This window comes from Miniopterus natalensis, chromosome 17, assembly GCF_054644295.1.
Source record: "Miniopterus natalensis isolate mMinNat1 chromosome 17, mMinNat1.hap1, whole genome shotgun sequence".
Lineage (NCBI taxonomy): Eukaryota > Metazoa > Chordata > Mammalia > Chiroptera > Miniopteridae > Miniopterus > Miniopterus natalensis.
Genome location: NC_142097.1, coordinates 44,463,327 through 44,530,273, shown reverse-complemented (window position 1 = coordinate 44,530,273; position 66,947 = coordinate 44,463,327). Strand labels below are relative to the sequence as shown.

General features: G+C 62.1%; 3 protein-coding genes and 1 long non-coding RNA gene across 5 annotated transcripts; 2 read left to right on the top strand and 2 right to left on the bottom strand.

Moving 5' to 3' along the window:
- Nucleotides 1-15,521: 15,521 nt before the first annotated feature.
- On the top strand, nt 15,522-18,996 carry CBX8 (chromobox 8). Its single transcript, XM_087826394.1, has 5 exons — nt 15,522-15,663; nt 16,068-16,111; nt 16,296-16,361; nt 16,502-16,568; nt 17,020-18,996. Exons 1-5 carry the CDS (start codon nt 15,595-15,597, stop codon nt 17,905-17,907), a joined length of 1,134 nt encoding a protein of 377 aa, XP_087682520.1. The 5' UTR covers nt 15,522-15,594; the 3' UTR covers nt 17,908-18,996.
- Nucleotides 18,997-23,790: 4,794 nt separating this feature from the next.
- CBX2 (chromobox 2) lies at nt 23,791-32,794 on the bottom strand. 2 transcript variants are annotated; one of them, XM_087826391.1, is made up of 5 exons: nt 32,711-32,794; nt 32,591-32,634; nt 31,551-31,616; nt 29,174-29,279; nt 23,791-28,033 (listed from the first exon to the last, which is right to left on the bottom strand). In XM_087826391.1, the coding sequence occupies exons 1-5, from the start codon at nt 32,780-32,782 to the stop codon at nt 26,723-26,725; spliced, it is 1,599 nt and encodes a 532-aa protein (XP_087682517.1). In that variant the 5' UTR covers nt 32,783-32,794; the 3' UTR covers nt 23,791-26,722. The 2 variants fall into 2 exon arrangements, with proteins under 2 accessions (XP_087682517.1, XP_087682518.1); XM_087826392.1 differs by lacking the exon at nt 32,591-32,634 and having other exon boundaries at nt 32,711-32,765.
- Nucleotides 32,795-33,812: 1,018 nt separating this feature from the next.
- Nucleotides 33,813-41,144, top strand: LOC107532055 (uncharacterized). Its single transcript, XR_015715897.1, has 3 exons — nt 33,813-38,246; nt 38,413-38,554; nt 40,201-41,144. It is a non-coding gene; the product is annotated as an uncharacterized LOC107532055 (long non-coding RNA).
- Nucleotides 41,145-51,989: 10,845 nt separating this feature from the next.
- ENPP7 (ectonucleotide pyrophosphatase/phosphodiesterase 7) lies at nt 51,990-55,721 on the bottom strand. Its single transcript, XM_087825770.1, has 4 exons — nt 55,472-55,721; nt 54,821-54,966; nt 53,152-53,778; nt 51,990-52,454 (listed from the first exon to the last, which is right to left on the bottom strand). The coding sequence occupies exons 1-4, from the start codon at nt 55,719-55,721 to the stop codon at nt 51,990-51,992; spliced, it is 1,488 nt and encodes a 495-aa protein (XP_087681896.1).
- Nucleotides 55,722-66,947: the final 11,226 nt, after the last annotated feature.

The following is a 66,947-nucleotide window of genomic DNA, read 5'->3' as shown; positions in this document are numbered from 1 at the left end:
GGCCTCGGGGCACACCGCTCCAGGGCGGGGTAAGATCGCTCCCGAAGCCCCAGGCCAGGGTTGCTGAGGAAGAAACGAAAAGTGCGAATTGAGGACCCGTGGGTGGGGTCGGGCCCTGGAGTCGGGACCCCTTGGCGAGGTCGAGAGGTCTGAAGCCCCCCCTCCCCCTGCCCCGGAGGAACCTGGGCCCAGAGCGGCCCGGCTGCCCAGGGAGAGGGGTGTCGCTAAGTTTGGAGCTTGACTCTTTTCCCATCTGCAAGTTTCTCGCCCCTCCCGCCAACTGCGTTCTCGACTCCGGCGATGTCACCACCAGTGGCTGGAAATTTCAAATTTAATAGATAAGAGGGCAGGGACCAGGAGCCAACAGGTCAGAGGAAGGGGCTTCCAGATTCGAGAGCAGCTTCCCCTCTTTGGGTTGAAGAGTAGAGAAGAGGCGCACTGAAGGAGACACGTCCCTGTGCGGGAAGTCGGAGGACATCGGGGCCCGCGTCCCCTCAACCCCCGCTAGGCGAAGGTTTCCACCCCCCAGGAATTGGGGGTGGGGTGGGGATTTAATATAAACGACCTGGGTAGATGGGCGTGGGCAAGCACTGGGCAGGGATGGGCTATGCGGGGGCGCCGGGCATCCACTGATTTTCCAGGGCTCGGAGAAGGCTCCATGGCAGAAGTCCGGCTCTGGGCGCAGACCCAGGGAAACTCTGTCCCGAGGGCATTCCCAGTCCCTGCGCAGGAGAAAAACTGCTTCCTGCGAGGCTGAGCACCGCGGCAGCAAGTCTCGCCAAGGTCACCGAGGGATACGTGCTGGCACCGAGGGCTGCCGCGGCCACAGGGCTTCCTTCCGCAGAACAGCGAGGAGGCGGCGGCCGAAGCTAACTCGATCCAGCAGGCATCGCCCTCCCAGATTTCGCACCCGCGTTCCCTGGCAGTGCCCGCTTCCGAACCTTCCCCCAGGAGGGGCCCGATTGGGGAATTTGAGATTTGGAAGGGAAGAAGGGTGAGGGCGGAGGGGAGGATACCGGAGACCGAAGGGAGGTCACGCGGGTCACCGCGCCCGGTTCCCCATCCCCCACCGGAGACCGCCTCCGGTGCGACCCCCACCTGCGCGGTGCTCAGGGAGCAGGCTTCCCAGTAGGGGGCATTGTTCCGCGCTTTCCACCCACCAGGCGGCGGCCCCAGAGGCGAGCTCGGTCACAGGCAGAGTCCCCAGGCGCTGGGGGTACCCATTGTCTTAACCGTCCCCTTTAGGTCCCCTGGGGACTGGAGCAGGTGACCCAGGGGGTGGCTCGAGCCGCCGTGGCGTCGCTAAGAGAACAGCAGGTTCGGCGCCGGCAGCAGCCGGGGAGGGGTCAGACGGACACCTGTGCGTGCGTGCGCGTGCGCGCGCGGGCCCGCGCCTCTGCGCGTGAGAGGGGCGAGGGCAGTCCCCTGAACCGCAGCGCCTTTGCCGCGTGAGCTTGAGGCTAACAGGCGCCTAATCCCCGCGGGAAGAGCGCTGTCTCCTCCCTCCGCGGGTTCCCGTCCCGCGGGTGGGCCCGGCGCTGGGCACCTGACCCTCCAACCGCAACCGCCGCTCTACCGCATTCTGCGAGGGTGGCTCTTCCAGTGCATTTTTCTCCTCGCGCTCAGGGTCCTCCCCTCAACAATTGGCTGGGGTTTGGTTTTGTTTGTTTTTTTTTAAACAGCAACCTTTAAACGAGACATCGATTTATCATTATGATGATTGCATTCAGAGAGCCAGCCCGAAGGGACACCTCGGGAGATGGTCATTTGGGGGTACCCAAGGCCGTTTGGCGCTTAGCGCGTCTCCAGCCCCGAAAGCCCATTTCCTGGGCGGCGAATGGCTCTGATTTCTTTAGGGCGGGGGAGGTGAGTGAGGGGATCCGGCGCGGGGCAAACTCGGACGGTTCCCAGAGCCCCTGCGTTCGCGCGGTGCACCCGGTGCTGCGGCGGCTACTGCGGCAGCGAGGCGCCGCCCCCACCCCGCCTCCAGCGCCGCTCCCGCATCCGGGCCTTCCCGCTCCGCCGCCGCCGCGCGCAGGGTTCGGGGAGGGGGGTGCGTGGGGTGGAAGTGGGAGCCTGCGCGAAGGGATCGAAGACAGGCCGACCGGGAGGCATGACAGCGAGGGGGAGGGGGCGGCCGCGGGAAGAAAACTTGGGGCGCCGGTGCAGGCAAAAAGGGGGGTAGGCAAGGGTGGGTGGGTGGGTGCCACGGCTGGAGACGCGGGCGCCGCGGGAGAAAGAAAGGGAGGGGGCGGGGAGCGGGCGGGGGCGGCTGGCTGGTTTCCACTCGTGAGAGCCGGTTGCCCAGAGACGCGCGGGCCAATGAGCGCGCACCAGCTCAGCGCGGCGCCCTCCGCGTGCCCTTATATGGTGCGGCCGAGCGGCGGGCGCCCGCGCACATCGCCATATAAGGGCAGGAGCCTAAATACAGGCTATACCTTGTTCTCCGCCCGCGCGCCGCGGCCCCGCCGATCGATGAGCGCGCCGCCGAGCCGGCCGCGGCGCGCGGGCCCGGGAGCGGGCGGGGCGGGCCCGGGAGCGGGGGGGCCGGGGGGCGGGGCGGGGGCCGCGCGGCCCGGCCAGATGTGGCGCTCCGAGGGGTTCGCCCGCCTCTGCCCGGCTCCCCGCCCCCCCTTTTCCGTGCCGCTCCCCGCAGCTGTTTCCGAGGTGAAAATGCAAATGAGCCGGGATGGAAATCTAATTGCTTTTGTTTAAAAACAATAATAATAATAACGTGAGCGAGTCTGGGATGCGTTTGAGCCAAGGCCCAGGATCTGGAGAAACCGAGCCCGGCGCCTGGCGGGGGGAAGGTGGGGAGGAAAGAGACCTGGACTGTGACTTGGGGGTTCGGGGTGCCCCCCAGCTGTCTCCCAGGCCTGCCCGTCCTGCGGGCATCTGAGACCCGCTGCCCGTGGCTCCCACCGCCTCGGCGCCAGGCCTGGCCGAGGGCCCAGCGGGGCTCCGGGGCAGGCGCCGCGTGCGCCCGGGCAGCCAGCGAGGGCCCGCGGGCGCGGTGCCCGGTCCCGCGTGGGCAGCCTGGAGCCGGCCGCGCGGCAGAGGGAGCGGTGAGCAGCGTCGCTGTCGCCTCCGTCCCTGCCATCGCCCTGCCGGCCACTCCCTGAGGTCAGGCCGCTTGCTGCCCGCAGTGACCGGCCGGCGGCCCAGCTGCAGGACTGGACCCACGGACGCCCGAGGCCCGGGCAGGGAGGAGAGGTCACGGGGGTCTCTTTCAGAGGGCAGTTGGCGCAGGGTGGAGCCCCAGGACCCCAGGACCCCAGGACGGAGCCCCAAGACGTGCGGTCAGCGCGTCCCTCTGGGCCCCTGCCTGGGCCTAACCTCCAAGTCCTGTGTCCAGGGGGCCGCTCGCTGGCCTTCTCCCTCCCGGCTCTGGCCGTCCCCTGCCTACCGGGGCAGGGCTTTGGCCTCCTGCCCTCGGGGTTCTGGATGCAGAGTGGCCCCTGGCCAGGGCCTGGGGCGGGGAGGACCGCAGGCTGGGGCCTGGCTGTGCTGGGTGGCACAGCCTGGCGCTGCACTGAACGCTGGGGTGGACCCGGAGTGGCCCACCCAGCACTCCCCGCTGTCTGTGGGGTGAGGCCTCTCCCTCCACCGTTTGCAGGGGAGGGCGAGCCCCGCAGAGACCCCCAGCTCTCCAGCAGGCAGGCGGTCCCCGAGAAGCAGGAGCACCTGGACCAGTGACCCCCGAGTCTGGGAGGACCGTCTCCCAACACTCCGCGGGCACCTCTAGTGCCCTTCTCTGGGCCATTGGACCCGGGCCGTGTGGACCTTGCCGTGGCTTCCCCAGTGTCTGGAGATACCTCTGAGAGAGCCTCTCCCTTCCGAGGCCGCCATTTCCAGGAGCACGATGCCACCTATAGAAAGTGCCTGGAATTAGTCCCCTTGCCATGTGCCGCCAGCAGTGAGCCCGGTGCTGCTGCGGAGCCCAGGGAAGATAACGCGCCCTTCCTCACCCCCTGCGTGGCCCGCAGGTGAGGTCAGGACTGGAGGGGTGGGCTGGTCGCCCAGGGCGTTCCCGGGCCTCCCGACCGGGTGCTGCGTAGCTCTGCACCGGCGTCACCACCTGCGCAGCCGGGACAGGAGCTCGCCGCTCTCCTAGGAGTCCCCACGCTCTCGGCTGTCAGTGGCAGGCTCCCGGGCTGTGTGCGCTGGCTGCGCAGTGTACCCGCGGCTGGCTGGCGCTGGTTCAGTATTTTCTAAAGGTTTTGGAATCTCCGTAAACCTGCCCGAATGAACCCAGATGCATGGGCCGTGGAGGCTAGGCGGGCGGCCCCGGCTGCGTGCTCCCAATGATGGCTTTACAGGGAGAAACTCGGGGGGCAAGAAAGAAAATGACTTGGCTGAGGTAACTGAGCGGGCCAGGGCAGAGCAGCTCAGGTCTGCACCCACACCTTTCCGCTCCCCAGCCGCTGCTCCGTGCATTCTGCAGGCGCATGTCCGCGGCAGGCCAGGCGTGGGCACGGCTGCCGGGTCAGTGCGGCCGGGCGGTCCAGGGACCCTGGAGCTGGCTCACGGGCACGGTGACTAGTTATTCGGGCATTTGGAACTGACGGCCGCGGCCGCCGGGGAGGAGGGGGCAAGAGGCAGGAAAACTCTGTCCTCTGTTGGACTCTGGCCCCAGGCTGCTGGGTTTCACCAGAGTCTGGGAAGTCAAAGGACGAGTCACCCCCACACACACACACACACTCGGGGTGGCTCTCACACCAAACCCCACTACTCAAGCAACCGCAGGGCTGACTGGCTCCCTGCAGACCCCATTTGCACACCAGCCAGACCTCCCCTGGCGCCTCCTCTTAGGCCCCTCAGCTCCTGGACGCCAGACCTGGGTCAATCCCTCTCCTGAAGCTTAACTTACTCACGAGCGCGTTACTTAACCCCTCTGAGCGTGTTTCCTGGTCTTTAAATGTGGTTTAATAAAGCCTCCTAGGAGCCGTGCTAAGGGGTGGAGTTCAAGAAGCACCCAGTACAGAGCGTGGCCCCTGCTCAGTGGGATGCCAGCTACACCTACCACGCCCACCACCCGCACAGTCCTGCCAGGCTGGCCACCAGCCTCTGGGAATCAAATGGCCATAAAACATCAGGCACACCCGAGCCAGTGTAGGGCAGGTACTTCCCGGCACCCCAGCAGGCTGCCCCGGGCAGGTGGCTGCTGAGTGTCGCTCCAGCCCCACCCTACCCTTGCCTGACCCCACCCTCTGCCCTGCCCTGCCCCACCCCAGCCAGGACCCAGGGCCCAGCTGTCTATCCTCAGTTGCCTCCCTGAGCATCCGTGGGAGCGCCGGTGTAGACAGCCCCAGGATCTTTCCTTCCTGAACCACAGGGGCTAAAAGAAGCCGGTCTTACCCCACACCCCTTTCCCCAGCTTGGGAAAACAGCAGTGGGGTGTGTGTGTGTGTGAGAGAGAGAGAGACAGACAGACAGACACGGAGTCTTGCTTTCCTGGGATCCGAAGTCCTTTCCAGGTGGATCCACTACAGGCGCCCGTCAACAACCAAATGGGAAGAACCTGCCCACCTGGCAGGTGGGAACGCTGACCTGCTGATTTTCTGGGAAGGAGCCTGACCTTGCAGTGCAAGCTCTGGGGTGCTTCCCTGCATTCGCCGAGCTAGGACGGGGCTGAGCACAGCTGGGGGGATTCGGGATCAGCCTTAGGCTGAGGACCCAACTGGGTGCAGGTGGGGGCGGGAGAGGTCCTGCCTGAGGCTCCAGCCATCTCTCCAAGCCTCCTCTCCTCCACTTGTGTCAGCCACGACCCTTCTCCTCCCTGCACGTGCCCAGGCAACCCTCACCCCGCTCTCGTCCCGAGGCTGCTGCCCACTCATCCCTCAGCGCATCCCACAGGCGACTGCTCCTGAGTGGTCCTGGCGCCTTTAAGACCCCTGCGGAGCCCCCCTACCCACTGCGCTCACCCTCCCCCATTCAGGTGGGCAGCACCCCTCCCTCAGACCCTGGACCCAACTGGTGCAAAGCTGGACGGGGCTGGGAATTTACTCAGAAGTTCCTGTCTCCTGGGAGGAATGCTCACCATGGCGCCCCCCTGCCACCCCGCACTGGGGCCTGGAGCCCGGGCTCCCCCCACGCCCGCAGGTGCCCTTCCAGAGGGTGGCAGCGCCCCTCTCCCTGGGGGCTGCTCTTTGTTCTCCAAGGGTTGGCCCAGTTGTCTTGGGCTCTGGGGCCCACCATGCCATTGCCGGGGCCCCTGCAAACTGGATGGCGCCCCCCTCAGGAGGAGAGGGTGCCTGCGGGCTCCAGAGGTCTCCCCTCGCCTGAGCGTGGGGTGGGGTGGGGAGGACAGTTCCTGGACCCACAGCCTGGGAGCCGCTAGAACATCCCGGCGGGAGAACGGGGTTGGCTGGAGACCGTCTCCCGCAGATTTAGGAGCTTTGGGAAACAAAATGGCAAGGCCCGGGCTGGCCCCTTTATTTTATTCCCTGCCCTCCCTGCTCTTTCAGCGGGAGAAACTGAGGCTGGAACCTGGGGCTATGACCATGAGGCCACAAATCCCAACACACCCTGCGTGTGTTTTCCAGCCGGGAAAAGACTTTGCTGGGGTGTTCCAGGGGTGCCCTTCCCAAGAGCACCCCCCAAAAGCGGTGATGTCCCACCCACCACTAGAACTAAGATAATCCCTCTGGGGCGGGGAGGTGTAAAGAAGTGTGGGTGGAGACTGCACCCACAGGGAGCACGAATGAACCCAGAGGACAGGGGAGGTGCAGCCGGGCCTCCCTGCCCCGACCCTGTCTCCTCACTGTCCGGAGACACCCTCTCCCGTACCCCAGCCCCTAGGCACCCTCCTCCCTCCCCCTGGAAACGGCCAGTCCCTGGGTGCTGGGACCCATTCTCCCTCCTGCCTGCCCGTCTAACTCTGCAGATCCATCTGCAGGCAGCAATTACTAACGCGGCTCCTTCGCACAAACCTGATTTTTAAAGGAACTGGAGAATGATTTTTAAAAGAAGTGACAGCCATGGTGACTGCTTGGTGGCAGCTCAGGCTGCCACCACCTCCTTAATTAAAGATGCCACACTCGCATCTTTTCAGAAGCGATGGGGAATTCTTGTCCACAGCGGGCCTGGGGTGCCGGGCAAATCTCCCACCCTTTCGGTCACTCTCTGCACTACTTACTGGGGGACGGTGGCTTTGGAGGGGGCCGATTCTGCTGCAAAATGCCTCTGGAGCCCCGAATCGCCCCGACAGTGGCCCTGGAGTACAATTCTGGTCCAAATTCATTTACCCTATTTATCTGTGGATTTCTCCCTCCCACTCCTCTTCATATTAAAAAAATATCAAAAAGATGTGTTAATGTATAAAAGATGTTTCCTTTACATAATGCCCTCACCACCACCCACGCACCCTTTTTTCCTGCGGTGAGTCCAGAAACTTCTGCTCCCCAGTCTGAGCGGCGACCATCTAGGAAAGGGCCTCCTCTCGGTGGGTCCACAGGGTGGGGGACTGGAACCCTGGAGGGGCCAGACCGGGGCCCCACAGCGCCGCGGGCGGACACCTCCTCCATCCCAGCGGGTCCCCCTCTCCCCGCCCGCCCTGCGCCACCTCCAAAGTCTGCCTCCCAGACATAGTGCGCGCTGGCCCGGTTTCTGGGGCCACCAAACCTCCCACGACGGGTGGGGTGATAGATGGGGTGTCTGCGGGGGGCTCTCAGGACGGCTCAGCCCTTCACCCGTTTGGCCAAAAAGTAGCTAAACTCCAAGGCTGAAACTAGAAAAGCACAGAAACTCAGCGCGGACGCCCCACTCCCTCCCCCTGCTCCAAACTTCCTCTCCCCCTGGGCCTGGTCAAGAGCCCGGCTGTGAAAAATCAGGGTTTTTGGCCACAGCCCGTTTGCAGGGTCTCCGGCCGCAGCTGAAGACAATGAATTTTGCCTGGTTGCTGTTAGTCTAGATAAGCTATTATTATGCAAATGAGGCGCCGCCTTCCAGCCGGACCAGAGAGGCTGGGTCGGGCGCTGGGCAGCCCCAGATGTCTGGGTTAATCACTCAGCCCCAGCGTCCAGCTTGCAGACGTCCACGGGGGGAGTTGTGCGGGTAAATACGGTACCGCGCCGCCTGAGCTGGGGCTCCCGGAGCTGGGCAGGGAAGCCGAGCTGCGGCTTTCATCTGCCGCGAGAAAAGGCCCCCGGAGAGGGTGTCCCGGCCCCGGTGGCCCTCGGCTCCCTTTCCCTTAGGGCTGAGCCACCCCGCGCCCGAGGGTGGCGGGAGAGGCTGGAGCCCGGCCGGGGCAGCGCGGCGCTTGCGCGCGGACGGAGCCTCCGCTGGCCACGCGCTTTCCGGCAGCCCCGGAACCCGCAACGCGGCTTCTGGGCGTGCGCGGAGCTGGCTCGCTCGGGTGGCGCAGCCTCGACGCCCGCCCCGCCTCGTCGGACCCCAGACAGCGCCCCCTCCTGGGGGGAGCACCGGGCGCGCACCGCGGAAGCACCGTCGGGGCCCGATCGGAGCCGAGAAGGACGCCGGGGTTCCCCCAAAGTCCACCAGCTGCGAGGAGGCCGAACCCTTCGGGCCCGTCGCGGTTTCTCCGTGGGATCCTCACCGTCTGCACCAGGGATTGCCGCGGCGGCGGGCACCTCTGCTCCCCGACCCTCTCCTGGAGCCCCCCAGACTCTCCTCCCCCACTTCCCCAACGGCCAGGCCGGCTCCTCGGCTCCTGCACCTCGGTTTCCCTGGCTCTAAAAGGGGAGACTGCTCCTCTCCGCGTGAACATCCTCGCGAGGAAAGGGCGCTAGCGAGGGACCTCCACTTGGAACTTCCTTGAGGTCCCTGGAGTCCTAGCGAGAAGTCACTTCAATTCCTTCCGCTTGGGGGCGGGGTAGCGGGTGAGAGCGAAGCGCCAGCCCGAGTCCGAGTCCGAGGCGTCCCAGCAGCTTCCCTGCGGCGGGGAGAGCCTGGGGAAGTGGACGGGAGGGAAGCGCCAACCCCGGCGGAACTGGGGTTCGAGGGAGCCAGGCGACCTCGCCGAGCGCAGCAGGCTCCGGGACCAGCCCCCAAGGCACGCCTCGCCCAGCCGCGCCCGGAGTCTTCCCGCGGAGGGTGCCCCCTCCCTGCCTTCCCCGTCGGCAACGTTACGGGAGGGGAGGGGCGCACACGGACCGCGCGGAATGACCGTGAGGCCGAGGGTCTCTCCGTGCAGACAGAATCGGGGTCACACTCTCCACCAGGGGCATCTTGAGTCACAGGCTGCAGTCAATCGGTCAAACCGAGCTGTGGGAGCATCGCCGACAGCAGCAGAGCGTCGGGAGTCCCGCCCAGAGGGCTTCTGATAACGCCCGAGTCTCTGATGGGGCTCCAAGGCCTTGACCCCTTGGCCACCCACTTGTCTCTGCTCACCCCCCCCCCTTCCTACTTGCCTCTCACAGTACCAACCCCTTCCCCGCCCGCTACGCCCAGGCCGTCGGGTCTGAACCCCAGGTCCAGGGGCTAGGGGCCGGAGCGCCCAGACCCATCCGCTCTCGCACGCACGGGATCCACTGCGCGGGACAGGCGCGGGCGGGGTGCGGCCGCTTTGGTTCTCCTGCCCACCTGGGAGCCTGCCTCCCCTGCACCCCATGGCGAGGGTGCCCTCCTGCTTCCTTCATTTCGGAGCGGGATTTCACAAGCCACCCCAGGCGGCCTTCCCGCGGGTGGGATTGGGTGGGGGGCCCACGCTGCAGCTCGCGTGCGCGCGCTCCTGCCACAGGGCCCCTGGGCGAGCAGCGCCTGGGCCTCGGGGCTGCCAGGGTCCCCAGGAGCGTCTTGGCACAGAGCCCATCTGCGGGACGCGTCTTGGGGTAGACGCCCCAAGGGGCAAGTCTAGACTGTGTCTGAGGAGGACACGGGAGGTTTCCCCGTGAAGGTCGGTCAGCACCCGGCTCCCTCTTCGAGGGTGACCCTTCATGGGAAGGAGGGACAGCTCGGGGTGACCCTGGGTTCCCCAGGGAGAGTCACCCAAACCAGACCTACTGGGACCCACTAACCTGGTCCCAGAACCCTAATGATAGCGACTGCTGTAAAAGTAATAGCTATCACTTCCTGAGCATTGGCCTCTGCTGGACAGTGTGACCGCTCACCGGACATCTCATTGAACCCGCCGTCCAACCTGTGGGGTAAGCACGTTAACATTCCATTTCCAAATAATCATGGGACCTGAAGCACAGAGTGGGTAAGTAACTTGCACAGGGACACACAGCTATTAAGTAGATTCGAACCCAGGTAGGCTAGTCCTAAAGCCCACGATTTTAGCCACTCAGCTCCGTAATGAAGGAAATACAACCCGGCCCCCAGCTGGGTTGAGTGGGCTCCTAGAATTCCTCCCCACCTCCCTTCCTCCAGTCTCTTTTTTTGCCAAGGGCCCAGAACAGTATCTCTGCTTAGCAGGACCAGGTTGCTGGTTGTGGCAAAGGGACCGTGGGCTTCCTTCATTTCGGGGATTCTCACCGTGATTTCTTCCTGTAAGCCCCGGGGAGAACTGAAGTGCCCGTGGGGTCCAGAGCCCCTGCTGTAGAGTGTTAGAGAGACTTGGAACTTCTTGGGCAGAACCCCTGCTGTGTGCCCGAGGGCAAGTGATTTAGTCTCACTGACCCTTGAGCTTGCTTATCTGTAAAATGGGGTTAATGGGATTGGTCTTTCCTGGTTGTTGTGACTCTTGGGCGGGGCAATGCAGGCGCGGGACAACTGCTCAGGGAACGGTGCTTGCCTTGGAGGGGCCGCTATTCCTAAGAGGGGCTTGATTTTGGGTCCTGTGGTTTCAGGGGGCCTGAAGTTAGAGGTGTTGTGACTTCTAGAGCGAGTGCAGGCTTGTGGGGAATGACTGCAAGGCAGCCAGCCCCTTCTTGTACTTTGCAGAGTGTCCTAGTGTTTCTCTAACGAGGACGGTCTGAATGTCTACCTGGGAGGAGCGAGTGGGGCCGGAGAGGTGGGAGCTTCTTGCTTGGGGATGAAGGAGTAGCTGGAGCCCCGACCAGGAAGCCCGGTAGCCTCACTGCGGTCACTGGCCAGCCTGCCCAGGCCGGGTCTCCGCACCTCTGCAGGGTGTTGGCTCACCCCTGCGACTTCCCCCAGTAGTGGGCAATGTGCGCCCCGCAGGTGCCCTGGCTCCGCCGGGGCGGGCAGGAGAATGCCAGCCCCGCTCCAGAGCTGCTCAAAGTAAGTCACGGGCCACGGCGGCCGCACGCGAGGCCACGGCCCCCACGGCGATGCCTTGGAGCCACCTCGCGGCTCACCGCCTACGCGCCCGAGGCAAATGGTTGGGTTCCAGATCTCTCCGCGTCTGCGGCCAAGACCGAGCAGGTCCGACGCCCGCCAAGCCGCGGAGTTGAAACGCTCCCAAAGAGCGAGCTGAGGCCCGACCTCACCCTGGAGCTAGAGGATGCGCTGGGGCTTGCTGGGGTGGCGGGCGACCCAGGAGCCCAGCGCCTCACCCGGGCCGCCTCTCCCTCCCCTCCCCTCCCCTCCCCTCCCCACCCCTCCACTCTGGTGAGGCCAGCCTTTGGCCTTCCTTCCCAGGGGCTGAGTGTCCTGGCAGCCGGTACCGGGAGGCCTAACAGGGCCCCTGGTTCGAATGAGGCCGGAGCATGGAGCACAGGGGCTGGGGCATCTTCCAGGGGCTGGGGCAGATGGCTCAGGCGGGCTCCCAGGCGTGGGTACCAGGTTGGAGGTCCTCCGTCGGGAAAGGAAGTGGAAGGCGTGTGCCCAAGTCTCCAAAACGAGTGCAGAGTCGGAGAGGAGACCCAGGGGCTGGGGAAGCAGGTGTCCCGAGGTGGGCCAGCGCCCGCATTTCCGTAAACAAAGGCTCCGGGCAGCTCCGCGGGAGAACCAGGGGGCGGAGGGAGGCGGCTAAGAGAATCGCCCGCAATTTCCTTCAAAAAAACGCGATCTGAGAGCGTTTGATTTCCACTTTCACTCCCCCCGCCCCTGCCCCAACACACGCACTGTCTCCAAAGACACTCAAATTGCAGCCATATGGAGCTAAAGTAATAGGAAGCAGTTACCTTATTTACTGCAGAGGCGGCGCACGCCAACCTGGCCGCCCGCGCCGAGGCCCGGGAGCCGTGGGACTAGCGGCCGGGCTTCTTCTCGGGCTTGGAAACTTTGTTGCGTTTACTCCCCGGCGGAGCACGTGGGAAAGCCAGTGGTCCGCCCGCGAAGGAGAAAAGCGGTGTGTGGGACAAAGCAGGGAGGCGTGGAGAATTCAGTGGTAGAGGAAAAGAGGTTCTATAAGAAAGGTGAGGAGCGGGTTCCTCTTTTTTTTTTTTTTGGTTTCTTAAGGCAGGGCCGTGGGCTGACAAGTTTGAAAGGACCTTCTAGACTCCGCGGGAGGGACTGGCTCCGCGCCCCCACGCTAGCGCCCTCTCCTGGCACGTACAGGCATCCTTCCGCACCCCGCACCCCCCCCCCCCGCAGGAAGGTCCCAGCCCTGGGTTGCTCTAGACTACAAACCCATTTCTCAGATTGCTACCTCTCAGTCTCTAAACTGGCAGAAGGAGTCGAGGGCGCCCAGGGACCTGTGTGCACATTCTCTGCAACCCTGCGCGCGCTCGCTCTCTCTCGCGCGCGCCCACAGCTGGCGGGGGTGGGGTGCGGGTGTGTGTGTGTCGGGGCGGGGGGAAGACGTCCCCCCCACTCCCACCCTCCACCCCCAGTCAGGGGTTGCTTTCCTCCGAAGGGCTGAGGTTGCTGCGGACAAGAACAGGGCTTGGTCTGATTGCTCTCCGATTATGCTGCGCCTCTGGGTTCCCTCTGGATCGAGTTCCAGCCACCCTGGCTATGGGCTCTGCAGGAATCCCCGACGTCTGCAAACTCAGACACCTCACAAGCGATAATTTTGTTCAGAACAAGCGTGTTTGCCACCAGGCATGAAGACGGGCGGAAAAATGCGGCGGGAAAGCGAAAAACATTACTAAATACCCGTCCAGAGGAGGGAGCCCAGCAAAGCAGCGCCAGGGTTTTCCTTTTCCCCACTCGAGGCTTCCGAGGCATTTAGGCAAAGCAGAGGAAGAGACCAGGAAAGAGAGAGGGAGGGAGGAAGGGAGGGGAAAAAGGGAAGGAGAGAAACACCGGGAGGGAGGAGGGGAGCTAACTTTCTCAGGGTGAAACTGAAACCGACGACCTCTGCACGCCTCCTGCAAACCCAGGAGTTGTAAAGGCACCCAACGCAAACACACTCCCAGGGACAGGGCTCCGGAAACCCTATCTGAAGGGAAACCACCGCTCTCCGCGGGCGCGGGCGAGCTTGCGAGGGGCTGGGGGGAGGGCGCGAGGCGAAGCGGGTCTGGTCCTGGGCCCGCTGGGGCGGCGCCCTCCCTCCGGCCTCCGAGGGGGCCCTGGAGGCAGCCCGAGGGGCTCGGGCGGCCGGTGCGGTGCTGGGCGGCCCGAGCGCCGAGAGCCGTCGCCCACGACGGGCAGAGGATTCCAAGAGGGGGCGAGCGGGGTGCACAAAACGACTCGGGCCCAGGGCGGAGGGTGGGCTTTCTCTGGGCGGGGAAACCAGACACTTATAGGCGGCTGAGACCGACTTTATTTTTACTGCCCAAACTGTTGGAAAGTATTTAAGCTTAAACAGAAACAGCTGTATCGCTGGCACCGGCCAACGAAACTATTTGTTACCGGGAATGACTTTTTATGATTAAGGACGCGGCCGTCGGCGGCCTCTCGCGGGCGGCCCGCGCGGGTCGCCGGGGCGATCTGGGCGCAGCCAGCTCGCTGTTCGTTAAGACAGAACTGCCCGGAGAGATGAGGCTGTTGACCCAGGTCCCACCTTGTAAAGTTTGGGAACAAGACCCAAGCCTGGAACCCCGCGTTTCCAGGGGAGAGGGCGAGGAGTGAGAGAGAAGGTGGGCTCGGGGCCGCGACGGTCCCTCGGGTCCAGGCCCGCGCCCGCCCGCCGCGCACCTAACTTTGGACGGGAGTCGGGCTTTCCGCTCCGGGCTTCCTGCTCCTCGGAGTCAGGCTTCTTGGCTCTTTTTTGCGCTGTTTCTCTCCCCCCCACCCCATCCCTCTCCAAAGGAAACAGCTTTCACTCAAGTTTATCGTCGGTGCTTTAACTAAATCGTGGGTTCCAGGGAGCGGGCGCTGGGACTTGCAGCTTGGGCGGTAACGGAGAAGGGTCGGGGAGGGCTGGGCCCAGGCTCGGGCTGCTGTCGCCGCCGCCGCCCCGGCCACGGGCCACCGCAAGCTGAGCCAGCGCGGGTGTGCGCGCGGGAGACACCCGCGGCCCCCTTTCCGGGACCCCGCCATCTTCGCTCCAGAGCCCCTCTCGCTCAACGCGCCCCGGACCCCGCCACGCCCCCGCCACTTCCCGCCCCGCGTTTTCTCGCAGAGTGAATGTCGCTCACGTCGGGAAGAGCCGCGGACAGGAAGTGCGTGGCTCAGGCCCCGCAGGTCGCCAGGGTCCAGGGGGAAGCGGGGCGCACCCCCAGCCCCGCGCCCCAACCCCAGCCAAGCTCCGGGCTCTGCCTTGGGTGGTCGACGCCCTCCCCCAACACCTCCAGGCACCGGGCAGGGGGCGGCGGCGCCGGGGCTGGCGGGGACGAGCAGCGCGGGCTGGCGGCGGGGGCAGGTGGCTGCGGGCACCGGGCACGGGTCGGGAAGCAGGAGGAAGGCGCGCGAGGTCCCCCGCGGGGTCCCGGGGCGCGGGAAGGCTCGGGCAGGCACGGCGGGTCCCCGCGGGGTCTGCATTCGGCTTCCGAGCTGGGGGCGAGCTCTCGAGCCCAGCCCGGCTCGCAGGGCCCGGAGGGTGGCCGAGGGCAGGGCTGCGCGACAGGAGACAGAGACACAGGCACATTGATTTGTTAGCAGGATGGGGCTGGCGGCGGCGGCGGGGGAGGCCGTTGCTATGGAGACCAGAGGTCGGGTGTGCTGCTCCGGGGGAGGGGGCAGGGAGAAGCGGGCGAGGGGCGCGCCGCCGGCTCCCGGGGTTCGGGCGCGGCCCGCGGCGCCCCAGCACCTGTGCATTGTGCATTGTGCGGCGCCGGCGACTGGGGGAGGGGAGGGCGCGAGTCTGGGCCGTGGGGGCGGGGCGGCGCGGGGGTCTGCCGAGGGGGCGGGGCCCGGCTGACACCGCCGCGGGGGTCCCAGCGAGAGCCGTGGGGGACGCGGAGCACCGGAGGGACGACTAGGCGGCGGGGGCAGGGGCTCAGGCGGAGACACAGGGCGGATGGCCCCCGTCGCCGGCCCTGCAGACTGACAGCGGCTGGGCCGCCTTCCCCGCGACGTCACTTCCGGCGGCGGCCCCCACCCCCTCGCGCTGGGTCCCTGGAGTCGCCGCCGACTCCGCCCCCTGGCGATTGGAACGCGGGTCACGTAGCAACGCGGGGGAGAAAGGGAGAGGGGCGTGGCCCGGCGCTCGCCCAATCGGCGCGCGAGGGAGCAGACCCGTCCGCTCGGCTTTAGCAACGTCGTTAGCAACACGTGGGGCGGGAGGAAGCGCTGCGCCGCCGGGGAGGAGGGAGCGGAGGGCCGGAGGGGGGCGGGGAGGGAGCGAGAGCGGGAGGGGGAGGAGAACTGACGTCAGCGGGAGAGTATTATGGTCTGTCGTGCGCTGGCTGCTGCTTTTCTGCTCCTGGAAGCAGCCAAGGGGGGAAGCGGCGAGTCAACATGGAGCTTTCAGCGGTTGGGGAGCGGGTGTTCGCGGCCGAAGCCCTCCTGAAACGGCGCATACGAAAAGTAGGTGCCCCTGGGCCTCGGGCCGAGGCCGGCCGAGCCCTCCCCTCCCGGCCCAGGTTCCTCCCCCTGCTGCAGCCCAGCTTCCCTTCCCCCAGGTCCCAGCAGCGGCTGCGGCCGCGGCCGTGGCGGCGGCGGCGGCGGCGGCGGCGGCTCTGAGCCCAAGCGCTTTCCTTAGACTTGCAGCGATGCACAGATTGCATGGGTGGGGGGCGGGGTGGGGGGATGAATGCCGGTGCATGCACTTTGTGCAGCGCTTCGTGCAGGGGGCGATGCAGTGGACGCGTGCCTTTCTCGATAGGATTTCACGCATTCATTTGGTGCATGCATTTTTTGCATGTATTTCTTCTGTCCTCGTCATGCATTTCTCCCCGTGCACACGCATATTTTCCCCTTTGCATCCGCAGGGACGCATGGAATACCTCGTGAAATGGAAGGGCTGGTCGCAGAAGTAAGTAGGCTATATGCAATTCTCAGCCCCAGACTGTTACTCGGGAGGTTTCTTTCTTCCTCTTTTTCCCCCTTTATGTTGAAATTCGCTACAATGCAACAAGAAAAGTTATAGATAGACACACACACCCGCCGCTCTTTCCCTGTTCCTGGGACTGACGCCCACTTTTCCTGATTCCCCATAGGTACAGCACATGGGAGCCGGAAGAAAACATCCTGGATGCTCGCTTGCTCGCTGCCTTTGAGGAAAGGTACAGGCCCTTCCAAGCCTCAGCTTCTGCCTTAGGAACACGGGGGGCGGGGGTGGGGTGGGGTGGGGGGGGTGGCTTCTCTCTAGCTTGGACTGGAGCCTCATTACTTACACACCCCCTTTCCCACTTCCTTCCTCCAGGGAACGAGAGATGGAGCTCTATGGCCCGAAAAAGCGAGGACCCAAACCCAAAACCTTCCTTCTCAAGGTAGGATGGCCTTGTCCAATGGTGGACATCTGTGTTGCTGTGTCACTTTGTGTGAAAGGGACCCTGAGGGCTTGTGAACCAGTGGGGTGTCCACACACTTCACCTATGTGTAATCTAGGAGGGAATCCCCAGACAGGCTGTGGACCAGGTCAGTGGCTGTGCCAAGGTGTGTCTTGTGGGGAAGGCCTTAGCCACTCTAGAATTCTTACCCTCCAGCCATCCCAAATAGAGATATAATCAAACACAAGAAGTGCGCTTGCTGCAAATGGCTGCTCCCAGATGAATCCTCTAGCCCTTCCCCCAGACTGCCACCCCCTACGCCCCACCCCCACCCATACAGGAATTCTGAGGCATCAGAGGGTGAAACCCAGAGGCTGTCTGGAAGAGGGGTCCTAGGGGGTGGGAGTGGGCAGGGCCCTGTTCCACTGTTGACATCACCTCTCTCCTGCAGGCCCAGGCCAAGGCAAAGGCCAAAACTTACGAGTTCCGAAGTGACTCTGCCCGGGGCATCCGGATCCCCTACCCTGGCCGCTCACCCCAGGACCTGGCTTCTACTTCCCGAGCCCGAGAGGGCCTTCGGAACATGGGTCTGTCCCCGCCGGGGAGCAGCAGCAGCACCAGCAGCACCTGCCGAGTGGAGCCCCCTCGGGACCGTGACAGGGACCGGGATCGAGAGAGGGAGAGGGAACGTGAGAGAGAGCGGGAGCGGGGCGCCAGCCGAGTGGATGACAAGCCCAGCTCACCAGGGGACAGCTCCAAGAAGAGAGGCCCCAAGCCCCGGAAGGAGCTCCTGGACCCCTCGCAGAGGCCCTTGGGAGAACCCAGTGATGGTCTGGGAGATTACCTCAAGAACAGGAAGCTGGAGGATGCCTCCTCCGGGGCAGGAAAGTTCCCAGCTGGCCACAGCGTGATCCAGCTGGCCCGAAGGCAGGACTCCGACCTGGCCCAGTGTGGTGTGGCCAGCCCCAGCCCTGCGGAGGCCACAGGCAAGCTGGCTGTGGACACCTTTCCTGCCAGAGTCATAAAGCACAGGGCCGCTTTCCTGGAGGCCAAAGGCCAGAGTGCCCTGGACCCTGGTGGCCCCCGGGTCAGGCATGGCTCTGGCACCCCTGGCTCTGTGGGAGGCTTGTATCGGGACATGGGGGCTCAGGGGGGAAGGCCGTCTCTCATCGCCAGGATCCCAGTGGCCAGAATCCTGGGGGACCCAGAGGAAGAGTCCTGGAGTCCTTCTCTGACCAACCTGGAGAAGGTGGTTGTCACCGATGTGACCTCAAACTTTTTGACCGTCACCATTAAGGAAAGTAACACGGACCAAGGCTTTTTTAAAGAGAAAAGATGAATTGCTGGGTGGGTGATCCCAGGACAAGAGAGCAGGAGAGAGAGCGAGAGTGCAAACTTGGCATAAATGATGCTTTTTATTTCTGGGTGGGAGGCGGCCTTCGGGCTGGTCCCCTTCCTAACTTCACACAGCCGGCCCCTTCATTCCTCCTTCCTCCCTCTCAGTTTTGGTTGGAAGATTATCTCTAGAGTTATATTTTCTATTAGATGTAAATATGTTATTTAAGAAAAAATATCTAAATATATATATTTCAACTCTTGAAGTTGTTTTATTTAACAAGGAGAGAGAGAGTCAGTGTGGTTTAGTTGGGGCAGGAGGGGCCACTCAGCCACCCAGGGAACTAGGCAGGCTGGGGACCTGGGTACTGGGCCTCTGGTGGTGTCTGGAGCGACTCAGCTGTCCCACCTCACCCCTCCTCCCTTTTCCCACAGCCCCACGGCAGACCCCTGGAACCAAGGCAGGACCCGGATTTTTTCTCTCTTCCCATTGGCCGGCCAGGCCAGCAAAAGGTTGGCTTCCCAATCAGAAAAAAAGGGGGTGGGGTCAGTCTGTTTTTCCAATTTTTTTTTTTTTTTTTTTCAGATTAAGTCTGTTGGGGGGGGAAGTATTGACTTGAATCACTTTTTTTGTGTGTGATTTTGAAGGTGAAAAGTCGCGGGTGGGTGGGGAGCAGCAGGCTTCCCCCCAGGACCACACCAGGAAATGCACTTTACGGGATATGTGTGTGTGACACACGCAGGTCATCAGATCGTGTGTGTGTCTTGCGGATAAAACCTCCCAGTTCCCTCCATTCCTTTCCTTACTCCACAGCAAGAAAAGAAACCCAGCGAATCTGTTTACATTCCCGAAATGCCAGGATAAATTGGGAGGATTGCATGTCAGTGCCCAGAGTTGGAGACAGTTGTTTCACAAGAAAAGTGTCTGGGGGTGGACCTTTCCCTGCGCGTCCGCTAGCTCCGCAGGAGGAGAGGCGGTGGCCCCCATCTCCCAGGAAGAGTTGGACTCGCCTCCGTCTCCTCGCCGAGGGCGGGCCGCCGGCTCGGGGACGGACGCACGGCCGGGCCGGCCCACCCTGCGGACCCACGGAGGGAGGCGCGGCCGGCGTGGGGCTTCGCACCACGGCCCTGGCCTGGGCCTGGCTGCGCGCGCGGCGGAGGGTCTGGGCCCCGGCGGGCGGCGGCGCAGGACGCGCATCCCCGCGGCCCGGCGGCGCGAGGGGAAGGAGGGGCAGGGCGAGGTTTCCAGCCCGGAGCGCGCATCAGAACTTTTGCTTTTACCATCCCCCCTCCCCTTCTTAAAAGCAAAAGCTATAATTTATAGGCCTTTCCGATTCGCGGTGTTCTCTATTTGAACTCGACATTCAAACTCCGCCGACGGGGGAGGGGGGAGCGGGGGTTGGGGAAGAGACGGCCGCGGCGGGGGAGGCCGCGCGCGGGACAGGTCCCGGACGCCCCCCGCCCCGGCCGGCTCCCGACCACGCCGCGCTCCCAGGACGCAGGACGCGAGCCCCGCTCGACTCAAAAGCACAAATCTGTCCCCTCCCTCCCTGCCTTCGATGACTGATCCTGCAGCCTCCCGCCCTCCCCCGCCCTTAAAGGGCCAGCGGAGATCCAAGTTTTCAGTGCTCGTCGAGGGAGGGGCGCGGGGGCCCAGCGCGCTGGAGGAAGCACAGACTCGGGGCGAGCGCGGCGGGGAGCCGGGCCTGAGGGGGAGCTGCTCTCGCTGGGGGGACAGGGCGGGCACCCCAGCCTCGTCGTCGGCCTCCGAACGGCCGCCGCCCCAGCTCCCGCTTCCCAGCCCCGCTCCCCTCCAGACTTTCTTGCCTTGATAGAGAGGGGGTGGAAAAGAGTGAACGGTGTACTACCCGATTTTGTTTGTTTTTGACTATTAAACTGCGCCTATAAAGAGAAGCCCCTGGAATGGGGATTTTTATCTGCTCACGTTTGTAAAACTGGTATTTTAGACTTTGTATAAAGAAGCGCCGTTGACTGAGTGTATCTATTTAAATGTCGACGCTATTTTCAGATGGAAACTTCATGGAAGGCAACCGTGGCCGAGTGGACGGCAGCTCGGGGACACGTGTCTTTCACCTGGCTGCCGCCTCTCCTCCCTCCCTCCCTCCCCGCCGGCTTTGCCTCTTCCCCCCGACCTTCCTCGGGCTCGCCCGGTTCTGCCCCCACCGCCCCCGAGTCCTGCCGTCTGTCCGTGGCCGTGTGTGTCTCCTTCGCTCGCTCTGGCGACGCTGACCTGGGGAGGGGGGTGGGCAGGGGCGGGACGCGTGGCTGGTCGTCTGCAACCGCGCGGGGCGTGCGCGAGTTAGGTTTATTTAATTCTAAGATTTGTGCAAATCTTGAATCGACCTCCGCCTCAGCTCAAGAGTGAAGGTTCGTTACCTATCTTCTGCGGTCGTGAATGTCTGTATCCAATACCGCTTTTTACGTGTTTAAATATATACTTTGTAAATAGACGTGAGTCTCAGTTTTATGCCTTTTCTCTCCCCCTCCCCCCCTGGAGCAGACGGTTGAGGTGCCCCGAGAGGACAGCGGCCTTCCCTCCTCTCTCATGACCCGCCCCACCTCCCACTCTCGCCCCCCCCAAAGGCCTGGGAGGCTCCTGCCCCCAAAGGTCCTTCCCCAACTGGGGGAACTCCAACTAGGGGGAGAGAGGTGGGCTTGGGAGGGCGCAGAGCACGGCCCTCCTTAACTCCTGGGAGGGGGTCTTGGCTTTCCTCTCCTACCGGCTGCACTTTTCTGGGGCCGAGCAGAACTACCGCACCCCAGGAGGATGGGCGCGACCTTTGGGTTCCCCTTTTCGTCTGGCGGGCCTCCCCCAGCGAGCCCCACCCCCAGGCACCACGTTGCTGGTCCTCCAGGCCCGAGCTCCCCGCCGCCGCGCTCCGGGGCGCTCCGGCCTGCTCCCCAGCGCGGTCGTGGGACCCGGCCCCAGACCCTCGCAGCCGCGCCAGCACCCCCCGAAATGCAGCGCCTCGCGCCTATTGATTGAGGAATTGAATTCGCGGGTATTGCTAGGCAACTGGCTGCTCGAAGCCGGCGCGGAGCGAACTGATGTGATTAGTGAACCCGGCGCTGCCGCGGCCGCGCGCTCTCCGGGAGCCCCCACAGCCTCTCCGTCCCTCGGCGTCTTGGGGGGGGGGGCGGAACGTCCAACCCTGGGCGAAGCGGGACCCGGGAGAGACCAGAACGCGGGGTGGGGTGGGGGATTCTGGGCCCTTCCTGGCCGTAGTGGCGGCGGGGTCGTGAAACCGGCACAGAAAGGCCGCGCTCAGGATCCCCAAAGTGGCCATCGCCGGGAACCCAATTCCATCCCCATAGCGCCCGGTAGACGTCGCCTGGGTTCGAAGGGAGGGGCATGGGCACGTGTTCTCCCCGGTATCTCCTACCCCTGGCCAACAAGGCACGTCCCGCCCTTAGCGGAACTATCCCCGCCTCCTTCCCACAGTTCCGTGACCTGCGTGGGAGGACTCGGGAGAGAGGGAGCGGCCGGGGCTCCGGGCTGCGGGTTTCCGAGCGTTGAGTACCCTTCCGACATGAGAGGCCCCGCCCGCCACAGGTAAAGTCAGTGGGCGGGGTGGAGTGGGGTGGCTTGGTGAGGGTCGCAGTGGTCGGTCAGCCCCCAAACTTTGGCCCTGCGGCTCCTCCAAAGTTCCCTCGCGCGTGGGCTCCTGGGTGTTGGGGCGGCGCAGTGGGCTCCCGCTTAGGGAGATGGACCGGCGCTGACTGTCCCCTTTCCCGGGTGGGTTGGCCACCACCGACCTTCGCCTTGACCGAGAGTTCCTAACTCGGGTTTCCGTTCCCTGGGCAGATTCTCCGGGAAGGCGACCAGGTGCGGAGGCCCCAGGCCGGGGCCGCCTCCCACCCAGACCGCGCCCCCGCCTCCCCGCGTCCCCGGGGCAGGGCTGGCTCGCGGGGCCCGGCCCAGCACGCACACATTGGTTGAACTGGAATGTTTATGGCTTTTCCGAGCGCGTCGGGTCGGGTCCCTTTTCCTGTTCCTTTGATGCTAGGATCCTAGCCGAGGCCCTGTGCTGTGCGCGGAAGACCCGACGGCCAGCAGTCCTGCCCCAGCACTTTGGGAGCGCGAACTCTGGTTTCCTCTCACTGGAAAGTCCTCCAGGCTCACAGGGGGCCTCGGGCCCGGCTGGAATCCCAGACGGGGACGTTCAGTGCCTGTCGGGGCTCCGCCGCGGGCGTCCAGCCTCGAGGGCTTGGATGCCGGGAAAGGCGCCGTGGGCTGTGCCCCGGGTTCTCTCCCAGAGACTTCGAAAACGGGGGCTGATGGGGGCCGCTCGGGCGGTCGGGGTACGGGTCCTGTAATTCGGTTCCCGCGGGCGGCTCGGAGCCCGGAGCTGGGAGCTTCCCCAGCGCGTCCCAAGCGCCAGCGGCCCGCACTTGGCGGGGCGCGCGCGCCCTCTAGAGGCGATGGTCTCAGCCCCTCTCCTGGGTACCCACCCCCTCCCGGGGCCGCCCTGGCCTCTCGGGGTCCCGAAAGGAGCAGGGAACGCCACCTCTCCTCCACCCAGGGGTGGGCACCCTGCGCGTCCCCTCTGCGCCCTTCCTGCAGCCAGGCCCTCGAGCCGGGAGGGTGGAGGGAAGGCGGTGTCCAGCCGGCCGGATCCCCGTCTTGGATCATGCCAGGCGCCTTCGGACTGGACCCAGGGGCGCGGGGACTGGGCTGAGCCCTCGGGCCGAGTCGGGCCCCCTGGGCGACCCACCCCGTTCCTCTAGGAAGGCGGTGGGTTAGGCAGTCAGCTCAGCAGCGCATAAAACTAACAAAGGCCGGTGCGGACCAGGGCCCACACCCGTCTGTCCGTCCAAGGCTCTGCATAAATTACTCCCAGGAAAGCCTGGCTCGCCACCGGGGGGCAGAGCCGGCTCCAAATCTGCCCGCCTGCCCCTTCCTGGCCATCCCCAACCCCTTTCTGCAGCTCTCAAAGCACCCCAGGACAGGGCGGCTAGGGTTGTCCCTACCCACATTCTCCAAAACAAAACAGCTCCAGCCTCTGAAGGTGCAACGAAAGAAAATAAGCCAGCAGAATCTGATTTTAAAGTTTCAGACCTGGGGTTGCATTTCTAGCTGCAGCGGGAACCTCCTCCTGAACTAAAACATTCAGGCCTTTGCCCCAACTAGCCCTCCAACCAGTGGCGGCCAACATCTAGGCCCAACTTCTCATCACTTCAAAGGGAGCTGCTTCTCCCTGGAGGCTGAAATTTATGAATAAATTCATGCAGAGGGTGATGCAGACTGAAAGGACCAGGGAAGGTTATTTAGTAAGCAAATCACCTCTATCAGGGGCCTGGGGTAGGCCTGGCAGCAGCCCCGCTGACACAAAGCTTCATGTGCTTTGCAGCAACTCCCCCGGAATTTTATAGCTGTGTCCTTTTAAAGTGTTACCACATGTGGTGGATTCGGGGGCTTGAGTGGCTTTCCAACGCGGTATCTTTGGATACTGGGGGGAGGGGAGGAATTTGGGGTTATTTTAACCTTAAGTATCAGTTTCTGGGAGATGTCTCAAAGTGAGTTTTCTGATGTGTTTATTACAGCATCCCAGCCTCTACCCACCGAGGCCAGTAGCATCGCCTCACCCCTGCCCCCCAGTTGTGACCAGCAGAATCAGCCAGACGTTGCCCAATGTCCCCTGGGGTGCCAGACCACCCTCTTGTGAAACGATGGTACAGGGGCTCCCTTTTATAATCAACACCACACTTCTGCTTAGAAAAAATCTTTTTCTGCACCCCAGGAAGGGAGCTGTCCCAAAGTCCTTGCCCCCCCCCCCTTCAGTCATGTTGGAGAAGTATTTTGCCTCAAGAAAGGGAAAGTGAAGAGACTTGTGTCTCCAGGAACCACTCACGACATACACCAGGCTGACAAGGTAAAAAAAATTTATTGGTACACTAAGTTGAAAGACAAAGATCTGACACATTTGCTAATGTCTTCTCCCTGCAAAATAAATTAACATCAGCCTAAACAAACCCCTGCAACCTATCGCTAGTGTTAGTTTCCCCAAAATACTAGAAAATGCAGAGTTTTTAGATGCATGTGAGCAGAAATCTGGTCATCTAGGCACTACCTCTCCCCCTCCCCCCCTAGGTGGGCTTCCTGGGGGAAGCATTTCCTTGAACTGGTTGGTCCGGTTTAAATATGGGGGCTGGGCTGCTGTCGGGTTTCAACAAAGACCTTAAGTTTCCCAGGGCAGTAACATATTCACTTTTGTTCTCTTTTATTTAAGAAAGCAAACAGCCATCGTTTAAAGCAATTAGAAGTGGTATACACAAATAACTTTTTTGTTTTTTAATTAAAAAAACAAAAATCAAGCCAGTGATTGGCACTGGTCCAAAGCTCTGGTCCTTCCCCAAGTTTTCCCCTAATGAAGCCTGTAGCCAGGCCCAGAGCTCTCTTAGTCAGGTGAGAATTTTGAGTGTAACCAAAACAAGGAACACTCTTTTTGGTACCAAAAATATATATATATAAAAATATGCCAAACCCTCTGAAGAAGAGAGACAGATGGGCCACTTTTTCCTGTCCATTACAGAAGCAAACGGAAAGATGAGGCAGGACTGAAACACCCACTCAATGTACACAGTGACCATCCACATGGTGGGAACTCCCGCGGAACGAAAAAATCTCAAGTTGGACATATAACCGATGCCTAGACACACACGCGCACACACAAGTAGCAGCAAATAAAACAAGACTACTTTTATTTATTGGTAAACATGACGACCAGCTCAGAGCACCTGGGCCAACTCCTGCGAAGGTCCCACCTGCACGCGTGAGTGCACACAGGCGCCCCGCTGAACACAAAGGGCTTGGAGTCATAGCACCAAGAGAAAAAAAAACAGCAAGAAGGCAAAGTGGCCGGGAGCAAGGTGTTTGCAGGTTCAAACTTTGGGATTGAAATAGCTGGTAAACAGAAAGGCACCAAGTCGGGTCGGGAGACCTGGCTGCTGGGGCTGTCACGTCAGCCTGCAGTCCCCAGAAGCCAGGGCCACCCCACGGGCTTGGAGGGAGCTGCTGTTGGCCTGGCTCTGCAGCCTCTAAGGCAGCGGGGTACCAGGGTACCAGGCAGGAAAGGAGCTGCAGAACTTGGCAGAGAACTCAGAGGAGCCCCTTTAACCACACCCAGGGGACAGGAGAGGAGGCTGGAGTCAGAGGACCAGTATGCTCGGACCCCTTCCTCCCTGCCTGGGCAGTGGAAGGGGCAACTCCCCCTTTACTGCCCACCTCCCAGTTCCAGCCTGGTCACTGGGTGCTCCAAGGTCGTCTGCCAAGGTGGGCGCATCCCTACCGCAGCCAGCACGGCCACCACGTGAGACACAGCTTCACGCAGATGCCCCTCGGTGAGGTTCCAGACACAGGCTGTCCCCAAAGGCACACTATTGAAAGAGATTTGGCTACACAAGAGCCACGTTTCCTATTTGGCATGGAAGGTGAGGGATGGGGCAGGGGGTGGGGACTAGAGCTGTAGCAGGCCCACCCCTCAGAAACCACAGCCCACTGTGTAAGTCCAGGCTCTTTCTCCCCTGCAGGCAAGGCTGTGAGGATAAAAGAAGTGCCCCACACCACACCTGCTGACTTTAACCAATAACTGAAACAAAAAGGGAGCCCCCAAAGCCCCACTTTTCTTTTTGGCATCATAGACCCAACATTGCCATAGGCTGACCCACCTCTCCCTCCCTGGTGACAGCAATCCTGATGCTGGTCAGACACCATACAGGGCAGCTCCCAACACAGCCACCTGGGGGCGCTCTGCCAGGTGGGCCACTCTAATTTTGTGCCACTTCCCAAATGGTACAGGGAGATAGCTTCTCAGTTGGGAAGGAGGTGGAACCCCCAGAGGTGGGGGGATTGTCAGGGGTGGTGGTGCTTCTCCACGGGTGGGAACCATGGCAAGGCCCCAGCGCGGCCAGCAGGCTGGGGGCAGTTTGTGGGGCCCAGGTTAGGACCGGTGGTCCTCACACAGGTCGGCGGGCAGGCAGGCAGCAGCAGCACTGCTCCTCTGTTCCCTAAACTCAGAGGCTGGCTCTCGGCCCCTCCCAGCCCAGCAGGGCTTCTGGGTCAAGGTTTGGGGGCTGCAGTTGTCTGAACCAGGGTTGGATGACATCAGAACCACCCTCTCTAGGGTTCCCGGCCACCCCCCACCCCTACTCTAAGACCTATCCTTTTACATTAAGGCCATAGCCCTCAGCTGTCAGGGAAGGGGACAGGGACAGGGAGGTGAAGTCTCCTCACCTCTGACACCTCAGGCACAGTTCTGGGGGGAAATTCTGACCAGTGAGGCTCCTGCTGTGCTCCCCCCACTTCATCTTCTAGGCACAGTCAGCCCTCCCTGGCACAGTCCTCCAGGCCTAGCCTCCTGCCCACCCCCAACACATCCGTGTGTGCCAGTGGGCAGAACAGCCAAGCTGGCCCGGGGAAGCTCCCTCCTCAAACACCTGTGCCCTGGGGAACTGGGAGAGCTGACCAGCACGGCCACCGCAGGCGCAGGCGCAGGCGCAGGCGGGGAGGGCACTGCAGAGGTTTGGCTCGAGCGCAGGTGGGGGCCCAGACTTCCTGAGGCCAATGGGAAGCGAAGACCCAGAGGTAGGAATGGGGCCTGGCCAGGCCCCGGCAAGGCATCAAGGCACCACCCTGACCCGACATCAAAGGCAGGGCCGGGATCCAGGAGGCCTTCCAAGCCTGCCCTTGAAGGGGGCCACCTGGCCCCTGGAGAGGGTTTGGGGTACAAGTCACTTACTAGAGCAAAACCAGAGGCCAGAAAAGGGCAGGGGAGGCCCTGGCAGTGGCAGTCACGGTGTCAGTAATGCCTCAGGTTGAAGAAGCCCACGCTGGTGGGGGACTCCTTCACGGTGACCGTGATGAGGTTGGCAGTGACATCGGTGACAAAGACGTGCTCAATGAGGCTGCGGGTGGGCTTCCAGTCCTGGCTGGTCTGCACCGACACAGACAGGTTCTGCTCGGCGCCAGGCGGTGAGGTTGAGTCAGGGTCCGAGTCGGAGCTGCTGTTCTCTTCACCAGTGCTCATCTCCGACAGTGCAGCTGCCTTGCGCGAGTCTCCCAGGGCCCCCGGCCCCTCCTGCCCTCCTGGGGCCGCACCACCCTTGGCACAGTCCCTCTTGCCTGCAGGGGTGGGCAGAGCCGCAGCCCTGGAGGCCAGCTTCTCACTCTTGCCGGTGTCGGCTGGCATGCCAGCCCCATTCCCCGAGGTGAGGCCAGCCCCAGCACCCTTCCCAGCGCCTGGCACGGCGGCAGGGACACCCTTGGTGGCTGAGGCATGGCGGGCGACCATGCCCACCCCAGGTGTGCCATTCTTGACACTCTGTAAGTCCAAGACCTGGAGGCTCAGCTCCTGGGTGGGTGCAGGCTGGGGGCCCAGGCAACCGGCAGGGCCCTTGCTGCCGCTGTGGCTGTGTAGGGAGCCCCCTATACCGGCTCCTTTCTGCTCCATGGCCCCGCTGCTGGGGGCCTTTGTAAGTTTGCTTCCCGGGGGACTGAACCCCAGCTCCCCCTTCTGCGTCCTCACCTTGAGGTCCAGCCCGAGGCCACACTTGCTGGAGGTCTGGGCCTTGAGTGCCAGCCTGCTGGCAGCCTGGGCCTGGCTCTGGCTCACGCGGTTCATGTAGTGCACGATGGAGCTCTGCCAGCTGATGCCACCGCGGCTGGGGCTGCTGGCCATGCCCTTCATCAGGCTGGCCAGGTTCTCGGGGGTGGCCATGGTGCTGGGGCCGCCGCAGGCCTCCTTGGCGTGGGCCTTCAGGGCCGCCAGGCCGGCCACGGGGGCACTGAGCGGAGGGGGCAGCTTGCCGGCCGGCACGCCCAGGTCCTTCCTGGCGGTCTTCAGGACCCTGGCCAGGTTCACGGGTCTCCGGGCCGCCTTCTGCTCCGGGGGCAGGGGCTTGCGGCCCCGCTTCTTGCGGATGGGGTCCTTCAGTTCGGGCTTGGCCACCAGGATCTGAGCCTTCTTCTGGGGCACCGGGTGGGTCTCGCGGCCCCGGGGGCCCCTCTTGGCATCCAGGTCGCTGTCCTCCTCTTCATCGGAGGACGATGAAGACGAAGACGAGGAGGAGGAGCTGCTGCTGGACTTGCATTTGGAGGTGGTGTCGGGTTCCTGCCAAGACAACACGGAGGTGTCACCCCTTCTGTGGCCTTGTCCCCAGGGTTGGGAATGCACATTTCCCAGGGGTGCCAGACACCCTGAAGCCAGCGCCTCCTATCGTGTCCAAACTAGAGGCAGCCAGGAGGGAGACTGCTCCCCAGTGTTGCAGGAAAGATGTCTGAGGTCCCTAACGAGACCCCATGAAATGCAGTAAAAAATAGGAAAAAGAACCACCGGTGGTTCATGAAAAAAAGTCACAGCAACAGAGACAGCAACACACATGACATCTGGACCTTTAGTTTTCAGAGGGGACACAGCCCATCTCTGGCTTCCTAGCCGAGAATTCCGGAAGGGAATTCAGAGTCAAATGGAGGCCTGCCTGAGGGCGTCGTAACCTACAGCAAGCGGGCATCCTGTTTCCATCTCTCCACATCCAAATCTGACCCCTCTGGAAGCTTCCACACACCGAAAAACCAACCACTGTCCTCCCCGCTCCCAGGCGTCACCCGGGATACTAAGTGCACCGTCCCACCTCCCAGGTCCCTGTGCTGCAGGCGCTGTGGCCCAGCCAACGCCACTTTAGGCGGGTTCCCACAACCTCCTGGGAGGCAAGTTTTACGTAAGAAATGACCAGGCTCTTGGCCAGTGTGTGGTTTCAGGGACCAGGGGCAGTGCCCTAGAGGAAGGAATCCAAGACACATCCAAGCCGGAGGCCAGGCCCCCAGGCCCCCTTTGGCCTCTGAACTGTTGGAGGAAGAGGCGGAGCCACGGGTTCCAGGTGTGTGTACCTGTGGTCTGTCCCATTACCTGCACCTACCTGACAAACCTATGAGCACCTACTGTGTGCATGCTTCCTGTTCTCTTCTGTTCCCCATAAGCCACTGGGGGTGACAAAGAACAACGGTCAGCAGCCAAGTATGGTTCTGCTATCCAGCAGAAAGCAGCGTAGAACGGATGGCGAAGGAACAGGACGCCAGCTCAGGAGGGGCAGGAGCCTGTGCTTGCCGTGGGCCCCACTGGCAGAGGCCCGAGTGGCAGCAGGGAGGAAGGCAGAGCTCATTCCCCAACGCCCTCAACCCTCCGACCCCCACCTTGCACCTGCCCTGCGTGCCCGGAAGGTAAGCAGCCGAATCGGGGCCCCCAGACACCCACCTTGAGCTTGGCGTGCCGGCTACAGGAGGACATGACCGTGAGCTTCCTCGGCCGGCCCCGGGGCCGCTTGCCCCTCTTGCGGTTCTGCACCTCCTTCTCCTGCTCCCTGGAGAGAGTCAGCAGTCAGGCCACAGGCCTCCCGCCACGCGGATCCCCAGGGCGCCAAACACCCGACACCTGGCCCAGCCCAGTGCTCATCATGGGTTTCACCGGGTGGAGGCCCACACCTGTCTCTGCAGGGTCGGTGACATTTGTACCTCCATCTGCTCCATTTGCACTGGGTAAGGACAAGTCAGAGAAACCCGAGCAAACCCAGGAAATGACCAGTTCTCCCGGTTTCTCCGACCCTACTTAAAACAACCCCGTGCGAATCCAGGCCACGTACCGCAGGAAGAATGTTTTGTGGGAATCCTAGAATGCCACGAGGAGGCTTTGTGGCCATGTGGTCCAATCCCCTCATTTCAAACCGGAGTCCAAGGCAGGCAGCGAGGATCTACCCCCAGTGTCCCCCCTTCTGTCACCGGCACAAAGTCTCACTGGTTCGAGGAGCACAGGAAACCAACAGCTCCAGTCTAGTTCCGCACTTGGTCTTCCTGGAGCCAGTGCCCTGGCTCACAGTCTGCACGGTTAACCTTTTCTAAGACCCCTCTGGTTCCTGGACTCTGCTCTGGACTAAGGACTGAAGGCAGATTCCATGGGCAGGGCTCAAAGCCTGCAGGACACTTTTAATCAGCAACCAGGCCCGTGACTCAGGGCCATGAAACCAAGAGATGGCCTCCAGCCCACCCTAGAGAAAGCCTGTGTTTCAGGCTACCCCTGGGGGGAAGAGGCTCTATTTGGAGAAGTTTCCCAGTAATTAAAACAGGAGAACCTCATCTCATTGAGGCCGGGCAGGTGATCCCTGAAAGAATCCCATGAGTACAACCAGACAGAGCTGACACTCCACAGCAGCCCTGACCTGTCTAAGAGAACAGGAGTGCCTTGTGGGTCTCCTCCAGGAATCGAGACTTTTCCTTACACTAAGCTCCACACCAAGCACGTAACTGCCAGCTCCCAGTTTCCAGTGGGATCTTTCTGGTTTACGGGAGAAAGCAGGGCATCCACCATCCCAGCTCTCTCCCCCCCCAGGATGTAATCCAGCCCACCCCATGGCTTTAGCTCTCCTGCCTCTTAGTATTTGCCAAAACCAGATCTTGTCCCTTGCGCTGTGACCACCAGAAGTGCAGTCAGAAACACGCTCTCTAGACAGTCAGGACAATGCCTTGGAGAGAAACACTCTGGCTCCCCTCCCCTCGAGGCTCACAGGACCTGAGCTATGAACAAAGCAGGAGACAGTGAGGCCGCTGAACTTTCCTGAAGGCACGGGGCGAGCCTGTGCTCACCTCGCTTTCTCACCTTGCCAAAAGGCCATCTTTATTTTCACTCCACTGCTGCAGCCCCTCTGAGAAAACCCAAAATGTCCTAAAAAGCTTCGACACAGTTTGAGCTACCAAAGAACTAGATGGCCAGACTGACCCGGGCAGGAACAGCTTGTGAGTGACTAACTGATCTGCCTCTATGGACAGGGCAACCCCCAGAAAAGTGCCCATACCTTCCCCCAAGCGTGCTCTGGAACAGCACCTCTGGACTCCCGTGCCCAGATGGGGTGGCCCATCCATTACGGCCCACCTCTCACCACCCCTTTCCTCAAGCATCTCAAGGCCTCTCTCTTAACCCAAGTCCCCTACCTAAAAACAGATACAGCGTCTACAATTACGGAAGCAATTACGTCTACAAATTTGGTCCCTGAGACTGGCCAGGGGGGCACCATGGTGCTCACTTGGTACCATGTGTTTTGCAGCCCAGAGAAAAACAAACGTTCTTGTTGCAGATACACCGTAACATGCCCAGCACTGTGCTGTGTGTTCCAGTTCCCTCTCTGAGCCTTCTCTTGCTCAATGGCACCCTGGTGCAGGGTGGGGAGGCCAGGTCTGTACTTCAATGGCAAACCTGTTGCCCTAGATTTTGTCAGTCCTGTTTGCAAATTACCAACAGAAAAGGCAAAGAGAAACCAGAACTTTTCGTGAAGGAATCAAGAAGGTTCATTTCGGCAAGTCTGGCTCTCACAAACACCAAAAGCAGCCCTTACTCAGGGACTCCTTAGGTCTAGACACAGCACAGGCTGGCCGAGGGAAGGAGGAGGGACTCCTACGGGACCTCAAAGTTCACTCCACCTTTACAGACAGCCTTGGAGTTGGCCGCACAGGCCCTGGTGACAGCTGCTATGGGACCTCAGACCACAGCCCAAGCTCAGGACCCCTGGAGGGCCAGCATTGCCCGGTTTAACTGAGTGACAGGCCAACATCCTCCCCTTCCCACACTGCTATCACTTTCTCACTTCTTCTGGAAGGCCAGGAGTAGCCGCGGGTCCAGGATATTTTCCTCTGGCTCCCAGCTGTTGTGTCTGGAAAAGCAAAGAGCAGGCCATAGTAAAACAGCAGCCACTTCAAAAAAAAGAAGCCAATCCCTGCTGACGGCAGAGTCCCGAAAGGTCCCACTCGCGCCCAGATGGGCTCCTGGAGACTGGGGCTCGGTAAGCCAGCACCTTAGCTTTAAACTCCAAAGGAAACTGCTCCTTCAACCCCCCCCAATTAACACCAGGCCCCAAGAGGACTCACAGTCTCCCCCCTGGGAGGAAAACAAATCCCAACAAGAAGGAAAGTGGCAGAGGGAAGCCCCCAAACCCTGGCCGGGAGCCAGAGAGGGAAGGGAAGGCCGTCCAGGATGCAGGGAGGGGCGGCCCAGGGGCACAGCAGCGCAGCCCGAAGAGCAACAACGACGTGGCTGGCGCCCAAGCGAGCGCCGGCCGGGGCACCGGGAGGGGAAAGCAAAGAAAGGAAAGTGGGGTCCGGGAAGAAAGGGGAAACGGGTCTGCGAGAACGACTGTAAACAGAGCCCCCTCCGGGAACGCCAAGTCCCCTCCCTTCCATTAAAAGGAAAAAAAAAAGAAAAAGAAAGCCCTACATTCATCAATAGACAGCTCAGGTTACAGCGGGGGAAATACGGACGAGAGGAGGGGGGCTCGCGTCCGCGGGGCGGGAGAGGCGGGCGGGGCGCATGCAACAAATGGGCGCGGGCGGAGCGCGCCGGCGGGAGGGAAGCGGGCCGGGCGCACGGAGCCGGGCCCGGCCGCCCCCCGAGGGGGGACCCGGCGGGAAGCCGCCAGCCCCGCACTTCCCGGGCTTGTAAACAAAAGGCGGCCCCGCGCAGCCTGGGCGCCCCCTCCCTGCAGGGCCGGAGGCGCCCGCGGGGACCCCGCGAACTTCCCGCGCTGTGCGCCGGCACCCCCACCCCCCGGGGCCACGGCGCGGCCGAGGGTCCCCCTCTCCCGGGGCCGGGGGCGCGGGCGGGGAGGGGGCGCCGCACGGGGGGGCTCACTTGGAGGACCAGCCGCGCCACTTGACCAGGTATTCCAGCTTGCCCTGCAGGGAGAGAGGGGCGCGTGAGCCCGGCGGCGGGCGGGCGCGGGGCGCGCGGCAGCCGCCCGTGCGTACGCACCTTGCGGAGCCGCTTGCTCAGGATGCACTCGGCGGCGAAGACCTGCTCGCCCACGCTGCTCAGCTCCTCCATGCTGCCGCCGCCCGCCCGCCGCGGCGCCCGCCGCTCCCCGCGCCGCCGCCTCCGCCTCCGCCGCGCGCCCGCCGCCGCACACAAAGCACCGCCCCCGCCCGCGCAGGGCCCGCCCCGCGCACGCGCGCTGCCGCCGCGCCCCGCCCCGCGGGCCGGCCAATCCCGCGCCGGCCAATGGGCACGCGGGGGCGGGGCGGGGGCGGGGCGCGCATTGTTCGCGGCGAGCTCGGCCTCGTGCGGGCCGCTGGGGTCCGCGCGCGCTGCGCTGCGCTGCGCTGGGCTGGAGCCGAACCGACCCCGCGCGCCCGGGGCCCTGGGCGCGGCCGGGGGCCCGCGCTCGGGTGGGGGGCGGGGGGGCGCGCGCTGCGTGTCCTCGGACCCGGGGAGTGGCCCCCGGGGCGCGCGGGGCCGGCCTCCTCCCGACTCCGTTTTGCAGGAGAAAAGCCATTGTTCTGGCCTGAAGGGGAGGTGGGGCCGGGGCGCGCGGCCGCTTCCTGCCCCCGCCTCCGAGGGGCGCTGCTGCGGGGCGCGCGGGGCTCGGCCGTCCGCCGCCTGTTTGAACCCGGTCTCCCTCGGTCTCGGGCACGCGTCCTATTTTGCGCGCGAGCGAAAGGGCGGGGGAAGGAATGGGCGACCAAGGACGGGGGGCGGGGGGCGCGGGGAGGCTGCAAAAACGGAGCAGCCCGGCTTTTTTTTTTTTTTTACCCCCAAAGGCGAGAGAGGAAGATGCGTCGGCTGAAAACGCGAGCTGCTCGGCGTTGCTCCCGGCCGCGCGGAGGGGAACCCAGCCCCGAGTTTTAGGGCGCACACGAAGGGCGTACCGGAGGCGCACGTTTTCTTAATTTGTTCCACGATTTTGCTGAAACGAACGTGGGAGGCGGGAGCGAGGTTTCAGGCGGTGGGTCTGACCCGGGGCTGCGTTCTTCCCAGGCCCGCCAGGGTTTGGAAATGTGTATCCTTTGGATCAATTGCACGCGGTAGAAAGAAGACTGGGTGGCGTTCAGACGTGGGGTGACCTGGAGTCCCCTTTGGGGGTCCTCGGGGGAGGCTACCCTTTTATTTCCTGCTGTGAAGGTCCGTAGTCCATGAGCAAGTCCCCCTTAAGTCAATTAGCTCTTGAGTCGGAGGGAGCCAAACGCAGCACGAAGGAGAGAAACATTAGCTTTTCCTTTTTTTTCCGCATCAGTGCAGTTTAACTCAATAAAGTTCACCTTTCGGGCTTGTGTCTTCCTTGAACGCAGCTGCAGACACTCTCTGTTGAGCAGATCGAAGCGTCGTTTCTGGGAGCTGCGTCTCTGTAATTTTGATGGTTCAAACCACCCTCATATAAAGGATTCTGCAGGAGAAACCTTGTGTTTTAACACAAGGGCCTGCTGTGGGGAATTCGGGACCGCAGGAGCCCGTCTTTCCATTTCTGGCATGTTTATTGGTTTATTTGGTTAAATAGGTTACATTCATTCGATATCCTGGAGAGAACTTGGGTAACCTGTTTGCAAAGGGGGGCGGGAGGAAGGAAGATTTGCTTGGGGTGGGGTGGGGGGGAAAGGGCTCGCTTGGGAGGGGCCGCCAGCCCAGGACCCTTGTTTTGGCATAAAAATTGCAGTCCTGGGGTGGAGAGAGCCGGTTACAATCTCTCTCCAGTTCTTTCTGTGGCCCCATCTTGTCGCGCCGGGCGGTCAGTTGTGGGGCCCAGGCCAGAGGTGTGTCCACTGTAATCCAACAAATAGGTTGGTCAGCTTCAGCTCACGTTTCCTTGTGGGTCTGAGGCTTTTGCCCTGGAAGGTTCGTTTCCTCTTGGTGATATATGGCATCCTGGAAACAAACTAACTTTCTTTTTTTGTTCTTTCTTTTTTCTTTCTAGAAAAGAAAGCTTTAAAAACGGAATTCTCTCTTCCCCTAAGAAATAAGCTTGTCTAGAAGTTGGTTCTAACCCATTGGGGGGAAAAATATCAATTTCTTGGGAGGTTTAACACATTGCCATCTCCAACTCTGAACACTCAGTTTGGGTGAAATAATGTTTAGATAATTTATTTGGAGAAACAAATGTGACTGATTTGAGTAGAATTAAATGATCAGATAAACAGGGTGAGTGAGGATTATGACCCAAGACTTGTGAGGCATGCCTTAAAAACAAAACTGGAGCCCGGCCGGCATGCCTCGGTTGGTTGGAGGGTCCTACGCCCCATCCACCAAAAAGCGTGGGTTCTGTTCCCAGCCAGGGCCCATGTCCAGGTGCAGCTTCAATCACCGGCCCATGTGTGTTCGGGAGGTAACCCATCAATGTTTCTCTCTCCCCCCACCCCTCTAAAATCAATTTAGAAAATTAAAAACCAAACAAACCGGGAAGTAGGCAGAAGGGAGGAATAATTCCAGCTAAACAATCGTGTGGAAACACGGGATTGGGCTAAAGCAGAGAAATTCTTCTGTTTTGATTGTCACCTGGAAGGACGATTTAAGACAAGTTAGAACAACGACTTTCTTACTCAGTCAACAAGCGTTTGCTGTCACCCAGGCACCCTGGATAGACCGGTGAGGAGTGTGGGCCGCCAGGTCTGCCAGGACTTCCCGAGGCGATGCGGTGTCCTTCCAGCTGCGCCCTTCAGTCCCTTACCTACCAGCCATCTGCGGCCAGTGCTGCTGAGGAACAGAATTTTAAATTTAATTTTACGTGGAAATAGCCGCTTGTAGCTGGTGGTCACGTACCAGCCAGTATAGGTTTGTGAGAATTCAAGGGAGATCCACCCTTTACTTTAGGCAGAAGTCACACAGTTACTTAAATTGACCCCGGAACATGAAAAGTTTGCCTACGCTTCCATTTGTGCTTCATTATGTGTGCAAATATTAAAAACGTCCCAAAATGATTCATTGTAAAGGCATACAGGAGCGTATTCAGGCTAAATACGTCATTTAAGGCCGCTTTCTGTGCAGCCATGAGCTCGTCAATGTCTGAAATACGGCTAAGGAAAGGTGAGCGTTTCCACGCTGCTCCTGTGGCCTGAAAATCGAAGAAAATACACCGAGGCAAAAAGTGGCATGATAGCATCCCTCCCAAGTCACGGGGAGAGTCGGGAGTTGAGATGGCGCCAACCCCTCCATCTGTCCACGTTCGCAGCAGAGCCGGGTAACATTAGTTACGTCTTACACACCGTCTCAGGACGGCCCTTAGTGTTTCTGCAAATGCCGCCTGGTGATGGTGATTGCGGGGTTGGCCAAAAGGGGCCACCAGCTCCGTCGCCGCCAGCCTCACCCTGCAAGGACCGCCTGGGATAAACGGCACGTATGATACATGCGGGGCCTTTTAGTATTGAATGCCGTGATCTGTCCCCGCCCAGGTCCCCTCACGTTCGCTAGACGGAGGTGCGAACTGCAGGCTCACCGGGCCACCTGACGCTGCTTCTGTGCATGTAACTGATAAATATTATCCGCAGGGGACACGCGGTGTTTATGTATCAGAACCCAAGTAAAAATAAGCACCGTCAGGTGCGCGCCGAAGTTCTCAAGCTTCCAGTTTGCCTGAGGCCTCCCCGGGCCCCACCCGGGGAGCCTGACCCAGGAGCCCGAGCTCGGCAGACGCTGTTTGTGACACTTGTTACAAAGGGCAGCCTGTCCCAGCCTCATTTTGCAGATGAGGAGAAGGGGCCCTCCGTGGCTTCAGGTCGTGGAGCCTGCTCCTGGCGTTTCCCACGTGTGCCTGGCGGGGTCAGGGTCCGGCGCTCAGCAGGCCCTCCGGGGGAACGAGGGGTCGGCAGCCTTCTGGGCTCCCGGGACCAGCTGCCTGGCCTAGCGCCCGGCCCTTCAGACCTGCACGGACTGGCCCCCTTGCGTCCTGGGGGCAGGGAAGGTTAGGAATGTTGTTAATAGGAGGTGGGAAACCGACAATTAACCTAGCCCGTTACAGTGCTGCTTTGGAGACCAGACCAGAGCCCTCTGTGGGAGATCACGATTGCAGAAGGCTTTCTTTTTTTTTTTCTTCTTAAATTCTCACCTGATGATACTTTTTCCATTGATTTTCGGAGAGAGTGGAAGGGAGAGACAGAGAGAGAAACATCCTCACATCGGTTGCCCCCCGCACGCGCCCCGACCAGGACTGGAGATCAAGCCTGCAACCGAGGTACGTGCCCTTGGCTGGACTCGAACCCGGGACCCTTCAGTCTACAGTCCGATGCTCTAGCCACTGAACAAAACTGGCCAGGGCTCCATTGCATAAGGCTTTAAATTTCAAGGGTGTTGTTTGTTAATTTTGCAGTCCTATCAGTCCCTGGTGGCAGGTGTTTTCCAGCAGAAACAATGCAGGGACGAACGTCTTCCCTCTGCACACACCCCGCGCCCCACGCCTGTGGGACAGCCCCCAGGTGCCGTTAGAGGGGACGTGGGTCTGCTCGCTCTGTGACCTGTTGCCAACCGTCCCCCAGGAGCTGCCCTGAGCTACGCTCTCACCCCGGACACGTGGGGTTGCCTCTGTCCCCACATGCTTGGCCACCCTAGAATTTCAGGTTCACGGAGGGCATCTCCGAGCGTGCTGGGCACCGAGCCGGTCTCGGTGGTGTTCAAACCCAGGCGGGTCGCGTCTGTTCCCCACCCCACAGCTGCGTTTCTTCAAGACCTTCGCCGGCTGCAGGATGGCGTGAAATGCGTTATTTTCACGAACTTAAACAGAACTCACGTAAAACCAAGTTCTGAAATCCGGAGTGAAGCCCTTGCTTAAACGCCAGTCCTCGGTCTGGGGATTCAAAGTAGCAAACGAGTCCACGTTCACGGTTTTGTCGGTTGCTGCTCCACGCTGGAGGCCCTCTCACGTGGCCTCTGTGGCTCCCCGGGCACCGTGGATAAACCCAGGGGCTGCGGGAGGGAGCGGCCTGGCTCTGGGAGCTGCGCGGCAAATCCCCTTTGAGTCAAGTGCAAGTTCTGCTTCACTCCCTTCCTTAGCTGGTTCTGTCTTAGATCAAAGAACCCAAACAAAGAAATGTCACTCAGGGCGCCCAAAACAAGAGTTTTTTGTTTCCTGTTTAATCCTGAGGCTTCTGGCCGAGACAGCGTGAAGTTAAATCGAAAGGATGTATGTTTTTCAAAGTTCCTTTTCCTGCTTCTGGTTGGCAGGAATTTCGGTGACATTCAGAGGAATTGCGTTTGGGGTCAGGGAATGACCTCACCTTGCGGGTGAGCGTAGGGCAGCCAGAGCACCGGACGGGTGTCCAGGCTGCCGCCTCGGAGCCTGGGCCCTGCAGGAGGCAGCCGATCGATGTTTTGCTCTCACGTCGCTGTTTCTCTCTCTCCCTTTCCCTTCCTCTCTCTCTCAAAACCAATAATAATTTTAAAATTGCTTAAAAAAAAAGCCTGTTCCCCACAGGTGGGCCCCCACCCCTCTGCCCTCACCCACCTGTCTGATTTCCAGGTCTGGGTTCAGATGTGCTGACTACAGAGCAACGTGTGCTCATCACAGAAATTTTGCCAAATACACACACGTGTAAGAATGAGAGAAAATTTAATTTTAATCTCACATCCCGGCGCTAACACTGCGGTAGTTTTAGTCTCCCCCCCGTTTTCTCCCTGCACAGACATGCATTCAGGTATTTTTATAATATTGACATGACCCTGTGTGTGTATCTCCAGCTGCTTTATTTGTTTAACAGGATACCTGGTTTCCTCCGTCACTGAAAAGACTTTACGAACTTGAGCTTTAAGGACGGCCCAGGATTCGCCGGTCTGAACGCACCACGCTTCATTGAAGCCAGCTGCCCGCGGCTTCCAGTTTTTCCGCTTAGAGAAGAATCGGTACGTAAAGAAGTCTTTCTGTGCATCTCTGACCGTCTTTTTTTTTTTTTTTTAAATATCTTTATTGATTTCAGAGAGGAAAGGAGAGGGAGAGAGAGGAACATCAATGAGGAGAGTCATTGATCGGCTGCCTCCTGCACGCCCCCGGCTGGGGATCGAGCGGCAACCTGGGCATGTGCCCTGGCCGGGAGTTGAGCGGCGATCTCCTGGTTCATAGGTGGATGCTCAACCGCCGAGCCACGCCCAGCCGGGCATCTGACTCTCATTTTATTTCCTAAGAGATTTCTCAGGTGTGGAATGACCTACAACAGGGCACAAGTGGTGCGGAGAATCTGGACTTCATGGCAAACTGCTTTCCCGAGTCACCAAACCACTTCCATCCCCACCCACGGAGCGAGAGCACCGGCTTCCCTGCGCGCTCACCCAGCTCTTGCCTGGGCCTCTAAACCGATTTTTAATTTACTTGAGGGCTTGAGGGTTTAAAATCACACACACGCTCTCTCTCGGGAGGAATTTGGCCCATGCCTACCTTTAAACAACCTGTAGTTGAGGGAAAGGCCCGGGCCCCAATTCGGACTTCGAGGCCACGAAGAATATCAAATTCCAAAAGTGGAAACTATAGAGGCCCCGTTGTCTGATCACGATGCAATGACATAGGAGACTGGAGGCCAAGGGCGTGTGGTGGGGAAAGAATCGAAATAGACGCAGCCCAGAAGCAGATGTGAGAATGTCACCCTGTCCCTCAGAAGACGCTCAACCTCACTGCTCATGAGTGAAATGCAAATGGAAAGCAGACCGCACTGCCCTCGCCGGGTGACTCCGTTGGTTGAGAGCATCACCCCATACACCAGAGTGGTCTCGGGTTCGATTCCTGGTCAGGGCACACACCTAGGTTGCAGTTTGAGCCCCGGTTGGGGCACGTACCGTGGGGCAACCCATCCATGGTTCTCTCTCTCTCTTCCTCTCTCTAAACGTATCCTTGGGTGAGGATTTTTTAAAAAAACACACCTCCGGCCCTGGCCAGTTTGCTCAGTGGTTAGAGCGTTGGCCTTCGAACTGAAGGGTCCTGGGTTCGATTCCGGTCAAGGGTGCTTACCTCGGCTGCAGGCTTGATCCCTGATCGGGGCTCCTGTAGGAGGCAACCAACTGGTGTGTCTCTCTCACATCAATGTTCCTCTCTCTCTCTCTGAAAAGCAATGGAAAAAAAATATCAAGTAAGGATTAAAAAAAAAAAAAGCAAAGCACACCTCTGGCCCGGTCAGTGTGGCTCAGTGGTTGAGCATCGACCCAGGAACCAAGAGGTCACCGGTTTGATTCCCGGTCAGGGCACATGGGGTTGCAGCTCAATCCCCAGTAGGGGGCGTGCAGGAGGCATCGATCAATGACTCTCATCACTGATGTTTAAAACTTATTAAGAAACTTATTGAAACGAAAAAGCACACTTCGCAGGAGCAGATAGGCCCGGGCGGCTGTGGGGAGATGGGAACCCGCAGGCCCCGCCGCTTTGGGAATTTGTCAGTTTCTTAAAGCGACAAGCACACTCACCCTACGGCCCCGACCCCCCAGGTCTCCATCCGAGGGAATTGAAAACACGTGTCCCCGCAGATCTCGTACATGCTCGCTCACGGCAGCCTCGTTCGTAACAGCCAAAAAGCGGAGGCGACCCGGCGCTCGTCAGCTGGCCCACGGACCCGCGAGGTTCGGAGCAGCGGCGCAGGGACATGGCTCAGCGGCAGAAAGGAAACGATTACTGATGGGACGCCCGTGAAGACACGTCTCCACGCACCACGCTCGGGGCCAGCGGCCAGGCACAAGGCTTCCATTTCTGTGCAATTCTAGGAAAGGGCAGACCCAGGGAGCAGGTCCGTGGTTGCCTGCGCCGGGGGCGCTGTGGGGACCGACAGAGAAAGGCCACCTGGGGGCCTCCTGGCAGGATACTCTCTGGGCGGCACTAGCAATTTCCTTCACCGTCCCTGGGGCTTCCTTCGCTCTGCTCCTGGGACAGCCCGATGGCAGATGCCTCGTGGCCGTAAAAACGCGGACTGTTCTCTCTCGTCTCGGCAGACAGGTCTGTGACGTTAAGAAGAAGTGGCTTATAAAGCCGTATGCGCAGGATGGTGCTGCATTTGTGAACGACGTCTGTGTCTGGAAATACGAAAGTCTGGAAATACCTTTGTCTAATTTTTGCTTATTTTTTAAAAAATTGTGCCTGCTCACTGCATGTGTATCGGTTACACGAGTTAAAACTACGAACGGTAACTGTAAAGAGCCCGGGGCGCGTCCCTCCGGCCTTCCCGCGCCGTCTCCGGTGTCCTAATACCCAGTCGCGGCGGCGGTTGTGCGACTGTGTACATTTACCAAAGCGAGGGGACCAGTGTTTAAAAGGGGTGCACCTTAGCTCGGCCAGCGTGGCCCGGTGGTTGGCCGTCGACCCAGGAACCCCGAGGTCAAGGTCGGGTTCCCCGTCAGGGCGCGTGCACGGGCTGGGGGCTCGATCCCCAGGAGGCAGCCCGTCGCTGACTCTCTCGCATCATTGATGTTTCTCTCTCCCTCTCCCTTCCTCTCTCACTAAACATCAATAAAAACATATAAAACTAAAACTAAAACGGTGCACTGAATTGTGGGTAAGCTACACCCCCCAAAAGCAGAGAACTGCGGAAGCTGGCGAGACGTGAGTAAGCCGCGTGGGATGCGCCGTGTCCGCGCCGTGGCGGTGACCTCGGGCTCTTGTCATGAAGGACGTCAGCCTTCGGGGAGGGAGCAGAAGGCCCATCTCTGGAGTCTTCAGAGGGAGCCCGGCCCGGCCGACCCCCGGCCTTCAGACTCCCGGCCCCCAGAGCTGAGAGGACCTGCTCCCGTCAGGTTGAGCCGCCCACACGGCGCCCGTCTGAGAAGGTGCCACCCAGCAGGAGGGCTTCCCGGTGGAAGTGAAAGAAGCCTAGGAAAACGGGGCCGTTGGCCACCTTGGCCCGTGAAACAGAGAGAAGGCTGGCTCCCTCGGACCGTGGCCGGTCACTTTCCTGACACCACCCCCTTTCTGTGTGTCCCTCTGGTGCCCAGCTTTGTGTGGTGCTTGGGGCCGTCCAGGCTGGCCACGGGCCGCAGCGCGCAGGCACTGGCAGGGCTGCCCTTGGCCTTCTCAGCTGCCCCTCCTCGAGGACAGGAGACGCTGGCGCCCTGGCCCTCAAAGGGTTACGGCGAGGGTCTGGCTCGCAGCTGAGCCAGGCAGCCCGGATGACAACCTGCCAAGTGGTCCTTACCCTCCCCGCGCTTGTTCGGGGCCCCAGATCCTGGTGGTTTCACTTAGGAAAGAGGCAGCCAGCATCTGGGGGGCAGGAGCCCAGCAGCCCACCCTGCCCATCCCGGGAAGGGGCCTCGTGATCCCCGTGGAGAGTATCCGCTTGTGTCCGTCTCCTTCGCTCCCCAGTTTCCTCCTGGATCCAACCTGTCGACGTACCGACGGGCTAACCAGAGAGACGCGGGGAAGAGCACATCCGCCCTCTGCCTCCTGGACCCCATCCCGGTCACCCCCATCCCGGTCACCCCCATCCCGGTCACCCACACAGGCTCCCGGGGCTGCAGCAGTTGCCTGGAGCACAGCTGTGGGCGCCTCCTTCCCCGGCCCCGAGGGCACTGACTCTGCAGCTGTCAACTCAACAGCCGGAAAAACCGTTTGTGTCCTGACACAGCTGGGGCCTTGCCTGGCTGTCTCAGGCCCCCTGCCCTTCCCGCTGTGGTCAGCCGCAGGAAACCTGGCCTCGCCTGGGAGCCCCCGGAGCCCTGTCCTCGGGCTGCGGCTACCCGGGGCTGTGGGGCTGGAGACGCGGTCACACCCAGGGTAGGCTGGCCCTGGGCGAGGTCTCTAGAAACACAGGCGAGGATTCCTTTTGATTCTATAATTTCTCGGGTGTAAGTCTTTAGAGATGTCGCTGGCCTTGAAGCTGGTGGCCAGGCGCCCGAAAGGTGGCCCTGAGGAGTGGAGGGGGCCGGGGAGGGGTGTGGATTCTTCCTGAGGCCGGGCCCAAGCGAGGGACCAGTTTGCATGTGCGTGTGGGGGAGAGGTTTCCTCTTTCAGGAATCTTGTCTTATATTTTCCTGATATACGTAAAAGTTACATATGCTCACTATGAAAATATTTATATTTTGTGTTTTTAATGTACATTAGAGATATTTTAAAGTGCATTTTTATATATTGTGTTTTCCATATATATCTGGAATATATGCTTATGGTAAAAATGTATTTATAGTTTCTTTTTTGATTTTTTTCTATATTGTGTTTTTCATGTATATATGAAGTAACATGCTCACACTAAAAATAGCTTATGTATATTTTTATTTATGGAGAGAGGAAGGGAGAGGGGGAGAGAGAAACATGGATGGGCTGCCCCCTGCACGCCCCCTACTGGGGATCGAGCCTGAAACCCCGGCACGTGCCCTGACCTGGAATCGAACCCGCGACCTCTCCGTGCCTGTGAGGACACTCAGCCAACTGAGCCACACCGGCCAGGACTGTTCATTTACTTTAAAAAAATGTTTAATCTTTTTCTCATCTCACTCTGGTTTGATTTGCTGTAGTTACGATGACAATCCTGTTACCCGTGTCTCTATCAAAGGTAGAAAGTGAAAACAGTGGCGAGGTGTCCGCGTTTCGGGGGGAGAGGATCCCTGCCTGGTGACGGGGTCTGTGGGCAGAGGCTGGTTTCGTGCTGGGAAAGAACCAGCCCTCCACCTGCTTCTGCTTCTGCTCCCTGCTGGCCGGGCGTTCAGGCGTCCTGGGTTCCAGGTGTAGCTCGGTTCCTATTAGTGGTTAAATCACCTAGACGGGGCTACCCCAACGTCCCCGCTGCAAGGTTATTAGGCTATTAAGTCAGCAGCTGCGGCAGGTTAGACGGTCACCCCCAGAAGATGCTCGGGTCTTGACCCTGGGGCCTCGGAACATGACCTTTTATGGAGAAGGTGTTTGCAGATGCAATTAAGGATCCAAAGAGGAGATCACCCTGGATTAACCGAGCGCGTCCTGAATCCAACGACAAGCGTCCTCGCAAGACGGGAGAGGACAGACAGACAGACGGGAAGGGCACGCGGGCAGCCGCAAGCCCCCCAATGCAGGAGGCCACGGGGCAGCAGGAAGAGGCAGGAAGGACCCTCCCCAGCCGCCTCCAGAGGGAGCAGGGCCCTGCCCCCACCCGGAGCTTAGCTTCTGGCCCCCAGGGCTGGGAGTGAGTCTGGCTCGTTTTAGGTCCAATTTGTGACGCTTCCTTGTGACGCGAGGGGAAGCCGGCACAGCCGGTCGCTGGCTGGGGCGGGGGGGGGGGGGGGGGGGGGCCGGATGAAAGGGAACCGTGGTGTCTGAACCTTCAAGGTGCGGCTTCAGCGGACACAGCCTCTGGGGGGCCCGTGGCCTGCGTGGCCAGCAGGACGGACGGACAGAGAGGCCGTACTCGGTCTCTGAGAGCAGCGGGGCTCCGTCGGGTGTGTGGGGTAAGGGCTGACAGGCCTCGGGGTCCCCCCCCGCCCCTCCTGCAGGTGCGCGTGCTGTGACCTTCTGTAGCGGCGACCCTGCAGAGTGCCCCTGTGCCCGCCGCCTCGCCCGCCTGCCGAGGTCTGTGCAACAGGCGCCCTGCCCCATGGGCTCCGGGGCCGCCCTTCCGCTGGGGGTCTCGCCCCCGAAACACCCCTTGCGGCCTCCCCCCTCGACAGGCTCCCGCTCCCTAAAGGTGCCGAACCCCGAGGAAGCCACGTTACCAGAGAGGACGCTGGGCACAGACAGGGCTCGGGCATGACCGGGCCAGCGCGGTACACGGAGCGGAGGGAAAAGGCACAGCCTGGGCGCCAGCGACCAACGCACAGGGACCTCGCTGTGCGCCTCATCTTTAGGGATGACTGTTGGGCCCAAAGAGCACCTCTTCGCTGCGGGAACTGGCCTTCGGGGAGGAAGGCCGAGCAGCCTTGGGGGGGGGGAGCTCGCCGCCCTCCGGCTTTCTCTGCAGAACCGACTTCGCCGTTTTTCCCGTGGAAGGAGCAAACCTCGTTTGCAAAATGACATGAACGGGAAACAACTTTGTTGCTGTTAATCTTCACCTGAGGGTGTTTTTTCCATTGCTTTTCAGAGAGCGTGGAAGGGAGAGGGGAACGTCCGTGGGAGAGACACGTCAACTGGTTGCCTCCCTCATGTGTCCCGACCGGGGGGCGGGAAGCGAACCCACAACCCAGGTACCTGCCCTTGAGTGGGAATCGAACCCGAGAAGCCCCCAACGCCTAAACTGCTGAGCCAAACCAGCGAGGGCTAGTCAAGTCCTAAAAGCAGCCACGTTAAGAACCAGACGACCTGCCCTGGCCGGTGTGGCTCCGTGGTTGGAGCGTCAGCCTGCGGACTGAAGGGTCCAGGGTTCGATTCCAGCCAGGGGCATGTGCCTCGGTTGCAGGCTCGGTCCCCAGCCCGGGTCGGGGGTATGCGGGAGGCCACTGATCGATGTGTCTCTCTCTTCCACTCTCTCTGAAAAAGCACTGGGAAAAGTATCCTTGAGGGTTAAAAAAAAAAACCCCACTAGACGACCAAAAGCAAACGGGGTGTGTGTGTGTGTGTGTCAGACTTCTCAGGCCAGATCCTCCCCCAGGGGTGCAGCTCGGGAGGGGTGACCTGTCCTGGACACACACACGCTCCTTCCTTCCCGTCGTCAGGGTTACAAAGTGTGTGGAGCTGCCCCTCACCTGTGCGTTTGGCTGGAGTTTTCGGGAAGGACGCAGGGCTCCCCGAACCCTGTGCTCAGCCGTGTGGTCTGTTCAGAAAGGCGGGTTCCGGCATTTTCTTCCAGCATGAGTGTCCCAGGGAGCGGCTGGGCGACAGGACCGCTTTCTAATTACATCCAGATGCGGCACACATTCGAGCCGGTTATTTCACCAGCAGGGCGGGAGGCATCCGTCAAGGTGTGGTCTGAAAACACAGCGACCCGACGAGGGCTCGACTCTGATGATGGGGAGGCGCCTTTCCCACGAGCCGCCGGGGAGTCAGTTCACCCGGAGAAGCCTCAGACGGTGCCTAGTGGTTCCCGGGGGGTCCCTGTCCGCCTTCCCCAAGCTTCTCTGTTGGAGGAATTGGGGCTCCAGCCAGGCTCTGGGGGGAGTCGGGTGGACACACTCCAGCTGCTGCTCCTGGCTCCCCTCACCCAGCCCATCCCGTTGGGTCCCCACCAGCAGCACTTATCAGCCAACAAGACAGAGAATGGGACAGCCCCGTGGGAAGCCAGCCAAGCAAAAGGGGTCCTGCCCTCGAGACCGCATGGCCTGAAGCATGGCCGCTGTGCCACCTCCCTGCTCGTGTGTGTGTGTGGGGGGGGGGGGGCAGAATCTGTTTTTCAAAATTGTGCTAAAATATACGTAACGTAAAACCTACCCTTTCAACAATCTTAAGCACATTCACAGTGTCGGGTAGTCATCGCCGCTATCCAGTTCCAGCACATTTTCGTGCCCGAAGGAAACCCGACCCATTCGGCATCACCCAGGCTCCTCCTCCGCCAGCCCCGGCCGCCAGCTGCTCCGTGTCTGGGGCATTTCACGCAAACGGGATCATGTGCTGCCGGGCCTTTCGGGGCGGCCCCCCTCACGCAGCACCGCGCGGCCCAGGTGCGTCCCCGTTGCGGCAGGTGCCGAGGCTTCGCTCCTCTTCACAGCTGAGTAATATTCCACCGCGTGGACGGACCGCCTGTTGTTTCTGTTCTCCTGCTGATGGAAACTTGGGCTGCCTCCACCTTTTGGCAATTCACGGCAGCAGGTGCGTGTACGAGTCTTTGTTCGAACACCTGTTTTCAACGCTTTTGGGTCTATACCCGGGAACAGAATTGCTGGGTCCCATCGTAGCTCTATAACTTGTGAAGGAACCACCAAGCTGTCTTCCACAGGGCGGCACCATTTTACATCCCCGCCAGAAATATATGAGGGTTCCAGCTTTTCCACATCCTCCCAACACTTATTTCACGTAAAAAAATTATTACAGTCACGCTACGGGGAAGTGGCATCTCCTGGTGGTTTGGGTTTGCATCTCCCAATAGTTAATGACGGTCAGCATCTCTCCCGGGCCCAGCGGCTGTTTGTAAGGCCTCCCTCGTGTCTTAACCAACACTGTGCAGCAGTGGACAAGTCTGTCTCCTCCTTGAAGCCTCAGTTTCCTCACCTGTCCCTCAGGGGTTTGAACTAGGTCCACGGCGCTCAAGCGGCTTCGTCCACGTGGCCCCAAAAGAACTGGGGGAAATCATGCCCCTTTGGCACCTTTTCAGGCTGGTATCTACTGTTTTTATCACTAAGTTGACAAGGTTGCGAAGGGTGTGATTTCCAGAGTGTTGTAAAATTCGACGTTCGAAAAACACAACGGTTCCTCACTCTGAAGAAGAAAATCCTGATCTTTTGTCCCGTTTCCAGCGTCTTGGAACAAGTCACATTCCTCAGTCAAAACGAACCAAGCCAGCAGACCACTCAGCACCCCGAGAAAAGCCAACCCCACAAAGCCCCCAAATAATAAGACCCTATTTCTGACCTCTAGGACCTGGGACAGATGAATGGACGTGTGGCCACCTTGGTTTTTGTGGTTTTTTCCCCCTTTAAGTACTGGATGGCTCTTTGCACTTGGCGAGCCTGCCCTTCAGTCCACCCCCCTGCTCTCTGCAAGAAAACTCTTGTTTTAAACGCATCTGTCTCCAGATTTTCCTCGGGCGATTCTTTAAAAGATATCCAATGAAATGTAAAAAATGCAGCAATGTGACGACCCTCCCCCCTCCCCACAAGACCAAAGACCTGGACAAATTCTTCTTCATTCTTCGCTCCTCCCCCCAGGGGTCCTGTTTCATTTCTTCTACTTGATTTTATTGTAATAAAACTTTTTTTAAATGCTTGAAAGTAATTCACTGATCGCCCAAGCACGGGCCTGCAACAAAAGCATGTCTATAATTTAAATTTAAAGAGTTTTATTTCTTGTGGCTCTGAGACTCAGTGTTAAAGAATTGTTCTGGATTGAATGGCTTACACGATTGATTGATCGGGTCAGCGTCAGTACCTGAAAGGGATGGTGTGTATTGATTTCACGGACGTGTAAAAGGTAAACTGTTGTTGGACTGCCGCCCAGCGAGACGACCCGGGTTGCACGTTTCCAGGTGGCTCCTGTGTCCTCGGCGGACGTCGCCGATCATCTGAGACGTGGCTCCTGTGGCCTCCGTCCGCGCCTTTCGCCTGCATTGGGGCGTTTACAGAAGTTCATCCAGGGCAGCGGGGTGGCTCTGTTAACACCGCGTCACCCCACTTTTTGAACATCTTCGGAGATTTAAGCCAAAAGCCACACCGTGACTGATCACCAAACAAAACAAATAACTGAGCCGATGAGGTTCTCCTGGGGCGGGAAGGGTCCCGCTTCTGCCGCTCACCCGGGCGCTCAGGGAGCGCGAGCCGCGGGGTCCTTCCCGCGCCCCGAGGTGCCCACCCCACCCCCTCCCGCAGGCGGCGGCGCCCCGAGGTCGGGGTCCGGGCTTCAGCCCCTCCCAACCTTTCCAGGAGCGCGGCCCCCGCCCCGGGGGACAGCCTCGCGCCCAGCCCGCCCCGCGCGCGCCGGGGGCCTGGGGGTGCGGGTGCCGGCGCTTCCCCGCGGGAGGCGGGGTGGGGGCCTCCAGAGGCCACGCCGACGGTCCAGTCCAGGGGTGCGCGCCCCAGGCCCCCCTCCCGCTGCTGAAGCGACTCCGAGGGGAGGGTCGGCCTGCGGAGCGCGAGGGGGAGGGCGCGCCGGCCTCCTGCGCCTGCGCCACCGCGAGTGTGGCCGCTGGGCGCCCGTTCCGCGCGCGCATCCTCCCGCGTCGCGGTCCCGCGTGAGGGTGGGGCGCGCGTGTGCCGTCCGCGCGTTTGTGGCGTCGGGGCGGGGACCTGGGGTGGCGCGTGTGTTATGCGCGCGCGTGGGGGGGGCGCTGCGTGTTTGGGGTGTATGGTGAGTGTAGGGGGTGTGGGCGGATGTGATAGGTGCGTGTGCTGCCCACGCGCTGGGGTCCGTGTCCCGTCCGTCCCGAGCCCCCAGCTCAGCGCCCAGAGGACGCGGTGCCGGCAGCCAGCGGGGGAACCTCAGGCCACCTGCCCCACCGGACAGTGCGGGTAACCATGGCAACGGGTGCTCCCGCCGCTGGAGAGGCGGGGTGGGTGGGGGTGCGCGCGGTGTCCCCCCCCCCGACCGCGGGCGTGGGGGTGGGTGGGGGTGCGCGCGGTGTCCCCCCCCGACCGCGGGCGTGGGGGTGGGTGGGGGTGCGCGCGGTGTCCCCCCCCGACCGCGGGCGTGGGGGTGGGTGGGGGTGCGCGCGGTGTCCCCCCCCGACCGCGGGCGTGGGGGTGGGTGGGGGTGCGCGCGGTGTCCCCCCCCCCGACCGCGGGCGTGGGGGTGGGTGGGGGTGCGCGCGGTGTCCCCCCCCCCCACCGCGGGCGTGGGGGCGGGGCGGGCACGAGGAGCCCAAGGGCGCCGCCTCCTGGGGACAGCGTGCCGGGCCGGCTGGAAGGGGACAGGGCCGCCCGACCAAAGGGGCCCGCAGGGCCCGGCCACACCCTGCCACGCGCGAAGGGCCCAGCCGGCGGGCGGTGGTTCCCCCCTTCCTGCGGGCACGCGCACTGGCCAGCGGCAGGCGAGGCTCGGGCTGACAGGCGGCGCGTGTGCGGGGGCACGAGTGGGGACCCGCGTCATCTCCGCGGGGCCGCGGCGTGCAGCCCACGCTGTGCGTCGCGGGGCTTTTCCCCAGGCTCCGTCTCAGCCCCGCCGCGAGGGAAACCGCCTTTGTGAGTTGCAGCCTGGCTTCAGCGGTGTCCTGACGCCTGACCCGCGGCCGGCGGGTGCAGGCACCTGGGAAACAGTGTCATTCCGGGGGAGCCTCGGACACTGGCCGTGGGAGGCCAAGCGCTGCCCTCCAGAAGCTCCCCCGGGTGGCCACGTGCTTGGAAGGGACAGGCAGGCCGAGCGCGGCCAGCTCCCCGCAGGTCACTGCCCGACCCCTTTGTATAGTTTTGTCACGGCCACTTGATACCTGCACTACGATTAGTCAACATTTTTCTTTTACTCGACTCCTTTTTTACTTACGTTTAAAGGGCAAAAGTTTACGACACACAGGTACATGGAAAATCAGTAGCACTGGCCCAAACCTGAAGGTGATTATAGAAACACAGGATGCAAATGACACCCTGACGTGACATGGTGTCCTGGCACCGCTGCCCGCCAGCGCCCAGCCCCGGACCTCTCCACGCTGTGGGAGGGAGGGGCCGCCGGCCAGCTGCGCTCTGCTGGAGAAACGGCCTTCGAGGCGGATGGAAAAGGGAGCTGGTGTGACTTTCCTGCTACTCAGGACCCGGGCCCTGGGTGACTCCTAAAGGTAACTCCGGAACGGAACACGCGGCTCTGGGCCCGCCCTGCTCTACGCCGGCTGAGACTTCACTCCTTTACCCCTTAGGCCCGGGCACTGAGCCAGGTCCTCTTGCCTTCCCCACTCTAGAGGCCCAGAGAGGTCAGCGAATTGCTGAAGGCCACGGAGCCTTGGTTGAGCTACTGAATGTTGGAGTGCGGAGCTGGGTTTGAGCCTGGCCACGCGGCTCAGGGTGGTGCCCCGCACACATCCCGCCCCTGCAGCTTCACAGACGGGAAACAGCCCCACAGCACAGAGCCCACACTCCGCCTCAGCCCCCATGCTCCTGCCAGTGAGTCAGTCAACCAACGGGACTTTTTTTGGGGTCAGATGTCTGGGCTGGCAGAGTGGGTCTGACCAGGTTCTCTTTTCCGTCTGAAAAAGCCAGTCGAGAGACCAGGCCAAGCAGACACCATAACTGAGGGCTCTCAGCGTAAGGTTGGGCGCCTTTTGGAGACCTGGGGATCATTTCGGCTACTCCCGCACCTGTGAGCACTCACTGCACCTGGGAGGTGGGAGGTGGGTGCACTTATCGACCTCACCTGGGCCACTCCGACCAGGTAAGGCTGAGAGGAGGGCCCCATCTACAGTCAGGAGGGTGCCGAGCAGGTGGCCTGGGTGTCTGGGGTTAGCAGTGGGTGTGGAGCAGCGGCCCTTCCAGGGTGAGGGCGAGGGAGCCACAGGCCATTCAGGCCGCGGGAGCCCGGCTGGGGCTGCTGGTCAGGCAGCTGCTGAGGGCAGGCGGGGACGGATCCAGAGACTGGATGGAGCCCACCTTTCATTACCTCCCCCTGGCGGTCCAACCAGAGCCTCGCCCTCCCCCCAGCCAGAAAGAATGGGCTCCCCTGTGTGGGTTATCCTCCCAGGGAACTAGGAGTTTATTATCCACTGAGCCAACTGGTAAGACTGCACGGAACCCGCAGGCTTTAAAGAAAGAGTCGCACCCGCCCACGTTGGCCAGGGTGACTTCTTGACCCAGGAGCAGGAGCAGGAGCCGGCCAGCCTGGATGGGGTGGGCCCCGGGCCAGGAGCTTCAGGGGCAAAGCCTTCCCCCCGGATCTGGAGGCCTTGGTCCCAGGGCGCCCAGGGTGGTGCCGGTGCCCCACCCCCGCCACCGGCCTGCCCAGGGCACCTTCCCGAGTGGGGCTCCGGCGCTCCCCCGTGTGGCCGCAGACGGCGGCACTGCTTCTGGGACCGGCCGGAGGAGCGAGGAGGGCGCGGGCGGGAAGGGCCTGTGCGTTGTCAGAGCCTAAACCTGGGCGGGGGCCAGATTGCTGGCACCTAACGACCAAGCGTGGGCTGGGGCTGTGGGGAGGGACACTGAGGCACGCGGTGCAGGGTCCCAGGTCAGCTGGGGAGACAAGGTCCATTATGTCCTGTCCATCCCGGCGAGCGGGCGGGCTCAGGGCCTTGCGGGCAGCTTCTGGAGGCATCCTGGCGAGATGGGTTGAGGAGAGAGCGTGGGGTCCGCTGGAGGAGATGAAGGGACTCGGGGACGGGGGGAGTGGTGGGGAGTCTGCCCTGTGAGGACCCATCTCTTCTCAACCCTCTCTCCACCTCCTGCGCCTATGACCTTGAGCGATGGGGCATTAGGCGACCTTGGCAAGAAGAACCGCAACAGCCAGCAGCCATGTCATCATAGGGGGGCGGTGGGCAGGCAGGAGGGTGGACCCTAAGGGAAGATGGAGGACCCAGTGAGCGAGGGAAGTGGGATTGTCCCTAGTGGGCAGGCGAGGTACCTAAACTGCCCTCACGAGCCCCCTGAATTCACCTCTCAGCGCCCCTCTTTGTGCACCTGCCCCAGCGCACCTCCCTGCTCTCCTCCAGCCAGGCCCCCACTGTGGTCCCGCTCCCAGGTGACCCTGGCCCCTGAGACGGGGAAGGGTGGGGTGGGGGTGGGAGGCTAGCCGAGGGTGGCTCCAGGAAGGAAGCCCTCAAGTGGGGCTGTGGGAGGGTGGGCTCCGTGGGACCAGGAGTCTGCAGGGCCTGTCCTGGGCAGGCCACCCCTCCGGTCCTCAGTCTCCCCTTCAAGAGGCGCGTCCCACCGGCTCATCCCCTGCACTGCTGAGGTGCGGGGCATGCCCTGCAACGCCAGGTGTCGTGGGAATGTCGGGGACAGGGAAGGAGAGGCGGCCCACGCAGCTGGTGGGCACCCTGTTCACGGGGCGGGCACGCCCACCAGCAGCCGCCTGGTGGCAGCGAGGGTGCAGGCGGAGGGCCTCACCTGATGTGGTTGTGGGCATCGAGGTGCTGGGGCCCCCATCGACGGCCTCGGACGTGAGCATGGGCAGCAGGGTGCTGAGGTGCCCGTCGTTGGCCTCGGGCACGATGCCCAGCAGCTTGCACAGCAGCTCGTACACGTGGACGCTCTCGAAGGGCTCCACCTGCAGGCCCCTCCGGAAGCTGGGGCCCACCGCCCGGAAGATGGTCTTCATGTCCATGGCCGAGTTGTTGAAGCCGTGCTCCCCGTTGTTGAACTGCACATTCACCCTCTGCGGGGGGGCATCCTGAGTGCTTGCTGGGGCCCCTGGCCACCGCCCGCTCCCCAGGCCCCCAGAGCACCCCCTGCAGGGCGGCAGAGGAGCCCCAAAGGGGGTCAAGTGTGGGGGCAGGAAGGATTCTGAGCCTTAGAAGATCAGTGGCCCCAAGAGAGAGCCTCTGCAAAGACCCCGGGACATAAATGGGGACCCCAGTAAACAGTGGAGCTGTCACCCCCAGGCCACACCCAGGGGCTCCTACGTGACCACGTGCCTCGGCAAGGCTTCCCTGGTTCCCTCTCCCTTCTGGGCGTCTCGCTTCCCCTCGAGCACCCCCTCAGCCCTCTGCTGACGGGATCGGGCTCCTCCCTCGGCCTGGTCCCTGTTGCTCTTATGGCTGACCTCCCCACACGTTACCCTACATGCATGTGCACACAAGCACACACATGCACATGTAAACACACAGAAGCATGCACACACAAGCACAAGTGCACACACGAACACACATGTACATGTATACAGACAAGGCTTGTACACACATGTACACATGCACATACACACCCATTGCACAGTGATGACTGTGTCCCTTTGGTGGTCAGTGACTCTCAGATTGGAGACTAGCTGGAAATAGGGGGTGCTTTTCGTAGGGGTGGAAAGAGACGACCCAGCAGCCCTGTGAAGGCGCCCGCCCCGCTCCCACTGCGGGACTCACCCCATGGATGACGTAGCCAAGGTCACTGTACATGAGCAGCGGCGTGACCCGGGAGTTATTGGCGTAGTGGAACGACTTGGGGAAGGACTCCTTCTTGTAGACGTGGAGCTTGGGGTGCGCATCCTTGAGGGCCTGATACACCGCCTCCAGCTTCCCTGCCTTGGGGACCAGCATCCCGTTGGGCCCGTAGTCCAGCAGCTCAAAGTCGACGTCCTTGAAGGTGAAATTGGGGAAGCTGTGGAGCTCCACCAGGTCGCTGGCTTTCTTGAGGACAGTGGTCATGCCATGGTCGGACGTCATGATCAGGTTGAGGCTGCTCTCGAGGCCGCTGCGCCGGATGCTGTCCCGCAGGTACCCCACCGTCCTGTCCACCTGCTGCACCATGTCCTTCCTCTGCTGGGACTCGGGGCCGAACTTGTGGCCCGTGGAGTCTGGCTCCCCGAAGTAGAGAGTGACCAGGTCCAGGCCGTCCTCTGTGAACCACTTCATCACCGTGTCCACGTTGGCCCGCCACTCCTTCTCGTTTTTGTAGTTGTGCAGGATGCCCTCCTTCCGGCTCAGCGTCACGGCCGCGCCTTGGTAGGTGACGTTCCCGCCGGGGTAGAAGAAGGAGCCGGTCTTTAGGCCCTGCGGGGACGGCAGCGCTGACGCAGGCCCGGCCGCCCGCCCGCCGACCCGCGGCTCCTGCCCGGCCCGTGTGCCTGCCCGCTCGCTGCCCCTGAGCCCTTTCGTCTTCTGAAGGCCTCTCGCCGCGCTTATCTGCGGCCGATAATGATTTTATAGAGGAAGAGAGCAGGTGCGCAGTGGACTCGGCACTAATGAGATAATGGACGGACAAGTGTCCCTGGATGTGCAGTGTCCTCGCCACTGTGGGGCCCAGGCCAACGCCCCGAGGCCGAGGTGCCTGGAGCCCCCCTGCGCAGCCGGCAGCCCGGCCTCTCCCTGCCGCATGCCCATCCCGGCGTGCGTCGGCCCTTCCAGCACCCTGGGCACCCCTCCGCCTGTCTTTCCCTTGACCACCTGTTGCTTCAGTTATTGCTCCACCTGTCCTCCCAGCCACCTGTCCACACGTGCCCCCTGCCCGTCCAGTCCCCCAGCCCAAGCTGTCAGCTCCGGCTTCCCGAGGCTGAGCCTGGCATCTGGGCAGCTCCTTTCGGAGCCGGGGGTCTCGGACTTGAGTAGCGCCTCCGCCTCGCTGACTGGAAGCCATTCCCCCGGGGCCGGGAAGGTCCAGAATATTGCGGGTTGCTGGGATTCTTGGGCTGACACTACAGCCCAGCCCTTACGGTATCTCCACCCTTAAAATTCAGCTGCCCAGCCCTGAGGGGGTGTGGCAGGGGGAGGGACAAAGCCATTTTATTGTTATATGCCTTTTTGTTGAGTGGGGTACTTTTCCCTGTGTGACAGCCCCCCACCGCCGCCAAGTGCCGAAGGACCCAAAGGTGTAGTTTCTGTCCGACAGGGACGATGGCGCAACCCTCTTGGTGCCCGGGGTCCCAGGGAGGACCTTGCAGGGCTGTGCAGCCCCTGGCAGATCCTGATGACTGCTGGGCACCCACACCCCTCTGCCCGGAGCCCCGGGAATCCCAGGGCGGGCGAGGGGCCTGCCACGGGGCTCCCGTGGTCACATCGCCCACCCTCCCCGTCCAGGGGCCTGGGGCAGCTTTACCTGCCTCTGGGCGGTGATCCAGATGGGCAGGCTGCCGTTGTCCCACCACCGCTGGATGCCCAGGGTGGCGTGGTAGGGCAGCTTCACCTTGGTCTTGGTGTCGTAGAACATGTTGTGCACCACGCCGTGGTTCTCGATGTACTTGCCTGCGGGGAGGAGGCGCAGAGGGGGCGCGGGGCGGGCGCTGTCACCGCAGTCACCCGCATGTGCAGGGACGCAGGCGCGATCGCCCGCAGTCTCAGTGGTTTTTGCAAAAGATCTGGGGAGACCTGGGCGGCTCTCGGAAGGGAACTAATGAGATAAATTACGATCCAGCCATAAAGTAGAGACCCTGGCAGGCGTTTAAATAAAGCAGGTGGAGACCCATGGGGTATCTTCTTCTTATTTTTATTTTTTGCATGGAAATGCATACGCCTGAGCTCAGAAGGCAAAGGAGAGGGACTGGGACAAGTATGTCCCTGCCCCTCTATCAGTTGCTACCAATGCTGAGGGCCGCTGACCAAGCTGTCTCTCCCCAGTGAGAGTGTCCTCTCCTGTCTCACCTTTGTCCCCACGAGGTGCCCTGTGGCTCAGGGCTGTGTGCATGCCCTGGTTCCCCTGGTTTCTCGGGCCCCCCACCACCTCCAGGCCCCACCCAAGGTCCACACTCACCAGTGACCAGGGTGAAGTGGCAGGGGCTGGTCATGGTGGCGAAGGGGGGGGTCATGTAGCGGGCCTTCACGCCTTCGCGTGCCATGGCGTCCAGGTTGGGGGTGTTCACGTCCTGGTCATAGTTCCAGCGGAAGCCGTCGAAGGACACCAGGAGCAGCTTGTTCCGAGAGCCCCGCTGGTGGATGGGCACCCCGGCCGCTGGGGCCAGGAGGGCGGCCAGAGCCACAGCCAGGAGGACAGCCTGTCTCATGATGGGTGGTCTGGACCCACTGATGCCAGGCGGGCTCCTGCAGCACTCCTGCACGTGGACAGAGCAGAGCAAAGTCCCAGGGTCACCTGTGCCTCAGAAGGAGGCCCCTGGTCGCCCGTGTCGGTGCCACTGCTGGCCTGGCCCTCTCCCTACCTGCCTTTATTACCCATGCTCCTCCCCCTCACTCAGGTGTGTCCTAACCTCACCTGAAGGGTGGGTCCAGTCTGAAGTCTCGGAGGGCAGAAGGGAGGGCCTCTCCATCGGGGGGGCCTGGTCTCCACCCCAGCTCTCGTGGCAACCCTCAGTCCCCGTGCCCAGCTCACTCTGACCCCACAGCCCATAATTCCGGGAGGCCTTTGGGGCATGTGGGCCTCGGGCCTGTCGGGGTCAGGGCCGTGGGGTTGGCTTCCCAGGGTCTGGGAGCCCAGGGCCAGCAGCTCAGCCCGAGGCTGGCCTTGTCCACAGGGATGCCCAGCCTTGGGGAGTGGCTCTTCCCCTCCTGGCCCGGGATAAGGTTCCTGGGCTGGGGTGGGCTGGGCCACCCCAATGAGCCAGGTCAGCACCGCCACGCCTTCCTTCTTGGGCCCCGTGGATCCTCGGAGGCGCAGGTGCGTGGGCAGGTTCCTTTGACGGGCTTTGTCAACAAGGCGGTCAGAAGAGGGGGCTCCCTTGTCACCTGTGCTCACAGGGACGGGGAGAGCATGTGAGGGGGACCCTGAGCTCAGGGCACAGTGCTCTCTGTTACTATCTCTGTCTATCTCACTACATCTCTCTGTCTCCCTATCTCTCTCCATTTCTGTCTCTGTGTCTCTGTCTCCCTACCAACCTTTTTAAGTTGAATTTATCGGGGTGACGTTGGTTAATAACTCTCCCCACCTGCCTATGAAGCCGGTCTCTGTACCGGACACTGCCCCACGTTCTGGGGACACCCCAGCGCAGGACACAGGCGTGTTCCTGGCTTCTCCCATCCTTGCCGGGGCCGCGCACAAGAGAGCGAGTGAACAAGACAGACAAATAGAGTCACCCAAAGGAAACAAAGCGGGGAGACCAGGCCAGGGGTCCCAGCTGGCCAACAGGTCGGGGGGGCCTCCTGAGAGGGTGATCCTGGGCTTGAGGCTGGGGCACCCGGCGGGGCGTGTTGGGGGCCCCCCGCCCGTGCTGTGCAGCCCTGAATACGTAGCCGGGAGCAGTTAAGCAAGGCAGGGGCACCAGGTGGTCGCACATGTAAAACACGAGCGTCCGCATTTGCAGGGTGAGGGGGTGGGCGTGAGGGAGGAGTGGGTGCTGGGTGCTGGGTGCTGGGTGGGGAGGGGGTGGTGCTGTCCCTGCAGGAGGGGCTGTGGGAGCCCCACGTGCAGAGGGAGCTTGGAGTCCTCTCCTCGGTTGCTCCTGGGGGGTGAAGGAAAGGGAGCAATCTGGGGGGGGGAACGTCCAGGTCCCGCCTGGGCAGCTGGGGTATTGGTGTCACCTGTGGTCGGAGGTCAGAGGGAGGTCAGAGGGAGGTCAGAGGGAGGTCGGAGGTCAGAGGGAGGTCAGAGGGAGGTCAGAGGGAGGTCAGAGGGAGGTCGCGGGAGGAGCAGGGGCCTGAAGCGAGATGGAGGAAGGCAGTGCTCGGGCCTCAGGGGCGCCTGGGCTTTATGCTAAAACAATCTAATATCTAATATGAAATTTAATCGAATGTGAAATCTACTCTTTGCAGGAAGAGGGCCTCAAAGAAGAAAGACTACATTTCCCAGCATTCCCCGCAGCGCGCCGTGGCCATGTGACTACACGCTGGCCAATGGGACCAAAGAAAATACACCACGTGACCGCCCGGCCTCTGCCACCGCAGGTTGGCGCCTCTTCTCTCGGATTCTTGCTCCGTCGTGGGCGCTGAGCTCAGGGGCTCCCCGGGGACCAGCTCCCTGGGGAGGGGGGGTCCTGAAGGCCACGCCTCCAGGACGCGGGGGGAGCCTGCAGCGCGGGGCCTCGGGCCCTGCAGCACCCGGCGCGGAGCCCTGGGGAGCCGGCGGGTCTGCCACGCGCACGGGCGCCCCTGGGCCCCGAGCGGCCGAGCCGTGGGGGGCCCGGCTTGGGAAGGGTCAGCCCGCCCGGCCCTGGGCTCGGACCTGCCGGCTCGTCGCCCATGGGCCCGCTTACCGGTCAGCGCCGCCGGGTCCCGGGCACAGCCTGGTAGGAGAGGGAACCCCCATGGGGTTTTCCGGGCGCCTCCCCGCTGGGCGGTGCCGGGCGCTGTCTCCACCTTCTGGCCCTGCCGACACTCAGTAGGCCTGCAACTAAGCATGCAATGAAGGCCCTTGAGCGCGCGAATGCAGAACACCTGGGCGAAACGAGCAGCGCCCCGCTCATGCCCCGAGGGCCCTGCCTCTCACGTCGGTGCAGCAGCATCACTCGCCCTCCCCGGCCACCGTGCAGCTGGGCCGGATGCCCTGGCGGCCACCGTGCAGCTGGGCCGGATGCCCTGGCGGCCACCGTGCCGCTGGCCTGGATGCCCTGGCGGCCACCGTGCAGCTGGGCCGGATGCCCTGGCGGCCACCGTGCAGCTGGCCTGGATGCCCTGGCGGCCACCGTGCAGCTGGCCTGGATGCCCGGGCGGCCACCGTGCAGCTGGGCCGGATGCCGGGGCGGCCACCGTGCAGCTGGCCTGGATGCCCTGGTGGCCACCGTGCAGCTGGGCCGGATGCCCTGGCGAGGGGAACAGGGCAGGGAGGGGGCTCCAGCCAGGGGCTGCCCCAGGGATGGCTGTCCCTACCTGTGGGTGGGGGGAGCTGAGGAAGTCAGCTTCCCTGCTCCCTGTCCTGGAGAGATTAAGAGACCCCCCCCCCAGAATCCCCTCCCTCCTCCTCTGCTGGGCTGGGACGGCCCGCTCGTGGCTGTCCTCATGGGAGGCCTGAAGGGCCTGACTCGACCTTCGCCACAGCGGGTTTTATTAGCGCAAAGTTCGAGTTATCAATTGCCCTGAACTTTTATTACTTCTCAGGGGCTTTATCTCAGTGGCCGCCTGGCCTCCGCTAAATGGGGATTAATATTTTAACAGGATTACGTGCTGTGGGTCACTGTGCCCTCCGGGGACTCCCGGCCCTCTCCTCCCGAATAGCTTGTCCCCTCCCTCAGCCTTCCCCGCGGTGCAGGGAGGTGGGGGTCCTAGGGGCTGGGGCCGCCTTGTTCCAGGCTCTGGGATGGGGGTGGGTGGGAGGGCTGGGGACCTGGGCTCTGGGTGGTGGGGATGGTTTGTTTCGAAGAGCAGGTGTGTCCTAGGGTAGGGGCAGCCCTGCGGGGTGAGGTCCCTGTGGATACTGCGGACTGTTTCCTGGGGTCAGCGGGCTTGACTACCACTGGGGAGAAAGGAGGAAGGTGGAGCCAGAACGGGGGGCGATAGAGAGAGGGAAGAGAGATGGGGGAGAGAGGGGGAGAGGGGACAGGAGGGGCTGCTTTTGGGAGGCTGCCTTGGCCTGGCCCCCCAGCCCCTGAGTGCCACAGCCTCTAAATCTGCCAGCATCACATCTTGATCTCTCACCTAGAAAAATATTTCTGTTGCTACCAAAGTTTTATGAAAGCAGCTTGTTCCTGTCCCTGTCCCACTGCATCATGTAGAAGATCAAGCCCGGGTTTCAGGGGCCTCCAGCACCTGTGTGCCCCTGCCCCTGCCCATCCACAGAGGGGAGAGAGGGCCTCCTTTCTGTGCAGGGCCAGCCCCTCACCCCGCCCCCACCCGAGGAGCCGGTCCCCACTGTTCCATTTCTTCTGTTGGACCACTTGTCACCTTCTCTGCCTCCCTCACCCCCCGGGGGGGGGGCCCTGAAAGGACACGGCTATACTGAAGCGGTGTGTGCGGAAAGAGGAGTGAATGAATGGGGGGGGGGGAGGCAGGTGGGCTCCCTGAATGAGGGGCCAGGGCCTCGGTGACAGTGGGGGTAGAGGGGAGTGAGGAGAGGCCCTGTGTGTGCCTGGGTTGCACGGGTGTGTGCCTGGGTGTACAATCGCGTGTGCACAGGTGTGTGCTTGGGTTGTGCTGGTGTGTGCACACCTGGGGCAGTGTCCTGAGCCTGCTGTAAGGAATCGCCGCAGACTGAGGGCCTCAGCAGCAGGCACTCTCACAGTCCTGGAGAGCAGAGCCTGGGTCTGGTCCTCACCACCCGCCAGGTCCTCCAGGGGCATTCGGAGCTCAGGCCTGGAACCTTCCAGAAGGGTTTTCCCTGCGTGTGTTGGGGTAAATGAGCCGCTGAGCTCTGATGGGCAGGAGAGAGGGGGCTGCCGCTGTCCAGGGTCCGGGCCACAGGGCAGTGCCTGGGGTCTGTCTTCGGTCTTTCCACTGACCGCTCAATGGGGTGGGGACAGCGGCTCTAGGAGGTACAAAGGTGGTGGGGGGTAGGGTGGGGGGTGCTGACTTTGCCCAATGACAGATGACAGGTGACATCTCTGTTTATTGGGGCTGTTATCACAGCATCTTCCCCCACAAGCTGAGGAGCTACTATCTCCAGAACTGTCTGTTTTATAGCTACTTGCACATGTTCACCCCTTGATAATGAGGGGACACAGGGATACAGATAAGGGGCTACCTTTGGCCATGATAAGTGGATAAGGGATGGCCAGCATGTCCCTGCTAGGCCCGCTCCTCCCAACACATCACTGCCATCTGGGCACAGGGATGGTGCCCTTCACGCAGCGAAGGTCCCGGGCCGGGTGGTCACCTTTGTGGTCGTCGCAGGGTGGTGCCCATTGTGGGTGCGTGGGGTGAGCTGGGGCTGCAGACGGACAAAAGGACGTGCCCTCCAGGCCACCAGGACCCACCTGGGTCCGATGGAAAGTGCGGGGCGAGAGTGCGGAGGCCCTCCCGGTGCCCCAGCGAGGAGTGTCCACACAGCTCAGCCTCGTTAGCCCGGCCACAGCGCCACCACTGGTCGGCGTGCAGCCCGAGATCCTCCTGTCTCGGCCTTCGAGGCCCTGGGGGCGGCTCTGCTCAGCTGACACTTATTAGGCACCTACTGTGTGAAAGCCGCCGGCCCAGGAGCTGCTGTCTACAGGGTCAGGGATGGGGGCAGAGCTCTAACCACCATATCCTCGCAGTGCCAGGGAGGGGACCCTGAGGGCAGGGCCGAGGGCCCCCCTGACCGTGAGAAGGGGGCAAGTCTTAGCTCTCGGGATGTCGACTGTGCTGAAAGGATGGGCCCTTGGTGACTGGAGAAGGCGCTTTGTCAACTGAGAATGGGGTTTGCCCGCCGCGTGTGAGCTGGTTTCTGGGAAGATAAGAGGAGGCCAAGTCCCCAGATCCCTGTTACCACCAAGTAAGAGCTGCCCAGTGGGCCCAGGTGGCCACAGCCCCCCCCCCCCCCCCGCTTTCTAATGTCTTTAATCAATGGTCACCTTGCCTGTCCGGGGAGTAGCTAGAATTCTCCTGTGGAAGGAAAACCGGCCCTGTTGACCTGAAACGGTTCAGAAAGGGAAGCCTTAATTTTTTTTATTTTATTGTCAGTCTTACAGATATCCCCCCATTTTTACCCCCCTCCCCCCAACCCCAATTATTTTATTTTAATCAACAATTTTCAAAGTACAGAGTTGAGGCCCTAATTCCTTGCAATGAGGTTTGGTTTGTTTTTTTCTCTCTTTAAATATATTTACCTATTTTATGTTTTCCGTATGTTTCAGCCAGGGACTTCTGAGTTCTCCCCTCAAAGGTGGCCGGCAGGGGTGCCCGTCGCGGGCGGTGGGAGGGAGGGTGACTCCCCGGGACAGTGGGTGACGGAGGTGGTGGCCTGTGGAAGAGGGGCTCTTTCTCGGGGGGTTATTTTCCTGCCTGGGTTGGGCCCTCTGACAACCCGCCGAATCTGAGCAGGATCTGATTAGAGGTCAGGGGGGTTCTAACGGTCACAGAGCCCTGCTGGGAAAAGGGGGAGAAACCCAGGCCCCCAAATCCCAGGATGGGAATCAAAGCCAGGCCTGGCTGCGGTCTCCAGCGTGTCCACCAGGTGGCGCCGCCCAGCCGCGGATCCGCCAGCTCCGGTCTCCGGGGCCAGGCCGGGGTCCCCCGCACTGGCCACGCTCAGCTCCTCTGTCCACTCCCTCCAGCCGGGCGTCCCCCGCACTGGCCACGCTCAGCTCCACTGTCCACTCCCTCCAGCCCGGGTGTGCGGAGCTGGGTTTGGGGGTGCTGTCCCCGACCCCCACGAGCTCGTGCAGGCAATGACACCAGCTAAAGCTGGCTTGGCTCCGGGGCCCCCTCTGCTCCCACCTGCTGACCTGGGACAGGACGTGGGCTCTGCACCTGGCCGCTCCCGCCCGGGGGTGCATTTCCCAGCTCGCTCCCGCTCCCCTGCTGTCTCCCTAGGGCTCGTGCTGTGTTGTGCCCGAGGTGGGCTCCCAAAGACAGGCCCGGCCCTCAGCATCAGTGCCCTTCTGAGCAAATTGGGGGGGGGACTTGGGGTGCCAGTACAGGGCCTGGACGTGGCTGCTGGGCCTCTGAGGCTGAGCTGGGCCCCTGGTGTCCTGCTCCCTCGCCAGGCTGCCCTGGGGCCCTGGGTGGACGTAACAATTCTCTCTTTTCAGGCCCCGGGGGTCCCATGTTGGGGGAAGGTACAGACCAGCACCCAGGGGCCCGGAGGGGCTGCCAGCTAGGGAGGAGCGAGCTGAGTTCCAAGTGAGGGCCTTTGCAGCAGGGACGCCCAACACGGTTGGACCCCTCCCTCCGGAGGCCTTCCTCTGCTCTCCTGGGCAAGAGGAGGTGCCTCCTGCCCTTGGAGGTGCCCTGGCCAGGCTCCTCCTGTCCCCTTCCCTGCAGGGGTGCCAGATGGGGCCTGTCCAAGGCAGCCAGGTCTGGCTCTGGCTCCTGCCCCATCCCCTCCCGAGGGCCCTGGTGGAGCCAGGAGGAGGGCCAGGCCTGTGGCAGATGGTGGGCCCGGAGGAGGGGCCTCCAGGGCAGACGGGCTGACTGTCGGAGCAGATGGTGGGCCGCGCAGGGGTCCGGAGCCCGCCCCATCTGCTCCAGGCCCCCGGTGGGACTTCCCTCACCCACCTGGGGCTGAACTGGGATGAGGCCGAGGGGTGGCTTTGGCCCAGGCCTGCTTGTGTCCTGCTGGCTCCTTTCTGGCCCTGGGGCTCAGGGCCTGGTACTGGTCTGGGGTCTGGCCGCTCCCTCTTGGCAGCCTGCACGTGGCCTCTGATCACAGAGCTGGAGGGATCCCCCAGGTCCCAGGTGCCCGGGCAGGGTGCATGGCACACCCCAGGAACAAAGCCACACGCGCAGACAAGGTGACACTGGGAGGCTCCTGGGACAGGCATCTGACGAGTGGAACCTGCGCCCCGCTGTGGGGCAGTGGAGGGGGTCGTGGGATGGGGGGCAATGTGAGAGGCTCCGGAGGTCCTGCTGAGGCCGAGGGTCCCCTGTGGGGCCACAGCGGTGTCCTGAGGCCTGAGGATTCTGGGTGAATGTATCGCGGTGTATTCTTATGTTGATCATGAGAATCCAAAAATACCTTCTTTTTAACCATTTACAAAGAAAACCTTTGCAGCCGCCGGGTGCCAGTGGCTGCCGTTTCCAGGGAGCAGGTCCTGGATCCCGACCGACGTGGTCTTTCCACCGTCCTGGGAGCAAGGCCGGGGGGCAGGGACCGGGCGGGGGTGGGGGTGTCAGGGGGAAGGAGGGGTGTGACAGGGTCAAGGCTGCCTTTTAGAAGGTCACTCAGGACACCAGGCAGAGTGTGGCTCAAGGAGCCGCCTGCTCTCCCCGCCTGTGGCTCCAGGGAGCGAGGTCCTCCCAGGGCCAGCTCAGGGGCCTAGGGTGCCGCCCCCTACCCTGGGGTTTGCCTCCGCATTCGGGTTGGCCTCGAGCTGGACGCCACCTCGGAGAGGGGGTCATCCAGGCCCCTTGCTGTCAGGCTAGGTCACCGAGATCCCTGTGACCAAGTGACTTGCCCAAGGTCACCGGACCTGTGGTGCTGGGGCTCTGGGTCCAAGTGCAGCTTTTTAACTCCCTGATGGGCAGGTGGGGGGTATAGAGGGACAGGCACATGTGACTGTGAACAGGAACCCCGGGCTGCGGGGAACCGGTGCGTGAAGGGTGGGGGGACAGAGGGGCTACGACGGACGCTCCCTGCCCACCATGCGGAGGGTGTCGTCTGGGACAAGCCCGTGTCAAACTGGCCATCGCCTCGGTGCGTATTTTAAGGAAGCACAGCTGTGGCCACTCGGCCCCTATCGGCGTTGCTTTGCCCGACTCGGGGAAGGGAAACCCGGGATGCAGGTGCCGAAAGTGAGAAAGTGACGCTCGTGCGGCTCTGCGGCCGCCACTGGGAGCTCTGGGTCGGATCTCTTCCCTGTCCGAAACTTAACCAGCTGGAAATCTTTCAAAAGTCGAATTCTATTCAACTTTTTTGGAAAAAAGATTTGCGTTTTAATGGGAAAGCCGCGTCTCGTTGAGAGGAAGGAGGCGGGCTCCCCCGGCTGCGCCCGCCGCCTCCTGGAGGGAGGGCAGCCTCCTGGTTTGGCTGCAAACCCAGGGACACTCCCAGCCCCGACTGTCAAGGCCAAGTGTCCTTGGGCCTCGGGGACGTTTCCCAGATGGTGGGCACACGGGCTTCCTCCGAAAAAGCAGGAAATTAAAAAAGCAACGGCAATGAAAAGATGCCCTGCCGAGAAACACAGGCGTCCTTCCGTTGCTCTGGGGCGACCGCAGGTGCCTACGTTTCCCCAAGACGCCTGTGGTGTCCCGGCGGGGACCTCGACCCCTGGGGATACTCTCAGCAGGTCCGGGCTCCGGCTTTAACATGGGGGTTCCGGTGCCCCCACCCTCGGCTCCTCTGCGGGGGACTCCTTCACACGGTTGGTCCCTTAGGACCCCTTTCCCGGGCCCCTCTGAAAGGGTGGTGAACGCGGGGGCAGGTGCCAGGACCGAGGGGTCACCTGGAGGGAAACAGGGCAGGCTGGGGACCCTGGCACGTGGCGGGCGAGCCCCTGAGGGATGCGTCTGAGCCACGGCTCCTCCGGAAAGTGATCGGGGTCCGAGGACCGGCCCAGGGCCGGAGGCTGGGGCGGGAGGCCCACCCTGCGGTCGCACCGTCCATCGGCGAGGAAGAGGCTGGGGCACCGTCCATCGGCGGGGAAGAGGCTGGGGCACCGTCCATCGGCGAGGAAGAGGCTGGGGCACCGTCCATCGGCGGGGAAGAGGCTGGGGCACCGTCCATCGGCGGGGAGGAGGCTGGGGCACCGTCCATCGGCGGGGAGGAGGCTGGGGCACCGTCCATCCCCGGGGAGGAGGCTGGGGCACCGTCCATCCGCGGGGAAGAGGCTGGGGCACCGTCCATCCCCGGGGAGGAGGCTGGGGCACCGTCCATCCGCGGGGAAGAGGCTGGGGCACCGTCCATCGGCGAGGAAGAGGCTGGGGCACCGTCCATCGGCGAGGAAGAGGCTGGGGCACCGTCCATCGGCGGGGAAGAGGCTGGGGCACCGTCCATCGGCGGGGAAGAGGCTGGGGCACCGTCCATCGGCGGGGAGGAGGCTGGGGCACCGTCCATCCGCGGGGAAGAGGCTGGGGCACCGTCCATCCGCGGGGAAGAGGCTGGGGCACCGTCCATCCGCGGGGAAGAGGCTGGGGCACCGTCCATCGGCGGGGAAGAGGCTGGGGCACCGTCCATCGGCGGGGAGGAGGCTGGGGCACCGTCCATCGGCGGGGAAGAGGCTGGGGCACCGTCCATCCGCGGGGAGGGCCGCAGCTCCGTTTACTGCGGGTCTCCTGAGGCCCGGATCCAACCTGAGCATCGTCAACCCAACAAAAGCCAGAAGCCCTGCAGTAAAAAACGTTCTAAATATCAGCCGCGCTCAGCCCATCGGTGTGTTAATTAGGGCTCATTAACTGCCAACGAGCCCGGCCGCCGCTGGTGGACGGCTCCAGAAGCTTCCGTGTGCCCCAGGCGACCCGGGCGCCGGCCTCTGCCCCCACTGCCCACTCGCCCTTCCTTCCCGCCCTCGGCGCCTGGGTGGCTGGGTTTCCGTCCGCGCTGGGTCTGACGCGGGCGCCACACAGCGGCGGTAAGGAATCGGGGTGCCAGGCTGCTCGGGCGGCGCTCCGGTCACAGCAGGGCCCGTGGGCCGGTCCCCGGAGGGGCCGCGTGCGTTGGAGGGGACAGGATGCTGTGCCTTCCTGTGTCTACCTTTCTTTTTCTTTTTTTAAAAATTTGCTTTTATGGACTTCAGAGCGAGGAAGGGAGAGGGGGAGAGAGAAACATCAATGAGGAGAGTCACTGACCGGCTGCCGCCTGCGGGCCCTGCTGGGGACGGAGCCCGCCGCCGGGCCCGTGCCCCGATCAAACCGTCACCTCCTGGGTCCTACGTAGATGCCCGGCCACCGGGCCACGCCGGCGGGTAACGGGTCCCCTTCCAACGCCCCGCGCCCCGAGCGGGGCCCACGTGCAGCCCCTCGTGTGCTCCGGGGGCCGGGGCCCCTCTAAGGGGAGCGGGTCACTCGCGAATGGCCTTCCGCGTCCAGAGTCGAGCGAAAGCCGCTCGGCGCGGTGGGTAAAAGGTGCTCGGGGAGGAAAGCCGGGCTCTGCTCCTTCCGCCGGGTCTGAGCCCAGCCCCCTGGAGGGGACAGGGCGCCCAGGGTGACCCCGCTGTGGACACAGGCTCTTCGGCTGCATCGAGGGGCTGAAACCTGATGCAGGGCGAATGGGCTCGGTCTTCCTGGCGCCCGTCACCCTCAGAGCCGCTGGGGAAGTTCACGCTGGGGACATCCTGTAGAACAGACGGGAACCACAGGAGTGCGGCCCGAGCCACGACCCCCCACGATCCCCCCGGGGCCCTCGCGGGGGCCTGACGGCCTGGCTCCTCCCCGAGACTAACCCTTAGGCTAATTAGCGCCCATCAGTGTTTCATTAAAGCCGAACCACTGCTTACGGGAGGCGCCGTGGCCGCCGGGAAGGGACCGGGGCTGCAGGGCGTCCGTGTCCCTGGGCGTGGCTGTGGCCCAAGAGGAAGCTGTCCTCCGGCGGCTGCAGGTCCTGCCCGGGCTTGGGGAACGCGTCGCGGGTGAACCGAGTTCTGTCCTCAGCATCGCGCTCACGCCGCTCAGCACGGGGGGGGGGGGGGGGGGGCGTGCAGAGCGTCTTCCTGGGCGCGGCGCAGGAGCCGTGGAGGTGGGCACCTGGGCCACGCGGAGCCGAGAGCCCCTGCTCGTCGCGGGCACCGCAGGAGGCGTGTCCCAGCCTGCGACCGGGAAAGGGCTCACGGGAAACCGGG

What these genes read in the sequence shown, in the direction of transcription:
- CBX8 (XM_087826394.1), top strand. Translation starts at nt 15,595, where the DNA reads ATGGAGCTTTCAGCGGTTGGGGAGCGGGTGTTCGCGGCCGAAGCCCTC. An exon ending in TGGAAGGGCTGGTCGCAGAA is followed by an intron (nt 16,112 to 16,295) that starts GTAAGTAGGCTA and finishes GATTCCCCATAG; the next exon opens with GTACAGCACATGGGAGCCGG. An exon ending in CCAAAACCTTCCTTCTCAAG is followed by an intron (nt 16,569 to 17,019) that starts GTAGGATGGCCT and finishes TCTCTCCTGCAG; the next exon opens with GCCCAGGCCAAGGCAAAGGC.
- CBX2 (XM_087826391.1), bottom strand. Translation starts at nt 32,782, where the DNA reads ATGGAGGAGCTGAGCAGCGTGGGCGAGCAGGTCTTCGCCGCCGAGTGC. An exon ending in TGAGCAAGCGGCTCCGCAAG is followed by an intron (nt 32,635 to 32,710) that starts GTGCGTACGCAC and finishes CTCTCCCTGCAG; the next exon opens with GGCAAGCTGGAATACCTGGT. An exon ending in CTCCTGGCCTTCCAGAAGAA is followed by an intron (nt 29,280 to 31,550) that starts GTGAGAAAGTGA and finishes GACTCTCTCCAG; the next exon opens with GGAGCAGGAGAAGGAGGTGC.
- ENPP7 (XM_087825770.1), bottom strand. Translation starts at nt 55,721, where the DNA reads ATGAGACAGGCTGTCCTCCTGGCTGTGGCTCTGGCCGCCCTCCTGGCC. An exon ending in CCACTTCACCCTGGTCACTG is followed by an intron (nt 54,967 to 55,471) that starts GTGAGTGTGGAC and finishes TCCTCCCCGCAG; the next exon opens with GCAAGTACATCGAGAACCAC. An exon ending in TTGGCTACGTCATCCATGGG is followed by an intron (nt 52,455 to 53,151) that starts GTGAGTCCCGCA and finishes GCCCCCCCGCAG; the next exon opens with AGGGTGAATGTGCAGTTCAA.